Source organism: Biomphalaria glabrata, chromosome 17, assembly GCF_947242115.1.
Source record: "Biomphalaria glabrata chromosome 17, xgBioGlab47.1, whole genome shotgun sequence".
Taxonomy (NCBI): Eukaryota; Metazoa; Mollusca; class Gastropoda; family Planorbidae; genus Biomphalaria; species Biomphalaria glabrata.
In genome coordinates, this window is record NC_074727.1 from 20,473,655 (window position 1) to 20,545,743 (window position 72,089).

The 72,089-nt window shown below is 36.0% G+C and overlaps 3 protein-coding genes and 1 non-coding gene across 5 annotated transcripts in view; 1 reads left to right on the plus strand and 3 right to left on the minus strand.

The window, feature by feature from the left end:
• Window positions 1–4,112: 4,112 nt before the first annotated feature.
• LOC106059712 (serine/threonine-protein kinase RIO3-like) lies at window positions 4,113–12,387 on the minus strand. Of its 2 annotated transcripts, none has more exons than XM_056015793.1 (12): window positions 12,222–12,387; window positions 11,478–11,729; window positions 10,918–11,105; window positions 10,679–10,798; window positions 10,434–10,546; window positions 9,824–9,967; window positions 9,089–9,216; window positions 7,257–7,442; window positions 6,254–6,410; window positions 5,645–5,815; window positions 5,178–5,282; window positions 4,113–4,447 (listed from the first exon to the last, which is right to left on the minus strand). In XM_056015793.1, exons 2-12 carry the CDS (start codon window positions 11,681–11,683, stop codon window positions 4,214–4,216), a joined length of 1,752 nt encoding a protein of 583 aa, XP_055871768.1. In that variant the 5' UTR covers window positions 11,684–11,729; window positions 12,222–12,387; the 3' UTR covers window positions 4,113–4,213. The 2 variants fall into 2 exon arrangements, with proteins under 2 accessions (XP_055871768.1, XP_055871769.1); XM_056015794.1 differs by lacking the exon at window positions 12,222–12,387 and adding an exon at window positions 12,048–12,120.
• Window positions 12,388–15,433: 3,046 nt separating this feature from the next.
• LOC106056318 (uncharacterized) lies at window positions 15,434–48,579 on the plus strand. Its single transcript, XM_056015342.1, has 3 exons — window positions 15,434–15,600; window positions 40,226–41,209; window positions 45,957–48,579. The coding sequence occupies exons 2-3, from the start codon at window positions 40,378–40,380 to the stop codon at window positions 47,051–47,053; spliced, it is 1,929 nt and encodes a 642-aa protein (XP_055871317.1). The 5' UTR covers window positions 15,434–15,600; window positions 40,226–40,377; the 3' UTR covers window positions 47,054–48,579.
• On the minus strand, window positions 35,783–35,854 carry Trnap-ugg (transfer RNA proline (anticodon UGG)). The gene has a single exon. It is a non-coding gene; the product is annotated as a tRNA-Pro (tRNA).
• A 10,553-nt stretch (window positions 48,580–59,132) lies between the features above and the next one.
• LOC106056317 (monocarboxylate transporter 5-like) overlaps window positions 59,133–72,089 on the minus strand; it is a 15,238-nt gene continuing 2,281 nt past the window's right edge. The window contains exons 2-6 of the mRNA XM_056015343.1: window positions 63,814–63,957; window positions 62,670–62,816; window positions 61,007–61,796; window positions 60,747–60,913; window positions 59,133–59,305 (exon numbers count right to left, since the gene is read on the minus strand). Of these exons, the coding sequence (XP_055871318.1) occupies window positions 59,142–59,305; window positions 60,747–60,913; window positions 61,007–61,796; window positions 62,670–62,816; window positions 63,814–63,957 (1,412 nt within the window). The 3' untranslated portion in view covers window positions 59,133–59,141. The remainder of the gene's footprint in view (window positions 59,306–60,746; window positions 60,914–61,006; window positions 61,797–62,669; window positions 62,817–63,813; window positions 63,958–72,089) is intronic.

The following is a 72,089-nucleotide window of genomic DNA, read 5'->3' on the forward strand; positions in this document are numbered from 1 at the left end:
GAAAGAGGGGGTGTGGTGGCCAAGTGATAACAGCACTTTGGTTCTGAACTGAGGGTCTTGGGGTGAAATCTCAATGTAGACTGATTTTGAACTGTGGATTTTAAGGATGCCCCAGACTCCACCAATCTCTAATGATTACCTACATATGTTGATGTATCCTCATCAATTTCATCATTATTTAAAATGTGAAATTTGAGCCATATGTAAAAAAACAACACTACATGCTTTGAAAATTGTCACTTCTAGAATGCGCCTTTCTCACTGAAATGCTAAAGAATCAGTGAAATGCTAAAGAATCATAGGGATACAAGTACTACACTTCCAAATAGCTAAATAAATTTCATTTCTTAAATTTCAGTTATAGCTTATTGAAACATATTTAGTTATTTAAAAAATGGACACTGCTAGTATTTGTGTTCACTAATTCTAATTTTCTTTTTTGCTGCAAGAGTATAAATATCATATTTCCCAATATTCAATCATTTGAACAAATTTTTAATCTTTGATGGTGAGGTATGTAAGCCACATTGTAATCCTCATTACATGGCAAAATGAGTTTTTTTTTATAAGTCTCCACTTACCACAGTTCAGTGTTCAGGCCTATGACAATTGGTCTTGACAGTCTTGATCATACTGGTCTTTTATCTATATTCTTGTATAGTAACTTTCAATACTTTGCTTGACAGTAATTGATTTTGTTTTGTAGGAGAAGATGTCTTCAACACCAAGCATGGATCAAGGCAAAGATGCTCCTCCAAGACAGCAGACAATGATCTACATCTGTGGTGGTGAGAGACATATTTCTATTTCAAAGATGTGGAATGAAAATTAATGATCGTTTCTGTCCAGCTTATTTATGTTAGCACTAATTAGTCTAATTATGTTATAAGTTTTTTTTTGGAAATATTTATTCTTGTGCATTTCATATTGTTATTGGTTCAATTTTAAAGGAAAAATCTTTTTGACTTTTAAAACCATATATACTAGACCTATACAAGTTCTCTGCTTCATGCTGTTTAATACAGTTACTTTATTAAACTATATCAATTTAACAATTCTAACTCAAATCACCATTGACTATATAGTGACTTTAAAAAAAGTTAAACAGTTAATTAAACCTGTTCACTTTATAAATGCAATCTGAAGTATGGGAAGTGCTGTGGCTGAGTGGTAGAGTGCTTGGCTTCTGAACCGAGGGGTCACGGGTTCGAAAACTGGTGACTACCTGGATTTTTAGGGTGCCTCTGAGTCCACCCACCTGACATTATTTAGGGAAAAGCAAATGCAGTTGGTCGCTATGCTGGCCACATGACACCCTTGTTAACAGTGGGCCATAGAAATAGATGCCCTTTACATCATCAGCTCTATAGATTGCAAAGTCTGAAAGGGGAACTTTAAAAAAAAAATCTCAAGTGTAAGTAATTGTAATTGTAAATAAAATTGAGTTTATCACACATACATGCTTTAAATTGTAATTCAAATTATAATTCAACATAGACATTATGTTTCAAAAACATAATTTCTAAGAGTCACTATAGTTTGATTTTAAAAAATCTCTCTTTTTAGAATGATAGTCATTATGTGTTGCTTTTTTTTCCCCAGAATGCCATGCAGAAAATGAAATAAAAGCTAGGGACCCAATTCGTTGCAGAGAGTGTGGTTACAGGATCATGTACAAAAAGAGAACCAGGCGTTGTATCCTTTTTCTTATTTTACCATACGGAACTCTTGGTCAACATTAGTATAGGAAATGGACCCATTAAGGCTTACCCTTTTACCTTCCTCATAAATTTCTTTTACCAATCTGAACTTTACACATCATTTAATTTTTTTTTTAATAAGTGTTTTAGGGTTAGAAATAGTCCAAGAAAAAACTTTTTTCTTAAACAAAAGATAAAATGTACAAGTGGTCCTTCTTTCCTAGTGCCATTAGAGAGTTTAACGAGTTGCCTCAATCAGCCAGGAAAACAATGACTTAGCTGACTCCTGCGGGAGGTTTGGGCTAGGAGGTTAATTATTACCTTCAATGGACCTCATTCACCAATCGTAAACAAACAACATTTTGCTAAGTGATTCTCTATCTCTTCTATACAAATTACGTAAAGGCTTTCACGTGATAAGTTTTTTTCATTGTTTTATCAATATTATCACGTGGCTAAATGTTGTTTGTTAACGATTGGTGAATGAGGTCCATTCATATAAAACAAAAACAAGCAGCAGTAAACAAACAACATTTAGCCACATGATTCTCTATCTCTTCTATACAAATTACGTAAAGGCTTTCAAGTGATAAGTTTTTTTCATTGTTTTATCAATAATATCACGTGGCTAAATGTTGTTTGTTAACGATTGGTGAATGAGGTCCATTCATATAAAACAAAAACAAGCAGCACTGATGATAATGATTTGAGTAATAACAAAAAAGCTCTGCGTAATAATATTAGAGCACAGGACTTGTCTTTAAGTCCAATAGCATGACTAAATTCCTTAACTTTATTCCAGTAATTGTGTTTGACGGCAGGTGATGCAGGCAGATTACTTTAACTTCCACTATTATATATTAATGTTTATTATATTTTTTTTTTGTAAATGGAATAAATTTCATGTATGTACATATATAAACATTTGTTATCATTACTGTGAGCAGTAAACATTCATTTCATTTTCACAAAACTGGTTTTGTTTTAAGTATTGCACTCATTTCTATTTTTAAAGTAATTTTGTGGTGTTAACAAAAACCACTAAAAACAAGCTAGAAATGTAGTTCATTGATTACAATATCTCCTGACACACAAACAAAAAAAAAGGGAAATTACAATACATTAAATATTTCAAGTACCAGTACCAAAATGAGTACTATGTCATTAATACAACATAAGAATATTTTTGTTAATATAAATAGGTACAATAAATTTTTAAAGCTTCCATAAGATTAAACAGTCATTTAAATGCCAAACAAATGTCCAGCTATTAGTAATGCCGGTTAAGTGCAAGTTGATATGATTAACATCAATACCACAAAAATTAAAATCTGTTTTATAACCCCTTGTCTGAATCGCCCTTACAGTCCCATACATGGAGCAAAAACATTATTTTGATGCATCCCTTTTAAAAAAAAAAGCTTGACGAGTGTTCTTCAAAACAAAATGCATGGTCCTAGTGGATCTTTGTTGAACTTTTTTGTCATTTTTAAAAGCATCATTTTCAGAGATCCTAACAATAACATTAATAATCTTTTATTACCCTTGAGGAAATTTATCTTACACATAACAATACTTTATAAGTTTCAAACTGAGCTCACCCTCGTCATTGACTGCATTATGAAAATGTAACTGTAAATGAAAAGGATTTCAGTGGAGGTTGTGGAATCAGCTCAAAGGATTTTATTCTTTGCCCCGACTTTTGAGAAAATTATGTGATGGTTGGGTTTGACAAATAGACACTTGACTTAAATATGAAAATTAAAGTACACAATCTGTCCACAAAACAAGTCATTTAGAGAAACTTTGAAGTGAAATATTGTACTGGGTTCTTGCCTGGGCAACATCTCTTATTAATGTTGTACACTTGTGGATGTCAAAAGTTAATGATTTCTCCATGACTTAACAAGTTCATTTTCTTTAACTGTAAAAGCAATTATTCTAGACTGTAGGATACCGTAATATAAGCAACCATAAGGAGACAACATACAGCGAACTTAAATAAATTCACAAGTTTCAAAGACCAGACATCATCAGCAACTTTAACCTTCTGTAAAGTACTGGTTGAATTTATTTTTTTTACAAATATTGGACTTCAAATGAAGTTGATTGTTATTTCAAACCTGCAGGACAGCAAGGGATGGCAGAAGGTAGGGGTCAAGCTCTGGTCCATTATGATGATGTGCTACACAACCAAACAGTAATTCCATTTGAAGAAGTTGTTGCTGAACTGGGACACTTAACAACTAGCATGACTAGATTAAGGTCATAAAAGCTAACTTGAAAGTGACAGTACACACATTAGAATGTGGTTTGGAGGTTTGTTATTAAGAGTCAACCCAGCAATTAGCTGTACATATTTGTAGTTAAGTAAGGATTCTTAGATTATACAACAAACACAAATACCTTGGATATTTTTTTAAGGCAGATTCCTTTATTTCTAAAAGATTTCACATCATCATAGTTTCTAAAACACAATGTACACTTCTATATATAGAGTCAGATACAACCAATCATGAACCATCTACAGAACAGAGGCTTTCTGGACTATGGGATTGTGTGGTTGACATATCAAAACTGGTGTTTTCATTTGCTGCTGCTGGAATCTCATTTGGCTCTTCTGTATCACTCTCACTGCTGCTCTCATCAGCATCATCGAACTCTGCCTCTTTTCTTAATTCCTCGGCTTGGTCAAAGTAGTAATCAAATGGATACTCTGCATATTCTGCTTTGTTATACTTCTCCACCTGCAAGTCACATAATAAAAAGATTGAAAAATATTGTATAGGAAGATGTTGGACAACACTGTCTATATTTATTAGCACAATGACAAGATTAGTCAAAACAATTCTTATATTCAGATCAGATTATTTTTTAAATGTAACTATCAATTCTTGTAAAATGAGTTGCATTATTGAAAAAAAAACCCCACTAAACTGATAACTGATCAATCTTTATTTCTTAATGTCATTGTCTTCATAACTCTTTGTAGCAAAAAATATATTGACTCAAAAACAAAGCAACCTACAATATTATCCAGTATCTGGACAATTCTGAGTATTACTGTATTGCTTGACATTAGCTTAATATTGAGTTGTCTCTTTTCCTTCACCCAAAAAAATGCTCTTGACATATTTCTCAACATCACAATCTATTAATACATTCTGGACCGGTCCTAGCAATATTGGGGCCCTATGTGAAATGGACTGCGCGGGGCCCAAAGCATAAGGTCAAAATTAAGTTTTGTATTCGTCATTACAATGGCACCTCAAAATAAAGCTTTTGTCTATTTTTCAGGAGATTTCAAGGACTTTTTGGTATATTTTGCAATTGCAGGAGATTTCCAGGAGCCCCTGGAAAATCAGGAAGCTGCGGAAAGCCTGTTATATATATGTTTTAATTTAATAAGTTACACCTAGACCGCATAGGTGGCAGTGGCTTAAGTCCGGCCCTGAAAACATTCTGTGGGTATATTACCTGAGCAGCAAATTCTTTCCCTGTTCCTTGGAGACTGTAGCTTGTTATTTCCATAAATAGATCTTCAGCTGATTTGACATCTGGAACACCAGACTGTTTGAAAAACTGTTGAAAGAAAAAGATACTTAAAATTTTTTTTATTACTGTAATTTAAAAAAAAAAAAAATTTATACATACATTTTTATATAAATTCGAATGTATTTAATTTGTTTGATTTTTTTTTCAAAAAAATTTTGACCAAGAAACTTACACAAATCATATAAAAGAACTTAATAGGGACATGTTCAGCAGTTATGTACATTAATTTTACATAAACCCTGGCTTTATACTTAGCAGAACTGTTTTTTAAATTTCTATCAAATTAGACCAGCAGTATGAATCTCTAATTGTTATATGCAGTTCAAACAAAGTGAATTTGCAATAAAATGATGGATGTTATAAGAAAAAACTAAATTAAAGCTACCTACATCACAAACATTATGGCAGTCTCGCAGTAGAAAATCATGTGAGTTTGGGTTCTCTTTCTCCACAGATTGGCTGACATCCAGCGCCCAGACCTGTCCTTCATGCCATAATAAATTGTACTCACTCAGATCTGCATGGACCAAGCCACACTTATGGTACAGGTCCTTGACCAACTAATAGAAAAAAAAAGTTACCTGCATAAATCTTGTAAGTTAGGGATTGTGGTGTAAAATATTTATTTCAAATGATAACATTCTTTTCAAGACCTGGAAGTCCATGGGACTTTTGATGCAGTTATAAAGGGACAGCACAATGACATATTGACCTAAATTTTTCCTTTCTGTTGGATCAGGATAGGGATGGTATAAAGTTTTGTAATAATATCCTAATCTGTTTATGATAAGGTCAACATTCACCAAAGGTCATTGTAACATTAAACTTGTGTCTCAATGTCAAAAACTATATCTTAATTTCCTTTTGCTCAAAACCTTGAGAACAAATGTATCTAGATAAAATTCTACTAACAATGTAATTTGCAAAGTAAATGTGTATAAATTAAAGCTAAGTTCCTGTGTTAAGTAAAAAAGATATGGAGGTGTCTACAACTTTACCTGCAATGTTTGATCATAGGCTGACTGCAATTCCTCTGAATTTAGTTTCACCTCTTTCAGTTTTGGTGCTGGGATTTCACCTCCAATGCAAGTCATAGCCAGCACATGCTTTTTAAGAGACAGAGGTGTAGGACAAGGAATATTCTGTCTGCGCATTCTGAAGAATAGAAGGATTAAAAAAAAATATATATAAATATAACAGAAAGAAGAGGATCAAACTAATTATTGAATGCTTAGTGATGCACTAGACATAACAGAGTCCATTTTCATCTTGTTTTTAGATTTGGGATGTCTGGCCGAGAGGCTTAGTACACTTGGGCCTGCCTGGCTTGGCTAACTATCAAGGGGGCTTGAGGTTTGACACCAGACTCAAGCAGAGTTGTGTTAACTGAGCACCTAAGGCAGCTGACTGAAAACATTCTCCCAGATACCCCCTTCCCTACTGTTCCACAAATGAGATTGAACCATAGTGCTCTGAGCATTCTATATGCGTGAAAGTTGTGCTATTTAAAAGTTATTTGCTAGCTGTTAGGTCATTCCATTATTCTTGCCCTCGTTTCTTTTTTTAAACCCTGTCTGAGTCCTCTGTTACAGATGACAATTTAGTGCACCTTGTTGTATTGTGAGCACACTGTTTAAACCAATTCTTGTAAAATACATAAAACACTTGATTATTAATGTATCCCTTAATTATCTTCAATTCATTTTAGCTTTTCCCCTCCTCTTTTTTATTACATACCAATGCAAAGAAATTTTTAAGCTAAAAGACAAATGATTAAAAATAATGTTCATCTTCTAACATATTTGAAAGTAAATATTTGGGTTAGCCATAGTTATTGTTCAATTGTATTTTTATATGGACGTTTTGTTTTAAATCAACAATGATTATAATGATTTTTTAAAATGCTTAAAATCAGTTGATTTAAATTATCTCAGCTATGACTGCCAGAGAAACATTTAATCTTAAAATAGTTGAGACCAAAAAAAAAGAGCACAGTCATACCTTTTTAAATTTAGATACTCTTTTTCAGCCCACAGTTTAATGATCTTGCGTGGATTTTGCTTCTTGTAAATATCTTTTGACAGTCTGTGGTCCCCGTGGACATACTTGGCTCTGGTGCGGAACTCATTCATTGTGGTTTTAAACACTTTGAGGATGATATGCTTGGGGAGTTCTTCATCATCTTTCCTATTTGATATTTAGTGAAAAGGTTGAAATGCTAATATATGTCACCAGAAAAAAGGATAAGACTAAATAACATATGAATCATTACTGGTTAAATTAGACACATGCAGTGACTGAAATATGTGAGAATTACAAATTACTTCATTGAGTACATGTCTAATTTATAATAGTTATGACTGGAGAGTATAATATTAAATACAAAAACAAACAATGAAAAGACATTAAAAGTCCAAATCATTGAAAGAAAATGAAGGAACTGGCACACACCCTAGAAAGGATACTAGAATAAAGTGGAATTACAGTGGAATCTCTATGAAAAAAGATACGAAGAGAAATCCAAGAAAACAAGAAGATAACGTGCTGCATGAGCTTTGAACATAAAACAATGAGCTGTATGAAATTGAGAGAACAGCAAAGATTTTCCATTTAAAATGAGAAATCTTGAAAGAAGCTAAAAAATTCCCCAAGAAATCCCAAGGACAAATATATATATATATATATATATATATATATATATATATATATATATATATATACTAGCCTGACATTACCCGCGGCCTGCGGGTCTAAGTTTGTGTTTACTAGTTTGAGTTTAGGCACATCGGCTCAATTTAGGCCATGTCGTGCCGGTTAGTGTTTACTAATCTAGTGGATTGGATTGGATTTAGATGCATGTTATACTTAGCTAATGATCCTTTCAAGTTTTTTCTCTTTCGCTACAAAAATAAAATTAGTTGTGCAAAAATGGGTTTACCCGAAGCATACATATCTATTAAAAACAAAAAGAGCGATAGATTAATAGTACAATTAATAACGGGTTTACCTGATTTGTTAAATGAATGGGATAATAAAGTAGACAATTAAACGAAATAATTTTTAGTACGCGATTCATGAATGAATATAGACCTAGTCCTATCTCAACACGGCTTCGCAGCTTTCGTAAACGAATGTATTAAAAATGCTTTAGAAAACCAAATTTGAATGTTAATCAACATATGAAACGAATGGACGATAATTAGTATGTTCATGTATTAAAGTATAAAACTATCTGTGCAAAGAGACGTTTTATCATCTTAGAGTTTTAGATCTAGGTGTGTAACATAGCGGTATTGTCTAATGAAAGAATGTTCATCAGGAAATCTGTAGTCACAGATATAAGGAACTAATGTATGTAAAAAATGGTTTTGAAACACAAATTTGAAGGTTAATTTTATGATATAATGAAATCAATGGACCTTCTTTTGTATTTTCATGTGTCAAAGTAAAAAACTATCTGCGCAAAGTGTATTTCTTAAAATTAGATCTAGATCTAAATCCTTTCGATCTTTTCTCATGTCAACATTGTAAATATGGCCTAGATCCATAAAATACTATAGCTGTAATAGAGTTGGTCTTTTTTTTTTTTTTTTTTGAGGATCATAAGTTTGTTTTAGGGCCACAATACATACACTACCATCTAAGTTGGTACCCAAGGAATATTTCTGCCAAGTTTTATCAAGATTGGTCAAGCAGTTTTTATTTCTATACGGGGACATACATACATACATACGCTAAACATTCTGCTCTATATAATAGATATAGATTATACAGAGTGTAAAATAATTTTTTTTTCAAAACATAAGCTAATAAAAGAAACAATAGGTACTTACATTCCTCCAGATGACTTAAAAACCATTGCCTCCTTTCCTTCACTGGTTATACCATCAATAGATGCCAGATAGCCTGAGTTGACCATCTTGTACATCAGCAGCCTAGTCCTTTCATCTACTGCTTTCATCTAAAGTAAGAAATTTAAGATGAAATGGATTTGTACTTAAAATTGCAGTTTTTTTTTTTTGTGTGTGTGCAAAGGGACAAGGTGATGAAGTAGTTAAGTACCAGTAGATTAAGTGATGATCCAGAATTAAATTTAGGGTTAAAAAAGCAATTTAACATGTTTTTTAAGTGCAACAAGCTCTAATGGGTTCAAACATCTGTTTAAAAAAGTTACAGTTAAAGGTTATCAGTTTTATATGTTCCTTCAGATCATCTTATCATAACTCAGACCTCTTGCAGGATGGCAGAGGAATGCATACCAGGCAACCATCAGAGTGGTGGCCACATAACAGACTTGATAACCATTCATAATAGAGCAAGGCAAACTTAGCTTTAACAGATCTGAAGATCTTTAGGTTTAAATGCTGAAATGTATCCCACATTTTACTAAATGTGTCTGGTATTTTTAGTGTGAATATAATATATAAAGGTATTTTGGTGTGTATATATTATATAAAAGCACTAACACCCATTCTTGAATAAAAACAAAACAGACTGTCTTGCACCACAATAATACAATCTTGTGAAAAGGATCAATATAAATACTAAATGATAGGCTAGTCACTTACAGCAGTAGAATGGTCTTTCTTTTCATGAACCCTTTGTCCTTTCTTGTTTTCCACTACAGAGAGGGTCTTGAGTTTGTTGTAGACATGATTTGGTAGCCTCATGTCCATTCCTTCTCCATCTCCACATTCAAACTCGGGAGGGAACTTATGAAAAAAATAAACAAAAAATAATTTAAAAAAATTAAAGAATGCTAAAAAAGCACTATGATATAGGCAATTTATTTTGAATGATTATCAAAAGTTAATGACAGTAAAAGTTTTTTTATTACAAGTTTTTAGAAAAGCATAAGAGATTGCAGGATTAGTAGAAATGTTTAAGAAAAAGAAATCGTACAAGAGTAAAAAAAAAGGTCTTCCCGGAGGGCAAACACCTTGAAGAGACAAAAAGATATCTAATTGTTAATTAGTTTCCGACTGTACAAGTTCTTGATACAGGCAAAGAAGAGTGAATAGGACACATGGCAATCTAAAAGTTCATCAAACAAAGAGGTAATAATAATAACAAAAATACGGCTTGTCTTCAAGTCCGAAGATTAATGAGGAATGCAATACTTCTTGTGGCTACGTAAGAGGTAATAAGAAATTAACATATAACAACTATGAGACTTACATCCATCAAGCGCTCAGCATTGCGTCTGCCACAAAGCTCGCTGTCATGCTTTGTCACAATATTTCTACCCTGGCCAGCGTAGCCTTTTCCACCAATGGAAGGTTTTGGCGATTCTGTAAGTCAGGTATGAAAAAATATATGATCCTCATCGTTTAGTTTATTACATTTATAACTATTATTTCTGTAGGCTTACAAAAATCTTTTAATAAGTATTTTGTCTTGCTGATATACATGTGTTAATTTACCCCAATTTGTTGGAGCAGGAAATTCTGGGAATTCTTCATCATAATCGTCCTCCTCTTCTTCCACATTACTTTTCTCCTGGCGCTGATGTTTCATTTTATAATTTTCAAATGACAGAGAAACTGAAAGCATATTAATAAATCTTTAGTGACATGTATCCAAAAAAATGACAATTCATTTTATATATACATCCATTTTACTTTACACAAAAAACACTATTTTTAGACACTTCATGTATTACCTTTGCTTGAACCATTATGTTTCTTTTCCACTTTGTCAATCATGGCATCATATTCCTTGTCAAATTCCATCTGTAGGTACCGAGCTATGAGTTCATCATTTGGATTTTCCCCAATCTCTTCTGCTGCCAATTTGGCTGCCAGCTCTTCATCAGTTAAAACAGGAGCTACATTGCTTGCTAGATTTTCACTGGATGATATAAAAAAAAATTAATGAGGGGGGAATGGTCAGCATGATATTGTGAGCTGTTTCTTGCAAGATGCAATTTAAAAAAAAATTGATTAAAACAATTACTTTTTATCTTGTTTATATTTGGCAGAAGAAAAAGTTTATCTTCAACTAATGATCAATATCAATATTTTTGTTTTTAATTTAATCAAACCTAATCTAGAATCTAGATCTATGAGTATATTATATTAAAGTTAATCTAACAAATTCTAACATATAATCTCCAAAATTCTTCTTTAGATTAAATGTCTTGAAAATTAGATCTAAATGTTTAAAGAAAAAATAAGAACATATTATACATATATATCTAATTACTTAGACTTAGTTACGTACCTGTTAGTAGTGTTAGCAGCATTGCCAAACATAAGCTGTTCAGCTATAATGGCTTCATTTAACTGTTTAGTGTCTATTTCCAATGCAAGTTGTTCACTCATAACATCTTCAAGAGAACATGGAACTGGAGTTGATGCCAATTTACCCCAAGGGCTTTTTGGTGCTATGTTAATCTCTTGTACTTGTGAAACTTGTGTTGTTTTCATAATTATGGTTAATGTTTTGGAGTTGATTTTCTTTTCTTTAGGGAATCTTTAAGAAGTATAAAAGAGTTAGATTTAGAAAATTTAGATATCTATGTTACAGTATGTTTTGTATTTTATTGCTTTTAAGTTTAGCTAGACCAGCTAGTCTAGAGTTAAACTAGATTAGTCTAGTAGATAGATCTAGACCTAGAATAATCTAGATCGCTAGATGACTAGATCTTAGACGTCTTAGTAGATCAGATGATGATCTAGAATCTGTCTCCATATTATGTATATTATAGATCTAGACCTTATAGATCTATAACTATATTCTATATAGTTTATAGTATTATCATTAATTTTTGACGCTCACATTCATGATTACCTAAAAATTAAAACTTTATATTGTCACCTGGCGACTGATTATTTATTAGAATAATTAGAATTTAGATTCACAATTAGATAGATCTATAAAATCTATTCACATAATTCAGTATTAATATTTTCACAGTTTCTAGTCTAGATTAGAATTAGATCTAGAAATTACCCTAGACAGTACCTGAAAGTCTAATCTAGCGCTACTTATATAAAGTGTTTTAAGACTTAGTCTATAATCTAAACTCTGAGCTGGCCTGGTAAGGCTCTACTCTAAACTTAAACTCTAGACTGTAGCATAAATAATCTAGATCTAGATCTACGCCTCTACGCTGTGGTTTGTTTGGTGCTAAAAATATACTGTAGTCTTGCACAACTATGTGACAGAGAAGTATTTCCGGTTCACATTCAGCTGAGCGCATTCACGTGAAATACTAAAAAATAAACAATACTAATACACGCTTTGGTTTAGACTACTTTAGACATGGTTTAGAGTTTAGATCTGTATGTATGTTTTAATCGCCCTTGATATTTATTTCTTCCATAGTCGGTACTCAGTAGTTGATTACCATGGACATATATATTTATTTATGTCTATGTCTCTATGTTGATTACCTAACTTTTAACTACTAAAAATTAATAATATATAATATACGTTAAAATACAAGAAATGTAATATTTTTTTTTAAAAAGGTGCCTGTACCACGAACCGGTGCGTACCGTCACAAAAAAAAAGCCCTGTATTATATATATATATATATATATATGATTATATTAATATACCGGTATATATATATATATATATATATATATATATATATATATATATATATATATATATATATGTAACTCTCTAAGGCAGGCACTCAACGAAAGACAGGTCGGCAACAATAAATGATGTATTTATTTATTATAACTAGTATAAGCATCAACAAATAGTAATAGTTACTAGTTAGACTTGGACGTCTGCTATAAAGTCACAGGGAGTAATATTTCTTAAGTTCTAAGAGTCCTACTTTATACCAGAACACAGAACAGACCACCGACACACTTCCCAGTGTCGCTCCAGGTCTCACACACGGTTTCCTAGTATCACACAGGACAGCACTCAGCACCAGACTGTTCAGACTCCCATGACTTCTAGCCGGCTCACAACAGTCCTTCTTCCTGTCTCAATATGTCTTTCACTAGTCGTGTTCAGTAGTGCTCAGATGCGCACCATTAGTGTAGCGCGGGAGCGTGGTTACAACAATATATATATATATATATATATATATATATATATATATATATATATATATATATATATATATATATATATATATATATATAATTCCACTACTCTTATTCATGGTAAACCAGTAACACAAACTAAAAACGCAAAATACCTAGGTGTTATAATAGGCCTAAATGAAAAACTTCCATGGAATCTCCATATTTATAACAGTATCAAAAAATCAAACAAAGCATAAGGGTTTATTACACGAAATTTCTATAAATCAAATAAGAACATAAAACTAAAATGTTATTTAACCTTGGTTAGGCCAATAATAGAATATGCATCCTCTGTTTGGGACCCCTCAACTTAAGAAAACATTAAGAAATTTGAACAGACACAAAATAGAGCAGTGAGATTCATAATCAACGAATATTCACATTTCACCTTTAGTAAAATCACTAAATTAGTAAATTTAGAAAGCCTTCTGGATAGAAGACTTAAAAGTAAAGTAGCAGTTATACATAAAACACTGAACCATATAATCTTCAAATACAAAAACAAAATTTAATAAAATACTCAGAAAGTCACAAAGATAAAGGCACATTTCTCGTCCCATATGCTAGGACAAATTTGTACAAATGCTTCTTCTTCCCTAGTGCTATTAGAGTATGGAATGGGTTGCCTGAGCTAGCCAGGAAAACCAGTGACTTGGCAGAATTTTAGTCATTGGTTAATATGCATGACTGAATGCATGACGCGTAGGACGTAATCATCTTCTTTTTTGAAGTAACGTCTGTTACAATATATATATGTCATGGGCGTAGCCGGGTGGGGGTGGAATTTAGTGACTGATTTTTTGCTTGATTTTGTTTATTTTAGGTGAATTCACTGAATCCCGATTCCCCCACGGGGGGGGGGGGGATTTTATTTCGGCTACTCCCATGGGTCTTTCCATGTTTTGGTGATTTTTCACTGAATCTGAGACAATATTCTTTTCATGTTTTGGTGACTTTTCTACTGAATCCGAGACAATATTCAAATGTGAAAAAAGAAAAATTCTGTCAGAACGTGGAAAGTAATGACGGAGATAAAGACTTAAAAATGTAATAGGAGTCTAACACATTTTTCTTAATAATTTAATAGTCTTTATCTGCATACTATGCTTGTGGTGAACATACAATCTACTAATCTATTAATTACTAACAGAAGGCTTATTATTTCGTAAAGTTCTATAGAATTTACGTTAGTCTGAACATAGTGGGATCATAATAAATTAATGCAGACTAATTAAGTTTGGGCCAGTACATTTAGTCTACTAGCCTTCAAATACTACAAGTAGGCTAAACCTGCGAACTCAAGGCCGGCCTTAGGCATAGGCAAACTAAGCAGCTGCATAGGGATGCATCCGATTGGATGGGGGCCTCGCACAGGACATGTTATAGAGCATCGTACAGAAGATATATCGAAACTTGCCCTCAATATTATTGTTGGTAATGTTGGAGTACATAAGTTTTTAATAAATTTCATTTTTTTTTCAACGTTTATCTATTTTTTTCCCTAGTTTATTTGTGGCCTCCATTCACTTTACCTAGGGCCTCTAATTATTTAAGGACGCCCCTGCACGTATGCGTTAAATCAGTTCTCTATTTTCAAACTTTACTTATCACGAGGACAGGTAACGAAAGATGCCCATCATTATCACAAGTCACGCATTTTTTGGGTCGGATTGTATGGTAATGCAAAGGTCGATTCCGGCACCCAATCTGCACCTGTTCTTACTTTCAACTTATCACTGTTCATCCTTAAATTTCGTGATATTCTTAGGATACAAGCCCAGGAACTTCACTCCCCACTGCGAGCTCTTCTCCATCGAGATATTATATCCTATCTATACGCCATCTTGAAAGAGACTACACACAGTCAACTGTGTTCTCAAGGAACCATGAACTTTGTATGAGAACCGCTGGAACTGTGACGTTATCAAAACACACACACACAGACATTCTCTCTCTCTCTCACTCTGTCCACCCCTTATTTCAGGCATGACCAATAAACAAACAGACGACAGTCTTTCGCTAGTGCTATAACAATCGGTTGCGCGTAATTATATGAGCCGCTGAGTACAAAACACACGACCGTGTTACACCGTGGTACTAATTTACTTAGATTGGGGAAGGGGGGGGGGGGGCGCTTAAACAAAGGGAGACAACAGAGACGCGAACTACTACTAGGGGAGGTAATAAGCAGCTGGGAACAGACATTTTTGTTTTTATATCGGAGGTTTCCTATGATTGCTTTATAAAACGTGCTTAAAAAAGATCGGATTTTTTTTTTGTGTTGCATGGTAAGTAGATTTTGACAAATTCTAACAATCATTTAAGTGGATGCAGTGCTTTTCAATCACGTACATGCTTTTTAGAATGCCACTGTTTGAAGTGACCTATAGGCTTATATCTCCATATCTCTCTCCATATATTTCCATTAAGATCTAAAAAACAGATCTAGATCTACTAGATCACACCTACCTTATTTACATATTTACATATAAAAATAAACGAAAAGAAACTCACTTTTTCTTTTCAAATCGCAGAAAGTAGAGCTTTATACCCTTATTGAGCTGTGAATAAGTTGGGTGGTTTGCAATTTCGCGGCTGTGTGTATGTGTTAAAGTTAATTTCTATTAAGTATTGTTAAAGAGCTAATTGTCGCGCCTATTTTTTTTTGCTGCGTTATATCAATGTTTTCTAACTTAACCTCTCTCATCCCTCTTTTTGGTTAAATTTCATTGGAACCATTAAAAGACAGGGGAGGGAAGGAGCAAAAAAATATATATAAAAAAAATGGTAGTGCCATCAAAGGCCCATGCTGACCAGCAAAATGATGAGGCCAAACACAGCCTCGAAGACATCAAAGCAGTCCATGCCGCTCGTGCATTGCAGAAAGTACGGTCTAACGTTTTGCAAATGATAATACGTACAGTGTATTTTTTTTTGTTGATATTCTTGATGAATTTCAAACAAAATTAATTGTAATAAGAATTTAAAAAAAAACAACAACAAGAAAACGTGTTCGGGCCTTTGTGTCTTGCTGCTGTCACTTTTTTTTTTTTAAGTTGTCTGCGTTGAAATTTTTTTTCTTTGGTCGCGACCAGACCGGCCCATTTGGTTCCGGCCCACCGGGCATTTGCCCGTTTGCCCATATAGCCAGTCTGCCCCTGATACTGACCAAATCATCAACAGATCTGGTATCACACCTGCTTATCCAGCTACTCATTTCGCTCCATTAAAATCTTTGACAGCTGCACAATCTCCCCCCCCCCTTTTTTTTTCCCAAACAAATTTCTTTTTTAAATGTTTGAAACTAATGACATCAAGGGCTACGTTGCAGTTGGGTGACAGAACAACAAACAACTTTGGCATTCGGCCATTGATTTTAATTTATTATGTTTTGTCACCAATAAGCCTCTTACGCCTCATGAATGTTAAGATTTTACTTAAAATCTGTATTTTAATTGATTGATTTATAAAGGCATGACAAAAACATGCCCTTCCCATTTTCAAATTTTGCGATCTATAGGGCAGACGATGTCAAGGTCATCTGTTTCTTTGGCCAACGGTTAACGAGCAGGATGTCATTTAATGTGGCCAGCACAGCGATCAACCGTCTTTACATTTTCCCCAACGAATGTCAGGTACCCATCAGAGTTGGGTGAACTCAGGGGCATCCTAAAAATTCCGAAATTCAAAATACCAGTCTTCACCGAGATTCGAACTTAGAACCACAGGTTAAAAACATGCTGAAGGCATTTGGCACAACTTTGTAAATACGGCGGTACCAGCCTACGTTATCTTATATAATACAGACGTTACTTCATAAAAGAAGATGATTACGTCATACGTTAACTTATATAATACAGATGTTACTTCATAAAAGAAGATGATTTAGTCCTAAGTTGTCGTTAACAAATAATATGAACTATTATGAACTATTTTGCATGCTAAATTCTGTTGTAAAAATGTGTGAGATCTGTACATGTAATGTGCATTCTTTTTTTTTAAACTAAAGTAACACTAGAAAATAAAGTAAAATATGCATTAAAAAATAATCTATATATATATAAATGTTACACTACCAATATCACGCTTCGATCCACTTTGTGAGACCGTTAAAACATTGTACACAGTTTCATAGAAACAATATTAAATATAGCAATAAGTGGGTAGAGTTATCAATGTTTGCTGTGATGAATGAAGTTATATGAGAGTCTCTGAACTTGACAGCTTGTTAGTTATAAATGTAGTCTTTCTTGAACTCTGAGATTGGCAGTCTGTAGTTATAAATGTAGTCTTTCTGGAGCGTCTCTGAACTTGACAGTCTGTAGTTATAAATGTAGTCTTTCTGGAGCGTCTCTGAACTCGACTATTAGTTATAAATCTGTATTTCTAGGCCGTCTTTCTCTATATATCTGCTTCATTCTGGCTTTGTCTTTTTCTACTCACATTCTCATTCTGTTTGTGTCTTTCTCTGCCCATGTCTCTGTTAATTTAACGCTAATTTTCTCTGCCCATGTCTCTGTTAATTTAACGCTAATTTTCTCTGCCCATGTCTCTGTTAATTTAACGCTAATTTTCTCTGGCTACGTCTTTTTCTCCAGCTCTTTCAATGTGTAATCTATCCATGTATCACTGACTCTTTTGTAACTCAACACCTCTCTCTCTCTCTCTCTCCACCATATACACTTCTGGTTGATGATTTCTTAAGTTTACAACTTCATCTCCTTCTTTTTTGAAGTAACGTCTGTATTATATAAGATACGAAGATAAGATCTCTAACTGTATTCTCAAGATAAAATCTCTAAATAAATTCTCAGTTTTGAGTAATTCACATATATCTCTGCCTTACACACGAGAACAACGTCTATAATGCTTCTATTGTTTCCATCGCACAAACACAAACTCAATTTACTTCGTTCCAAAACTAGAGCAATGCATTATAAGGACACCCCCCCTCCTCATTTCTTTTGCAATCTTATATGATCTCCATTGTGTTGTTGTAGCTTCTTATTTTCATCTACTATGTCTCGTATTCAAAGGTTTATCTGTTGTAAATTTAGTTTCCAGGGTGTTGCATAATTTCTAGATCAGATTTCGAATTATAGCCTATAAAAAACACCAACTTCTCGTAATTTATTAAGGATATACGTCTCCCCCTTCCCCAGTCACACACACACACACACATTGTTTGGGAGCCACTGGATATCTACTTGCTTTTTATGGACTTTTGTTTTACCGTGACAGACCTGGGATAAGAGACTCATAAAGATATGCTAGTCAGTAGTGTTGGCGTCTTAGGGCAAGTTGGGTGACAATTGTCACGCAATGCCTGTCCAACTCAAATTCCCCGAACTTATTTTAATCACTTAAACTTTAAGAAACTGTGGCTGTTTGTGCTTAAGCACTGGAAATCAAACTGCACACATATTCAACACAGACGCCTGTTATTATAGACGCTGCCTCTCATTTTCTTTTTTTTCTAATTGTGAATGTTTGTGTATGTGTTGTTGCACGTTTATTAAGTTCTTTCCCTTTGTTTGGACCGAAATCTCTGCTTTTGATTTCAATAGCTAAAATACAACAACTGAATCTAGATCTATCAGCTGTCTGCCTGATGGTGCGGTATGCGCGCTGGACTTCTCTATGGACCCGGGTTCATACACTGCCCGCTGCCGAAACATGTTAAAACAGTTTACAAACATTGTTTTGTAGTAACAAGTTTTCTACAAACAAAACGCTCCATCTTTTCCTTGTTGCAACATATTCAATAGTGTGTCCAACGGCGCTTTTTGGTCCGTTATTTTCTTTTCTAATATGCTTCTGTGGTCTTCGATCAACATTACAACTCAGAATCAGTGTGAGATCTAGGTGGGAGTAAAAAAAAATCTTTGATATTATGAAACTCCGTAGTCTACATTGTGCCTTTTTACTTATTGATTTTTCAACGTAGTGACTGCAGTATTTTCAATTTAAGTAATTATACAGGTCATTATGTTTGCCAATACTTAAAAACGTAAAAACAATTGCGTGTCGTTGAGATGTCCACAGCGATTCTAAGAGTAAGAGACCTATATAAGGTTAATGAGGGTTGTTTATTCCATACCATTTTGAGTCTTTGACTCGGCCCAGTTATCATTATTGAGTAAATGTATTCCTGGTTTGGGGGACCAATTAAGAGTGCTATACATACGGATATTAAGGATGCAGGGCTTAGGGAAAGACATGCACACTAATCGATTGCGTAAAAGTCTTGTAAACGTAATACGCCTATAATCTAAGGCGAAAGCGTCAGCCCTTAGGTTTTATCAAGCATAACGCCCTATGAATGACTGCCAATACAATCTCCCCTCTATACGAGAGGATAAATTAACAGTAAACAATCAGATCTAATTCTGTTATTGCGTGATATGGTCTAGACATAGTCTATGGGTCTAGACTTTACACTAATGAATATACCATGTCAGTGCATGTTTTTGTTACGTACATGTACTCTATATATAGGTTTTGCACACGTCAGTAATGTCTCATAATTCAGCCGATCATGCGATAAACATTATCGTTTGATACGTTTACAAATTGATAGTGTAGTGGAGGCCAAGCATATTTAGCCAGAGGGCCAAATGAATTCCAACACGTGTGTTACTGGCCGAATGACCTCAAAAAAAAAGTTTAAAGAAAAATGTTAAGAAATGAAACAAGTAACACAAAAACAATTTCTCCTTATGATGCTGATGACTTTTTGTAAGAACATTTCTTTTACTCTTAACTAACGAATCAGTTAAAAAACAAACAAAGGTTACAAAGACAGTTTGTGTGTCCGCTCCTAAAGAATATCAGAAGAAACTATGAACTACAAAATATCAACAACTACTATGTCCGTCAATACAAAAAGAAGAGACGTGCTCGTGTCGAAAATGTCGGCAATACTGTTGTATAGTTAGTTTGACTAACGACCTGATACCACAGAATACGGAAATTTTATTAATGTTATTATAATTACAGTGTTAATATTCCTACGTATTCAATGAAGTGATAGTTCTGAAGATATAGTCCAATGTGAACCTGGCCTAACTGATGCTATTGAATGATTATCTAATTGATTTAAGTCAAAGCCTCAACAAAGAAACTTTTCCCTTTAGATCGGTGTTTTAGCTCCAATGACAATGGAAACACCTCATCCATTGTATTTATCTCAGGGTTTCTCTTTTGCATCTGGAAGAGCTTACTTGACTTATCGCTCATTGCTCAGCTCATGGAGATAGTAACTGATTTCGACTCTTTCCCTTCTTGAGGTGTGTTTGTTTTAAATATAGATTTTTATAAATCTACATAGTTCAAAGAGTTGATTGTAATAGAGAGTTCATTAAACTTTATTTTGCACAGGATACCAGCTTTGCCACCTATCAAGGTTGTGTGGGGGAGGGGGGTAGTTCAAATCCCAGCACGAGCTGAGTTCTGTTGCTGAGCGCCTAAAGGCAGCACGGAAATCTTCTTCCAGATACGCCCTCCCCCAAGTGGTCCACAAAAGTGATTGGACCATAGCGCACTGAGCATATTATAAGCATGAAAGATGCGTTAAACAACAGCAATTCAAAGGCCTCGCGTATCACGTGCGATCCAGCACCCGCAACGCGTTTCCATCCTTTATACTTTTTCATTTGAGAACCCTTTAAGCTCGCCATAGAAATTGTATAAGTTATTGACTCACTAAGTTGCCAAACGCAACCCCAGTTGCTGCGAAAAATAATACCCAGACTAATCTTTGCGACAACACAGGGATAGCCCAGCGAGTAATAAGGAAGTAACTTCAAGAATATTTGAACTACATCTAGACCAGCGGTGCTCAACCTAAATCACAAGCTCTTATGACATCGTAACATTTTTTTGTACCTATCCCTTAGTCTGTTGGATCGTGGGGGCGCCATGCAAGATTTGTCGACCGTCTTTCTCCATTCCTTTCTGTCTTTTGCCTTAGTTCGAGCCTCTTTCAATGGCAGGCACGTCCATTCTTGTATGTTGTCCTCCCATCGCTTTCTCTGTCTGCTTCTTTTTCCTGGTACTGTTCCCTGAAGGAAGGTCTTTGCGAGCCCCGAAGACCTTGTAATATGGCCATACATTTTTAGCTTGCGTTTTTTTTTAACGATAGTTAGTAGGTTTTTGGGGTCCAATCGCTGCAGTAACCATGTCTCAAATCTCTTGATTGTGATACCTAGGATCCTTCTGTAGCATATATTCCATTAAAATTCCATCACTACTCAATTATAGAGTTACTTATATAGTAACGTAGCACAACTGCCAAGGACAGACGGCAGACGACGAACAAAAATCTAAATCTACCACAGGCGGATAAGGGTTATGTCTGCGCTGGATGTGCCAAAGTATGTAGGTCGCAGCTGAGGCTGCGTAGCCACGGGAAATACTTTATTCCTCATTAATCTTTGGACTCAAAGACAAGTTTTATTATTAAAGACAAACTCAAATATGACAACATGGATCATAACTCCATTCTAGACTGACTGAACACACTCAGGACAAGGTTAGCTGAAGGGTGAGTTAATTCCCTTTAAAACCCACGAATGTAGCGAGCTTAGCTCACTAAATATGGATCGTATGGATGTTGAGGTTTGCAACTTCTGGAGCCATCTTTTAGGTGGTGACAGGAACTGAGTCTCCGCGGACTTAGGATGCACCGTGGTTTTAAGTTTCGATGGACAGTCGAAGGTCGAGGACAGTACTGCTCCACGTCAGAGGCCGGATGTGGCCCCCAGACGCTATGTTTGGAACCACTGATCTCCCACACTAACTGAATTACAACGCGAATTTGAAGTTCAAGAGTTGACACGGTAGTAAAAGGTAGGCCGCCACATGATTGAAGAGTAGATCAACATGTAAGGTTACAAGAGGCACTTAGCGCAGGGTTCAAAGGTCAACTTTTAGAGGGCTCAAAACCCAACCTTACTGGAAAGGGGATAGAATATATGATATTGTGTCCAATGTGTCATAGGTGCGTATACTATTATCTAAATGTGTAATCTAATTTTAGTTTCTATTAAAATCACATAGATCTAGAAGTCAAAGTTTGAAAATATTTATGGGTTATTTGTAATATGAAAGTATAGTATAGACTGGATTAAATTTGATTTGTTTTTTTTGCTATATTCAGATTAAAATGATTAATAAACTCATTATGTTAAACATTCTCATTCTCCAAATGATAAATGCATAGGAAAAAAAAAGCTAGAAAAAATATCTAATTTTCATACATTTGTAATTTTGTTCGAAGGGAGATAATGCCCCCTTCCCAACAAAAAAAAAGTTAAAAATATCAGGACTGCTAAGTTAAAATTAGTTAAAGGTCAATTACACACTGTGACCTCCACCCACTCCCCCACCGTAATCTTTACTATCTCACTTTTTGTTTCATTATCATTGAGTAGGCCCATATCATGTTCAGGAACTAATTCAAATAAGTAAAACCTATACCATTGTTTAAGACTCAAACAATTAGACAAATACAGACCTTGTCTCTCTATCATCATTCGACTGCATAGCAAGTTACCTATCAATATCTTTTTCTCCGTAGTAGTAGTATTACGGAGTTGGTAATGTGGTAACTTCTAACCCAATAGGTAGTGAATATACTAGTGACGCTAAGTGTATAGTTGTTGACGTCAATTTGTAACTGGGGTAGAGAACGCTCCAAGCTTTCCTTGAAGGATTGGATGTGTCCCTTAGATGAGTGAACCAACGTGAATATAAATTGTTCAGGGGGACTGAATTACACATCAACCAGTTTTCTTTAAAAGTTATAAGCATTTAAGTCCCCTTAATTCAAGTCACTAATAACGTCTAAACTGTGGGGAAAAAATATATTTCAAGGATTAAAACTATGTTCTTATCCAAATATATCCCATTACCCGTGTCGTCGAGACCTTGATACTATCTTAAGCACTCCGACTCAGTCCGTAGCAAAAGGAAACTGATTACAATCTCAAGGACCAAGAAACTGAGACATGGCGAAACTAATGAGTTCCTAGTATAACTTCAATCGCCCTTATCTGTATAATTAGGGCTTTTCTCCTTTTGAGTCTCCCATACGAGCTAATCAGGTTTAAATATATTAACGGGAAATCCCAGTAAAACCTCAAGGGGACTACAATGTTATCAATCAGCAAGCCAAGTTATATGAGCCAACAGCCATGCCAAGTTGAAGTGTGATCTAAAAATAAAAGAAAATGAATAGTTTTAGTACTGGATTCTCTCTCTCTTATACTCTCTCTCTCTCTCTCTCTGTGTGAAAGCTTTATCTATAAAATTCAACTAAGATTCCATTCTACAAGCAAATAACTGCCACTTGTGCCAGGTAATAAAAAAATCTCAACAACTAATTTATACCAAGCGCATCATTTGACAAACTTTTATTCCCTGGATTTGTTGGGTTTCTGCATCCCATTGTATCAAGTGACTCTCTTTCATGCAAAGTTATGTCTGTGCATCCACCAACTTGATTGCTGTGAAATAAATTTTTCTCAAAATATTCTGTGTATAAATTAAGTACACTTCTGTTTAATACGTATTACGACGGCCTCTCTGCTGAAGCGTGAACTCTAATTAGAGTATTAGAACACTGGCGGTCAATAAGCCTTGAACACTGTTTACCTTGACAACAAAGATTGCATCACTGATCTACAAAAGTAAAACAACAACAACAACAAAACAAGCAAAATATTAAAAGAATACTTAAAAAAACAAACAAACAAAGCTTTTATAAGGAAAAGAACTGCACATTTACAGCAACACACCTCAACAATTTAGGATTTTTCCCCTTCTATATCAAAATAAACTAATTAATTAACACTAATCAATTGATTAATTGGTTAATACTTTGATTGACTCATGTTTTGTAAGGGACATTGAATAATCATACAAAAGTTCAACTTAATCCGAGAATGGGAAGTGGGAGAAATAACGTGTACAAAATGTGTACCATAAAGACAGACGAAGTGAGGTGATATAAGCTTTCAAATAAAAATTGCTTGGAACACTTGCATTATGTCCTGGCATAACACGATCAAATGTCCACAGATCCTGGGGGAAGCGTGTTCTTACCAATCATGAGTTGGTGCGGTCAACGGTTTAAAATTTGCTATTTATTCTAGATTATGTGTTTAATGAAACCGAAACACAGATGGAACTAAATTCTATTGATGTCATTGCAGTAAAGAACTGTGTGAAAGCCGGACATTTTTATTTTGTAGGTTAATACCTGTCGGACGGAGAACACGACCCTAAAAAGGACATGTCCTCTTTTTTCCGAACGCCTGGATCTGATAACCCTAAAACTACCCATGCTTCAGTGACAATAGAAACGCAAGGAGGGAGGATTATGTACTTAATGTTGGATCATTGAAGCTTATTTATATATTTAGTTTAGGGTATGGTTTATCAATGACATATAGGTATCCAGATTAAAGTGTTATAAATTTATCGCTACAATGGACCCTCCACAATATCTTGTGCCACTTCATCCGATACTGGGTTAACTTGCTAGTAGAGACCACTTCAGATTCCATAAAATATGTCTCTCGCACGACTTCTCGTCGTAAAAAAAAAAAGAGTGAATCTATTTATAACATGAATGGCTTCCCTTTGATCGAATCTTCAAGTTAAAGTAGAGAGAGAGAGAGAGAGAGAGAGAGAGAGAGAGGGAGAGAGAGAGAGAGAGAGAATTTGTATGAGAAAAGCTATGTTTGTGCTGAGCTCTTCAAGTTCTTGCGGCTATTGATGTAATGTCCAGTTTTGATAATGATAACCCTGCAAGTTAAAACCTGTAGTCGATTTTGTTAGCCTAAAAAATTATAAACAGAAGATTGGACAGACAGGTCGTGTGGTATGTATTTGCGTGGTATGTATTTGTATGGTATGTATTTGGACTGCTATCAGTCACGAGTTCAATCTCTGACCGCTTCCGTCCCCTGTCGTTCTGCAGGAGATTTGGGCTAGGACTTTTCTGAACGAACATCTGAAACTTATTTGAAAAAAAAAAAACAGAGGGGAGGGCTACTAATTTAAAACTTAAGATGACATTATACTTAGGTACCCATTAGAACTGTTTAGACTCAGGGGCGTCCTAAAAAAATCATAAAATTCAAAATCCTAAGTCTTCACCGAGATAGAAACCCGAAACCCCTCGGCTCGAAAGCTATGCGTTTCCCACTTAGCCACCACGGCACCTAGTACATTGCAAAGGAAATATATATCAGCTTAACATATACATTTTTTAAAGTAATTTACAGCTTGCATTAAAGAGTCACAGCCGTTCTCTAAAAGGCCATAAAGTTTCGGAAAAAGATCAAATCATTTTCTTGGACTAGAGGGGGGAGGGCCGGAGGGGGGGGGAAGAGAGGGTAAAGGAAGAGCGTCATCTATTTAAAATCCTGGCCATCGAGAAAGCCAAGCGCGTAATCGGTCGATCATATCGTGTTGATCGAGCACTGTATTGATCGATTGATGTAAAAGGAAACATTTCGTGCATTGTCGTGGATTTTGTATGTACTCGATTTTTTAGAAGATTCGATACTAAAAGTGTGATCAATGTTAGTTCCTAACATTGCATTGCAAACTATACGTGGATCTGAATGCAGTCTAAAAAACCTAGCCAATCAAATTACAACTCTTTTTTTTTTCACCACATTGGACAATAGCTTGAATTTGAATAAAACAAATTCATTGAATAACAAGCAAAATATAAAACAATCTTAAGCTCCCTTTTTTTTTCTGCATAAAGCTAAATTAATTACCTCTAATAAATTAAGTAATTGGTTAATTTTTTTTCATTAATTCAGGCATATGTTGTCATCGACAATGAATAATTACGCAAAATTTTAACTTGATCTGAAAACGGCAAATCGTAGAAAAAAATGAGTACAAAACGTAACAAGGGGATTATTTTATATATACAGTCACATCTCTTATGTATCATTTATTTCTCTTATTCAATACTAAACAACATAATTATTTTCCAATAATTAATTTGGTAATTGATTCATAATTTGTCAGGTGTAATAAATAGTTGTTTTAAGTTTCAACTAGATCCGAGAATGGGTGTGGGAGTCGTGTGAGAATTAACATGTACAAACTTTTTACAAGACAGATATACGGACAGACGGACAGAGTGAGTTTAAAAGGAAACTGTAAAAAAAAAACTTTGTTTTTTTTAGGATCGTCTAGTTATTATATTTAATGGCTATAAACATTTTGTAAATATATTTTGTAAATTACATGAAATCCAAGACGTAATAAAAACAATGACTGCCTTGTAGTGCAGACTGTCGTCACAATGGACCCGGGTTCAAAACCCTGTCCGCTGTCATCCCATGTTGTATATATATATATATATATAATAGCCAGATATGACCAGCGGCATGCGGCCCTTAGTTTGGGTATTACTGATCTAGTGGACTGGATTTAGATCTATGTCAAACATGGCAAATGTTCCCTTGTCTCTTATTTTGCCACTAAGCAAGTAGTGTGTGAAAATGGGTTTACCAGTTTAGTCTACATATTGATATCAAATATAAAATACTGTGAAGATTTACGAACTTCATTTGTAATAATACTACATCCTTTAATAGTCATATATTTTGGTATTTTGTTTGGTTGTGGTTGGGACATTAAACATGCACTACAGTCTCCGCCATGATCTAAGGAAAATTTATCCCAAGTTTTATCAAAATTGGTCACACGGTTTTGATTTCTATGAGGGCTAACATACATACATAATCCTTACATTCTACTTTATATATTAGATATATATACATGGCGGGAGCAGATGCAAAGCAGATGGGCAAGACGTGGGGAAAGCAAGACTCGCCTAGAATAGAGAACCGAACAACATAAACTTTAAGGGAATTAACTATGTAAAATTTGTAAAATCATTTTTTCGATTGTTTCCCTTATTGGATAATATTGCCACGTCATTATTTAGCGTCCCAATTATACTGTAAAGTGTAAAAAAAATGTATAAAAAAGAGTTAACAACAGTAAGGGAATGAATTATGCTCACTCTATACTATTATTTGTTTGTTGTTTCCCTTATTGTACGGCATTGCTTGAATTACCGTAATTTTATATATAACTTGAAAACCAAATTTTAAAATTATGAATTCTCATGAGAATAGTAAAAAAAATTAGATTATTAAACATATCTCATTCTCTGAAAAAAAAAAGCGTTCTCTCTCTCTGTTAAATAATAAATTTAAAAAGTCAATATATAGTAGGCCTATAACTGCGCTGTAAAACATAGAATTATGTAAGTATGATGTAACATAGTCTTATAATAGTCGCCGGATATTCAGTAACAGAGTAATATTTTAAAATACCAGTGTTTATAGCCTTAGTTCAAAACAACAGAGAAGAAAAATCGATTGGGATAATTCATTGATCGGTGATCGGCTTCAATGTAGTCACGTGGCCAACCACGCCAGAAGTCGTGCTTTATTGTTCATGGTCCATCCGTAGGGAGGTAACAACTCATGCAAGTCAAAAAAGGAAGGGGGGATAACAAGAGTTACATAAATTACTATGTGGACAAATAGCTTCTTGTTTAAATAGTTGTGTCCCTTTACTTTAGACCGACGGCTCTCACATTTGATTTTACAAAGCTTATATCAACTCACTCTGTCTGACTTGTCTTTTGATACAAATCTGGTACACATTATTTCTCCCCCACACAATCTCGGATCAAGTTGAGACTTTACACACTTATTCATAATCGATGACGCACATCGATAATTGACACATATTCAATAATTGAAAAAAAAAAAGAACTAATTAATTAGTGGTAATTAATTATGTTTGCTTTATTTTGGAAAAAGGGATATAAATCTTGAAGTATCTAGATGTATATGGTTCTGTCCCTTATATAAGCTTTGTTTTTTGTTTTTTTAAAGTATTTGTGTGTATTTTGCTTGTTTTATCTGAGACTTTCCGAATGACATGAACACGTGTATCTGTAATTGGTAACTTACAGAGGCCTACATAGAAGACACTTGTCTTGAAATATTCTATTACAAACAAAGTATCAAAGCAACTAGCACATGTAATTACTGTAATCGTGTATTTTGTTTTGTGTTGAATTGCTTTCATGCTTATATCAAGCTCGATGCGCTATTGTCCGATCTCTTTTATGGACCACGGGGAGGAGGAGGAGGTATCCGGAGCAAGGCTGGCATTAGGCATAGGCAAACTGTTCACCCGTCAGGGCCTCCGATTTGTAGAGGCCTCACACAAGATTTAAAGAATTTTTTTTAGATAAAAATTACGAAAATGGATCAAATTTCAAACATATCAGAACTCGTATGCCTACTAGCCTGGCTCTAAGTCTCTGCTATGATTCAAGGTTTTATTCAAAATGGTTAGAGATCTTGTTAGACTACATAAGTAGGAACACGCTATTTCTAGTCTGGTGATCATGAATTGTCCATGAAATGCATCCATGCTATCGGTGCTACATGAATTTAACTTATTTGTTGATTTACCATGGGGTTCACCCTTTTCACTTCGCCTCGGGCCTCCAATTATTTAAGGCCTGTCCTGCCTGGAGAAGGTTTCCGCGCTGCCTTTAGGCGTTTAGTATTCGGTAGTCTATCGCGTATTTAAACAGATTCTCCTTTTCATTTACAATTTTGTGTATACCCATAGTGGTTATTAAGTAAAATACATTTAGAGACAAGAAGAAGACAAAAAGATATGAAGAAAATGTGGTGGCCATATAATAGAATAAAGAGAAAAACTTAATAAAATAATAGGAAGAAGAGATTAATAGATGAAATAAATTATGTTAAGATCTCTCTATGGATTTTCGCAGTTTCTAAATTAAATAAATTACGTTGTGCCACAAGCGAAAGAGCTTGGACATTTGATTCTACAGTGCTGAATAGTAAACAAACATTATTATCTCTATATATAATTCTCCTCTTCCCTCAAGAGTTTGGACGAGAAGACATAAAGGAAAGATCACTCTCTTATTTCTGCGGATAGTCACCCCACGAAAAAACAAGAAAGGGGGGGGGGCGGAGAACAAGTGGGTATTCGCACGTCGATACGGATGGCTGCGCGCTGGACTGTCAAACCCTGCCCGCTCCCACCCCCCTTCGTCCTGCGGGAGGTTTGGACTAGGAAGTAAACTTTCTTCAACGATGAAGGAACATCCGAAACATGTAAAACATTTTACAAACACTAAATAGTAGCGCCGGACTTAACCATTGTGACCAAGAAGTCATGGAAAGAGAACAAGTAATCTACTATGTATATTCACCTGTCACTAAATAGCAGGGCGGCCAGACTTAACCATTGTGGGGCCCTATGCGAAACGGATTTCGCGAGGCCAAGTTTGGGTAGGGAAGCGGATAATAAGTGAAATTTAAGAGTTTGTATTAGAAAAAAAATTCGTCTATGCATTTTATTCCTTCTTTACTACGTACAGAATTACTTTACGAGCCTTGCGTGTAGCGAAGTCATACAGTATATCATAATATTCTGTTTCTTACATAGATCACGCTCAATAGCGAAACTTACCAAATGTTTCAATCTATCTTTGTGAATTGTTGACCTCAAGTAATTCTTCATTAGTTTGAGGCGCGATAAGCTTCTTACACCAGATTACACAATTACGACTAATGCATAATGCCGTTGTTATTTATAGCGCGTAGGATTGGCGTTTTCTATTTTGAATGACACCCCAAAATGACAATTTTTGTTTATATATTTCCGTATGTTTGAAGGCCTTTTTCGTATACTTTGCAATTTCGAGAGATTTCCAGGAGCGGGAAATCTGTTTTAAGTTATAAAATGGTTTTATTTAATAATTTATACACCTTGAATTAGCGCGGGTCCTATGAAAGTGCGAGGCCCACTGCGGCCCCATAGGTTGCAGTGGCCTAAGGCCGGCCCTGCAAAATAGTTGCGTATGCTACTCCGCCGGTCGACTAGTATGGTATATTAAAATACTTCGCTTATAAATACTTTCGTATTATGTACACCATATATACTAAAAAAAGAATGCTATTGATGGTCTTCCTTGGTGTATTATTATGAGAGAGAAAGAGAGAGAGAGAAATCTGTATCAATACTTCTAATGTTAAATAAAAAGCCGCTGGAGACTGAGAATATTATATACAAAGTGAAAAACCCCATTGAAACCGAATTTCTATCGCTCAGAAGGCAGAGAAACGCTTTGCACCGGAACTCCGCCCCTGATCCTGCTTTCCTTCCTTAAAAATAAAATTAGAATGGTGTGACAGGTGGGGAAATGTGACGTGTGTTTGGCGCGTTTTATGTCTAGGGGATGATTATTTTTAAAGCTATCACACACCAACCTATCAGCATAGGAATCGGGAGCAGACACGCAACGAGACAAAGCAATGAAAGATAGATACAAAAGTTAAAAATGAAGAATATTTATTTACATAAATATACATATAAGAATAAAAAGGGGGAGGGTTTGCTTCTATCTCTAAATAATACTAGCTTTAATCATCACTCTTGCATTTAATAAGAGAGTATGTCACTTTGTCCTCTGACTTAGCTGGTCGTCCTGTTGATGTCGCAGCTGGCTGTGTCCTGGCTTGAGGTTCTGCAGCTGGAGGTGGCGCTCTAGCGGATAGAAGGACGCCGGTGATATAGTTCTTGTGGAGTTTCAATCCCAAAATCTAATATCTGTAGTGGGCACAGTAGGGCGGGTGGCCGGCTACCGTGGGCACAAGTGTACTGCGGGCAGAGCGGATCTGCCTGGGCAGCGTAGTGAACAGGATATGTCCAGTGAGTTGCAGAGGGTTGGCGTAGCTATGACGTCTCGCACAGATCTGAATCTATAGGGACGTCGCACCTAATAGCTCGGCAGGTGGGCTGTCGAATAGGCGGGCAATGCCGATAGCGCCAAGTAATAGAGTTGAGTAGATCTCAGTAGGCAAAGGCATTGCTGAATAGCACTAAGCACAAAGGCAGACACCTGAGGGAGGCTGCGGATAAATAAAGACAAGTTAGGACATGTCTCTCATGCATCTTATCGATGCCCTCGACTGAGGTGCATTCCTCAGATTGGTGAAATTGCTTTTGAGCACAAAAGGGGAGATGATGACAAATGGGATTTGGAAAAATAGATGGCAGATAGTAGCAATATAAAAATGTACATAAAAGGGAAAGTAATAATATACAATGTACATAGAAGGGGAAATAATAATCTCAAATAAACAACACAGGTGGATAGAGAAAGAAAAGGGGGGGGGGTAGAATTGGGCGGTGGTCAGCGACCCTGACGGTATGTTTACATATGACCGTCGATCGAGAACAACGGAGCGCGCTTGAATGGAGAGGGTATCCGTTCAAGAGGCGCAACTCTCGTTAGAGTGAAATGGCTACAGGGGAGATAATTCAATACAGGGGAGATAACTCATAACTCTTTTCTAGACGCAGTATTAGTGCGCTAGCAAAATTATCAAGGCGGTCAACCGAGATAAAGGAAATAAAATAAGATGTACAAATATATACATGGTTGCATCAACGATCAATTGAGCAACGTAGCATTAATAGATTAATGCAATCCATAAATAAATACATAGGACATGTTTATGTTTTCTACTTACGCCAGTGAGAAATACACAATGCACTAATTAAATATAAATGAACTAAGCAAAATACACATGATAATATCCAATGGAAATAGCACAAAAGTAATTAAGATGAAACTTGTGATTAAGTTCGGCTTACCACCAGGTATTCCTCTAGGAGGGAGAATAAATGATATAGTCCAGACTCGATAGCTCAGCTCGAATGAGAAAGAGAGAGTCTGACTTGATTTAATTTACCTTATATACAAAGGCCTGGAAAATGTGAGCGGAAACAGGAAATGTCCTAGGCTTAGAATTATCTTACACGTGGGTGAAGTCCGACAAGAGATGGGATTCGCAGATTAGGAGGTCAATGGGCGTGTTTGTCCTCGTGGTCTCCTAGATCAAAGAGAGACATAGGAGAAGGGGGGGGGGAGTGACTTGCATTCCACACACGGTGGTGTCCACTGCGGCTGTCAGACATCCTGCGATAAGATCAAAGAGTCTATGTGTATCTTTGCCCCGGTCAAGGGAAGATAAATGAAAGGACGCGCCTTAACTATCTCCAATGTGGTCAACTAAGTCTAGCCTGGAGCGGAAAAGGTGTGGCGGTGAATAATTTAGGGGTAGGATGGGGAAATAATTAAAATAAAATAAATAAATAATGAAAAATAATAATTAATGCTGTGATAAATTTGAGTGACTCTGACAGCGAGTTTTTGACTTGTCACAAATGGGAATGGGGGAGGTGGCATGGTTTTGGCGCAAACATTATTTTATGGCCAGTGTCACTAGTAAAACTTTGGAAGCACTGTATTAATCAAAGCTTGGTTGACCACCAATTCCTTCGAGGCACTGATTATACCTAAGAAGAATCTTTTTACCAATCAGACGGCGGTGCTGCTGCAGACCTGCCACACCTTTCGACAATTTTTTTAAAATGGAGAATGTTAAGGGGCGACTACAACGAATTTTGTTTCCCTTGGCATTGTAAAAGAAGTTCATGATATTGTATCATCAAAAAGGAGATACAAGACACCGATTATAAAAAGACTAAAAGAAAAACTCCTTTCTTCTCCTGGCAATCCAATCCTTCAACAGAATCCTAGTTCCTGATAGAAACATTTCACGTGACATGCTGGAGTACAACTAGTGTCAACGTGTCTTCCGTTTTCTCTTGTTCTAATGTTTTGTTTTGTGAAATGCACAGATTGTAAGACAAATTTCCTCATGGAAAGTAAATATTATTATTTTTATTATCATGATAATAATATTAAATATATTTGCCAGTAAGTAATAATAATTTTTATTATATTGTTAAACAACCAACTCCGATAGGTACCTGAACTGAAGGAGTTTGGTCATTGTACTGGCCAAACGACAATATCCCAAGAGCTCTATATTATCTGCCCCCATAGATCGCAAGATATGAAAAAAAAAAGAAGTCCCACCTTTTAGACTTTTCGATCTATAGGTCATCTGTTTATGTGGCCTACGATTAACTAGGGTGCCATGGAACCAGCCCAACGATCAACCGCCTTTGCTTTTCCCCAACACGTCATGTGTCCATTAGAACTTGGTGGACTCAAAGTCGCCCTAAGGATCCCGAAATTAAAAGTTCCAGTCTTCGAAAAGTCTGAAAATGTCCTTTTTTCCCTACCAAATTTGCCGTTTATTTCAACATGTGTTTTGTTTCGCTAAATGATAACAGAATTTATCTTGCCGACCTGTTTGATTTAACGTCATCAACCTTCGACTTAGTCTGTTCAGGAGCTTTAGTCATTTATTGGACGAAGTGCCGCAATAGAGCTTGCTTAAAAAAACGGCAGCATTCTAATATTGAGTTTACTTTGGGTCTTATCAGTCCGCAAGGCAAAAATCTATAACGTGCTAAAGCATTCAATCGAGACACCGGGGGATTAAAGCCGCATTTCTTCCGGATTTATCGAACTAAGCCCAGATAGTAGAGGAGGTCAAATAGTCCTGTTAAGTCTGTAGAGAATTGGTCCATGTAAATATGACTGCATTACCAGCAATTGTATAATGTTTAACGCAAAATGGCAGTGTCAGTGTGCGTATGCTTTGTGTGTGTGTGAAGTTGGAAATTTGTCAAAGGTTATTTGATAAGTGATTGTTTTGTCTTTGATAGACGAATGTGAACAATGCAATTAGGAGAAGGCTATTGAACTACTAACGTTTTGTATTCTGTATGGTGTCTACACATGATGAAAAGAAGATATTAAGAAAATGGGGGCTTATAAAAGTGAAGATTTTTTTCCCCTCCCACATCCCATTCTTGGATCAAGTTGAAACTTTGCACAATTATTCAATGAACCTGACAAAACATAAATCGATCAAAAGATTTTACCAATAAGTTATTAATTATAGGTAATTAATTATTATTATTAGTTTGATATCAAAATAAGGGGAATAAATGCTACTTAATGAGAGATGTTGATGTATATATGGATTTAATCCACCTTATTACGTTTCGTCACGTATTTTCGTCCACTTCCTATTCTTTGACCATGTTGAACTTTGGCATAATTATTCAGTCCATTGCAATATATATTAAAATCTTAAATATTACAGACGTTACTTCACAAGCGAAGAGAATCACGTGCTACGCATTTCATGTGTCAATCTAGTCATGCATGTTAATTAATGACTTAAACTCTGCTAAGTCGTTGGTTTTTATCGCTGATTCAGGCAACCCATTCCATTCTCTAATGGCACTAGGGAAGAAGGAGCACTTGTACAAATTTGTTCTAGCGTATGGAATAAGAAGTGTGCCTCTATCTTTGAGTCTTTCCGAGTATTTCATTAGGTTTTTGTTTTCTATTTGTAAATTATGGTTTAGTGTTTTATGTATTATAGCTACTTTACTTTTTATTCTTCTGTCCTGAAGTGTCTCTAAGTTTAGTGATTTTACTAATGGTGTTACTCTAATCAAATTGTAATATTCGTTTGTTATGAATCTCTCTGCTCTATTTTGTGTCTGTTCTAATTTCTTTATGTTTTTTAGAGTTGAGGGAACTTTCAACAGTACAGCGAATGATTTGACAAGACTTATTAACAAAAATGTCAATGTCTAAAAGCATGTCAAATTACAAAAGAAAGAAAAATCTTGTCAATTTTTCTTCTTTTAAAAAAAAAGATTGTTTCATTTAAAAAAATTTTGTGACAAACATGTAAATTTTAGGGTTTACTCAATGTAGTAAATTCGCAGTATATTACGAGCACACTATTTGCAGACACGACAGTGTTGTCAATTGTAAGAATTTAAGTCTTGTCGGTAACAATGCGAAAAAAAAAAATGATAAAAAAAACATAAAGTTGTTGACCCGTTGAAATATGGATTTTTTTCCTCTAATGTGCCCCCCCCCCCAGGCTGTAGCTTTGTCTGCCCTCCCTGGCGGTAAGGTCGAAAAAAAGGTTGGGTGGTAGTGGTTTCATTTGGTCTAACAATTTATTGTAAGAGAAACGGACATCTCTCAATACCAACTAATTGATCACTTCACGTGTCTGGAAAGCATGGCACCCGAAGGCGCATCACATTGAAAAGAAATAGGCCTGTAGCGCTGCTGAGCTCTTCAAGCGAGAGTATGGAGGAATACATCGTCCCTGTCCAAAATAGTCTGCGTCTTCCATCATGCACCCTTCTGTGGGGATCTGAGACCTGGGTGCCGTACAGAAAGCAACCAAGGTGCCGGCGCTTGTTCATTGGCATACTAAAAAAACTATTTTAGTTATATTTTAAAAGCATCTGGAAGCGATGGAGCAAGCAAGTCACGTCTGTAATGAATAATAACTTTTGCTTCCTCGGCTTTGATTTTGAGAAAAAAAAAACGGTACAAAATGAATAGGGCTCGTCCGGGATTTGAACCCGGGACCTCTCGCACCCAAAGCGAGAATCATACCCCTAGACCAACGAGCCACGTACATTATATGCAATTATGCCCAACATAATGTTTTTAATAACAGGCTAACTTTGCTTCGTATAATAAATCCCCCCCCCCCCGCTAAACCTAAGTATGTTCAGCTGCCGCCGTCGTTATCGAGTTATTTATTTTCCCCAGTTGACGAAGTAGTCCACCAAACATAATAATACAAACTCGCCAGTCCCGTCATTTCCAATGCTAGGACTATTTAGTCATATTTTGAAGTTTCATTATGGCGTTTGTAGTTGCTTTAGCTATTGGGATTTCTACCAAAATCACAATAATAATGTACTTTTTGTGTGAAGTTACAGCATTTCCAAAGTGAGGTGTAAAATGGTAAAAGTTTGAGAAACACTGCGCTATAGCCAGGAAGTGATTCTTACTTGTCATTTGAGAGAAATACGCTGACAATATTTAGAATTAGAGTCTAATAAAATAATTCAGTGATATAATATTCAACAAGAATCAGGAACAAGGAATATTAACTTGTGAGACCCCATTTAATTTCATGTCTAATTTAAAATGTATTTTATTTGGATATTCAAGCAACTAAAATAGAACAAAATAAAAAAAAAGGGGGAGATCGTGGCAGATTTTCACCAAAACGGGATATGAAGATCCACAAGTCTGGTCCTACACAGAGACCTATAATTTCGAATTAAACATGTATTATAAGAAATGGGAAGTATTACAGAGAACAACTTGTTTTGTATTTTTTTTTTTTTTGGAATGACACTACGACATCACCTAATTTTATATATATATATACGCCTCACAAGAAATGCTTTTTGGATGTTTTCCAATAGTTTTACAATCATAGACTGTTCTATTGTATGGAAATTCTGAGCGGAATCTTGAATAAAAGACTCACTTAGAATGTAATTTTATACTCTTTTATTGTTTCACAGCATTTTTTTTTCTAGAAAAGTTGATATTTGTTTTTAAGAAACTTTGAATCTATGGCTTCTTTGTGCTACTTCTTGGCATACTTTGTGCACTGCCCTAAATATTTCTTTTTTATGAACAACATGTGATGAAATCATGTGTAAAAACCACTGCAATGAAAACGGGCCCCATACAAATTAAGACAGGATTCTAGATAAGATAACTACCCCTATTTGCGAGAAAGCCTTATTGCTTGTCAATTCCTACTATTATCTCCAACTGTCTCTTTCAGAGGTCATTAGCTGCTAGTTACTTTTCTTTATTCCAGTGAAGGCGAACTGGAGCCTGAGTTGATCTTTATGGCGTTTACGGAAGACGGGTGGCACCCCCGTTACGCCGTCAGATTCTTTCACCATCTCTCATTTATTCTTTGACTTTCGTCTTAGGGGTTGCTGAGACAGTTCGCGTAACAAAATCGCTCCCCTTTACCGATCAATAGCTGATCTTACTTCAAAACTTGATGTCCCAGCTAGAGCCGTTGGCATGGAAATCAAAGTTTAAAAAAAAAACAAAAAAAAACAACAACACTAGTCCTCCTTTAAGCTCGCCTAAAAAAAAAAAGATTGCCTTTGGCATGCGCAGAAGAAGTAAAGAAAACTTAAAGAGATCCCCGGGTGACAACGGCTTTGTCTGCATCAGATGTGGACAAATATGCAAGTAGCAACTGAGTTTGCGGTGTCACGTGAAACACCCAACCTTAATCTTCGGAATCGAAGACATTGCAATTATTTATTAGCATTATTAACATTTACATTCATAAGTGATAAGCCTTAAAGGTGGTCAAGAGACCAAATACGCAAGGGAAAATTGAATTATCTACTTTAAGCCTAAATTTTGGACATAGTAGTATGGCAGGTTAGATCAGTTGATAGAGTGTCGCGCTAATAAGCAGTGGTCAAATATGCTGCTTTACCTCATTTCAACCCAGATTGTCAGTTAACTGCTTTTAGACCTACATCTAGTATTTGATGGAGTTGATAGCACTGCTTATGACGTAACACTTGGCTGCATGCCGGTGTCGACATACCCGCGAATTTGATTGACGATGAAAGGGCGATGTTTTTTGGGAGCGGTGTCAAGGAACCATGCTTCACCTGATCAAAACTAACACAGATAACAGTGCAATCAACGTGCTCAGGCTATTTCCCTAGCTATGTTATCTCAAGGCCCAGTAGTGTTATTAGCAAATCATGCATTCTTCTCAGTTGTCAGACATATGTCGATATCAACACACGTCTCAGCTCAAAACGTGTTAAGTATATTTAAAGGAGTTACTGAGGCTGCGATCATCAGAAACAATTGATATAGGCCTACATCTAAATCTATGTGCAATGGCGTTACGCTGGTAATAAGCTTTTTGGATCATCAATAATGAAAAGGCGGAAAGTGGAGGAGAGACCAAAACAATTTTTTTTTACAAAGAATATAAAATAAACACATGAAAAATCCCGCTGATCTTCTTTTAAATACAAAAGTTCTACAAAAGACTTCTAAGTTTAAATTAAGTCACGATACTTTATAAAATACATGTTTATTATTTAAACAAGAAAAACATAAAAAATACTTTAAAAAAAAAAAAAAAAAAGTTTATATTAAGTGTAATTGTATCAATTACTTTGGATCAGTCATGTGATTAAAGTTGTATTAGATCTAGACTAACAATAATAAATCTGTGCGATTAAAATATTTTTAACGATTGTATCTGTTTAGCCCAATTTCATGCTTTTAGTTTTTTCAATGCGTTAAAAGCCTATCACTTGTCTGGACCTGTTGGGAAGGGGTGGGGGGATGTAACCGTGATCGCTTTTGAAATGCATAAAATAAACGTGTTCACTCAGTGCTCAAGCCTCCTTAAGGGGATTTGTTCAACTTATAACACCACATCTGTCAAGTACCATTTCTTTCTGTTTAAAAATAGTAAAATATAAGAAAAACTTAAAAACAACAAGAACAACAACAAAACAAAGCTTAAAATTAAGTGTAATTGCATTAATTATTTTGAATCCATCTTGGAATTAATTTGTAATAATCTAAAATAATAATAAATCTGCGCCATTAAAAATATTTTTACCAATTGCTTTTGTTTAGCGTAATATCATGCTTTTCGCATGCGCAATTCGCTACAGTCGAATCAATTGTGTGAACCAGTTGGGAAGGGGGAAGGAGGGGGTATCTTGGAGAAGGTTTCCGGGTTTTTTTTTAATTGATCGACTTGAATTCATACTCGAGCCGACACACTACCCACTGAGCCAGCCGAATAAAATGAGGTTCATAATTATTTATTGTTAGTTTCAAATTTTTAGGCCACGACCTTATTATCTACACATGGTAGTATTGTCTCTATATAAAACGAAATTAATTATTATGAGTATTTGATATAAAAAAATTGGTACATTTTTCGACGGATTCATGTTTTGTTAGGGGCAATGAATAATGGTGCAAGGTTTCAACTTTATGATTCCAACTCAATAGCCGGAACTGTCGGAGGGGATACCAGAGTCCCAACCCCTGAAAGGAGGGGGATTTCCACTTCTTTTATATTATGTGGTTGACTCTAGAATTCTAAGCACCTCATGAGAGCAGAGTTTTGAAATCGGAGTATCCATCTCCTAACCATCTTGACAAATTTTGAAGATACACACTACAGAAATATATCTTTACGAAAACAAAACACAAAATAATCAAAAGAACAACAAATTTAAATTTTAAAGAAATAGATGAATTTATGAATGCCACACACACTGACAGACATTAAACAAAAACACTGCAACCAAAAGAACAACAAATTTAACTTGAAAAAAATGAATTTATGAATGTCACACACATTGACATAAAACACAAACACAGGCCTAGTGATCCTGTATGTATCAGTCAATTAAAAAAAACAACAACTTAATAAACGATGATCTTTCAACGGTCATGGACCCGGGCGCGATAAACACCTTCACGTCCTTGTTGCTTACCCACTGTCTCTATCTAGTGGGAAGCGTGGTCAAGAGGTTAAGTAGCTTCTCTACGCATGAAGGGGGGCTCGAGGTTCAATACCCGACTCGAGCAGAGTTGTGTTAACTGAGCTGCCTAAAGGCAGCACGGAAAACCTTCTCCCGAATATATATATATATATATATATATATATATATATATATATATATATATATATATATATATATATATATATATATATATATATAAGTTGTGCTTCTCAATTTAAACATAAACATAAATTCTTTGACTCCTACAAAACTATTCGCTATACAGCATGTGCACAATAACATACGTTATACAACAATACATATATAGGCCTGTGCCTTTAGTTAAATACTTTGATTAAAACGTTTTTTGAACCGTTATAGTTTCTACAAATGTTGATCTACTTTTTATTCTTTAATTGCTTTGATCAAATATTTATTCTTGTTCCGCAGATTGATTGTGGCGATAGCAAAGACTTTATGAAACTGCGGGCAAACTATTTCTGACACAACGCCAACTTGTAAAAGCCCATTAGATAACGTAGTTTATATTCTTAGTTAAACCTGGTTAGGTCAACATTCTCGGCACGCACGCACGATCACGCATGCGCGAGAGACCTATGACTGGCACCCTGGCGCGACCTGAACTGTGCGATCTTGTTCAATGGTCGGGGGAGCGTGTGCCGTGGGACTACTCGCCAGAGCGCAGCTTGTTCCAATCGGGACAAGACCATCATAATTTGCCCCCAAGACCAAAGACCTCCATAGGCGCCGCCCGCGGAGAGGCCCAGTTCTACTCAGAGAGGTACAGGAGGAGGAACTCTAGCACTCGATGCGGGTACTACTCCACGTCTGCGACAGCCACGTACACTTCTGACGATAAGGCGAGCGTCGAAGCGCATCGTTTTCACCCAGACAGCGGGAGGCGTGTGGCGGCGGAGAGCACTGACCTAGTCGTCGCAAGAGGACGCAGAGTGTCGGCTGATGTAAGCGATCGGGTGGCTCTGTCAACTCTCGCATCATCGCGGCCTAAAACATCCACCCATAGAAGACACTCAGAATACACATTCAACTACAATGTTGACACTAGAAGTACAGAGGACAGCGGCGGGATTGCAAGCGCCCAGCAGACGTTAACGTATCAAACATCTGCCACCTCCGTGAAGTGTAAACCGCACAGTCGTGAGCGCAGGACATCAACGGGATCCGCTGTCAAAAGCGGCGCACCCAGAAGGAGGTCTCAAAACAGTGTCACGTTTACCGTTCCCAATGACCCTCAGACTGAAGTTGCCGCCTCTGTGCCGCAGCCTGACAAGGTCCGGACGTTAGAGAGCCGCAGAATGAGTGCTCCTGAACTTCCGCCCATAGTGGATAACAAAGGGCGAGCATCTGTTGTCACCACAAGAGCAGATAAGCGGAATTCTTTGAGTAATACAGGTAATCTATCTATCTATCTATCTATCTATCTATCTATCTATCTATCTATCTATCTATCTATCTATCTATCTATCTATCTATCTATCTATCTATCTGTCTGTCTGTCTGTCATTCTTTTCTCTCTCTCTCTCTCTATCTATTTATCATTCTTTTTCTATCTATCTATCTATTTATCATAATTTTTCTATCTATCTATCTATCTATCTATCTATCTATCTATCTATCTATCTATCTATCTATCTATCTATCTATCTATCTACCTATCTATCTATCTATCTATCTATCTATCTATCTATCAAGCATGTCTCAATTAAGCAGTCTTTTCATTCCAAACGCCATTCAAAAGCTACATATCTGTAAAACAGGATCATGTCTAACAAGATCAATACAGAATTGGCATTGATCGATAGACACATACAAACATAGACTTATTTGAATAAAAGATCAAAGGCTTCTCAAATTGTTTGAAGCATTAACCCTTTTAACATAACGAAAATCTTCGAAATCCAACACATTTAGGTGAACACTTCCACGTTCTTAAAGATAAGCTTTTGTTTTATATATAGTCTATGGCGGCATTACACGAAGGCACTTGAGTGCACTGACCTATACATTAATGAATATGTTGTTTATATAGTTTTATTCGCTGTTTGTTTTGTTCCGGCTTATTGATTGGTGTTTTCAGTTGTGAGGGCGAAGCTCATAACAAACACTAAAGCATTCAATCATTGAGATACACACCTAAACTGTCGCGCATGTAGCTTCTTGTTGTCTGTGTACGTTGATTTGCTGGCTGTAAATAGCTATGCATGTGTGTGCTAATGTTTGTAGCATGTGTGTATGGGGGAGACCATGTTAATTGAAGATAGACTAGAATGGGGTAGGGCGTTCCAAAAGTACCACAGAAACCTGGTGTGATATTACGTATATGCACTGTTATTTTTATTGTTGTTTGTTGAACTTTGGTTGTCAAGATGTGATTTACTAAAATAGAGCTTTTTTTTTTTACCACCATTAAAAAACCTTAAAGACAGTGTCGTAGCTAGGGTATATGATGCCCAGTGCGACTGCTCCTCGTGATGCCCCAATCAAAAAAAAAAAAAAAAAAACAATAATCGAAATAAAGCAGCGTAAAGACGTTGTTTTCTGAATTAATGTGTATTCTTTTTTACACTATTGCTAATTTATCAATAATTGTATTGACAATGTCTAGAACTGAATCAGGTCCTTGTTTCAGATGTTCAAAGGCTTCTGAAGAAACTGCGACAAACCGTTGAAGCATCTTTCGCTCCAGACGAAATTCGTTTTTGTCAATGTTGCTATGAATGAGCACTATCGAAATTGATTTCAATCTGCGGCTTCAATAGCTGTGCTGACGACAAAAACAAAACTTATATTTACCTACCACACCAGTATATGAAATTAGTTATATCAAGTGATTATTTCTTGAACTATCCTATTCAATGAAAATAAATTTCCCGACATTATCCATGACAACGTAACCTTAACATTTGGGAAAATTGATCCCGTTTTGAGATGTCAGATGTAGCCTACTGTAAAAAAAAAATGGCTCGTATTTACCCAGACTTTTTTTCATGTATGTTTTTTTTTCTGAGAAATTTGTCCTTATTTTGATGCCCCTCATCACTTGATACCCCGTGCAGCCCGCACCATCCGTACATGGCTAGCTACGCCTCTGCTTGAAGAATCTCGTGTTACTTTTATTCATTAGTATTGCGTCTAAAGTAAAATAACCCTTTCAGACCTTTAGGGCCTTTCGAACTATGGGAGCCAGATGATGTAAAGCCACAGCTAGCTTGCCCTAACAAGGAGGAAATCAAAATCCAAAGACGAATCGAACCATAACAAACCAAGAATTCACTCCAGAACAAGGGAAAAACTATTAGCTGCCTTTAGTGATGGGCAAAAGTTAACTAAAAAGTTGCTAACTTTTAGTTTAACTAAAAAAAATTAGTTAAGGCCAAAGTTTAATTTAAAAAAAAAAGTTTAGTTAAAATCCTAGTTTAATTATTATTTTTTAGTTACAAACTAAAAAGTTTAATTACAAAGTTTACAAACTTTTTTAACATACATACCAATAAATATTTATATCTATGTAATTTGGAGAATATATATAATGAATAACAGAGAGGAGAATAAACTAGAGGGTGCACAGGTCACTAGAAAGCCTTTTGACCTTTACTCTATAATGGTAGCTATTCCCGCCAATTCAAGGTATTTGAAAGGCGAGAAAAATAAACGTGTTCATTATATTTCTAGCAAGTTTCGCTGCTTGATAAATCCTGATAATTCCTTGCTTCTATAAATCTACATTTTGCTGCTTTTATTAAACACCAGTGTGTTCCTGTATAGCTGCAGGAAAAAGAATTTTGCTTTACTATCGATCTAAAAGAAATGTCGACCCTTTTTTATTTTAAAATTTTTACTAGATAGATCTAGAGTTAAAGTCTAGTGACGTCTAGTGACAGTCTAGTCTATTAGTATTAGTCTATTACTACTATTAGATCTATAGTCATAATAGTCTATATTTAATTATTTTAGTCTCTTAGTCTTAAGTAGAGTCTAACTCTTAGTAGTCTTAGTCTTAGATCTAGATGTAAATTTAAAATTATAAGTCAATAATATTAAATATAGTATTATAGATCTATTAATTAAAATCTATATTACTTTACTTTATTAGACTATATCTATTAGCTTAGAGATTCTACTATTCTAGAATTAGAGTCTAGATCTAGATTCTAGATATATCTAGATTACTTATTATACTAAGACCTAAGATGCATAGATGATAGATCTATAATGACTGTAATACTAATAGGCCTAATAGTCGTCACTATACTAGATCTAATACTAAATTAACTAAATCTACACTAGATCTACATCTACTTCTATTATAATTATACTTATATCTACTATCTAGAGCTATTAGTAGATCTAGATCTAGTATTATCTACTAGAGTATATAGATCTAAATACCCATATCTGGTTATTAAGATATATACTAGACTTTAGATTTTAGATCTACATCTAGTAGTAGTAGTAGTAGTAACTAGTATTTCTTAGATTATTTTTAGATTAAAATATTAATTATTTGATCTAGGTCTAGTAGATAGATCTAATTCTATATCCAGATTATATTTCTGATCATTTCGTTAGTAGAAGATATTAGATCCAGAATATTCTAGAATCTAGAGTTAGAGAGTCAACATGCAGTTTTATCATTACTTCTAAAGGTAACTTATATTAGAACTTGGACAATAAGGCTACTTCTAATTTCTTTCTATCTAATTTCTTTCTATAATAGTATCATTCTAGTGATTCTATTAAGATCTACAAAAAATATATCTCATAAAGACATTTAAATCTTGTTTCATGTGCACAAATAAATGTTTATTACATTTTGCTAAAGAGATTAGTTGTGCTTTATATTTTTCATGTTTGGCTGTTTCGTCCTTAAAAAAGGTCAAAATAGTTAGTAAAAGTTTAACTAAAGTTTCTTAGTTTAGTTTAACTAATTTTTTCAATTTGTGATTAACTAAAAGTTTAATTACTTTTTTTAGTTCAAACTTAGTTTTAGTTTAACTAAAAAAAATTAGTTTAGTTCCCATCACTAGCTGCCTTTTAGACTGTGCGCAACTTCCAAACATCTTGAGGGCATCATGTAGTAGGGCAGGCCCTTAGATAATTAGAAGTCCTAAGCGTAGTGAATTCGGTGGCCCACAATGAAATACAAAAATTTATAATAAACAGCGAAAAAACAAATAAATTTAAAACCTAGTGTACTCCAACAATACCTTTTTTAAAAACAAGTTTCGCTATTTTTTTATCTCTAAAAATTGTTTTGAGTCCTGTGCGAGGCCCCCACCAATCGGAGGCCCTAGGCGGCTTCCTAGTTTGCCTATGTTAGGGCCGACCGTGCATGTAACCAGAACAAAGACATTAACTTTCCCAACGTAAGTCAGGACTGTCATGTACCAATTAGAATTGGGGGAACTTAAGGGCGTCCTCATAATCTTGAATGAAACCCCAGTATTCCTTAGAATTCAAACTTGTTACCCTCCGGAAGCCATGTGTTTTACCACTCGGCCATAAATAGAACTCTCGAGATCCAAACACTATATTAAAGTTTCATTGACCTTACCATCTATAACATACATCATAATATTGCAAAATATAATTCATAAATACTAAACAATTGACCTTTAAAGATGCTAATAAAAAAACAAAAAAAAAAACAAAAAAAAAAAACAACGCCTTGAATGTTAATAGCTTTATCACGAAAATTAAATTTAGGAAGAGATGAAGACAGTTGGTGTAAAACCGCTCCGAATCACACCAACCCTGGCGATGTCTCTGAATCCAGGAGTAAGTTTTCCAGAGTTTTCCTTCTAGATTATCCACAAATCCACTCTCGACTTCCTAGAAATATAGGGATCCATCATCCTCTCTCTTTTAAAATGATCAAGAGCCCAAGCCCGTTTAAAAGTTTTTATAACTTCTTTTTATGGCTTGATGTCACTTATTTAAATTGACCGAAATTCGATAAAGTTCTTGGTGAAGGCAAAGGCAAGCAAAAGTCACATTTCTGACATCATCACCAATTCATTGTGACCACATATTAAAAATAGACAAATGCTTAGTTTCTATTTTATTCTATCTATAATAAAGTTGATCTTCATATAAAAACAATATAATTTTTTTTATTTTCTCTGTTTCTATTTGAAAGGAAATCACCGAGTGCCACTAGTCCAACAAGCTCCAAGTATAAAATCCAAGCCGTTCACATCCCGTTTGATCAGCACAGATTCGGGAAACAACCAGGAGACGGGAAAAAACATTTCCGGGATAGAAAAAACCGTCAAGAAGAAGAAAGATCTCCCGAGGAATTTTAGCGAGCCCCTCCTGAGTGGACTTCTTGGCAACGCCTCTACCTTAAGCCAAGAGTCAATCTCAACAAGCAGGTCGTATTCTACAAACAATGCTGACGCTTTATCCGGGAGCGGCTCCAAGCAGATGAAGTTTTTTTCCAATGGTAACAGGGCGCTGTCATGGTGCGCCACAGACACCCTTGGGTCACAGAATAAGCTAGAGACTCTCTTCGAGGGCAAAGTCCAGAACCACGGCAACGATGCTGATGGGGTCTTTCTCTCGAAAAGCCCCCCTTCCAACCAGGTGCCGCTCTTGCAAAGCAAGGCGAGCAGCGCCTCAAGCACAAACAACATCATCTCCATCATCAGTACCGCAAACAACGTCAGCTACGACGACAACAACAACACCAGCGCCACAAACAGCAACGCTGATCCCAGCGCTGGTCACCACCGGAGCAGGAAAGACAGAGGCCGGCTGCAGTCGCTCAACGCCTCTGAAACTCCCCGCGCCAGAATGCACAGGTCCAACTCCGAAAATAAACTCAACGGGAATTTCCTAACGCAAGACACCAACAACGCCAAGCACAGGAAATCACAGCCTCATCGAAACCAGTCTGTTGACAGAGTTGCCCATCAGGCAACGTCGCCCCAAAGAACTCAGAACAAAACTAATGGGCAGTCGAAACATGTAAGTTATCGTCTGCGAAGAGCGAGCTCTAACGTAGTACTCAACACTACCAATACCAATAGAGACGAAGACAATAACCCAATCGACGATTACGATTACCAAGCAGATGACAGGGAGTTATTAAATCAGGCCAGGATAGAAGCTTGGCTCAACGTTGTTAATAACGTGGACGAATACGATACCGATCCTTTAGATATGGATTACAACTACACGGATGAGACCCCCCAAACCGATACTGCAATTCATCTAGTCTACGAAGGGGATTAACATTCTGTTGATGTCAATGACATTATGAGATAATCGATTCCTCTCCTCCCAGTGTATTACGACCACTATCCAGTGACTCAATTAGGATATGTTTGGGGATGTTAAGACATAAAATATAGATTCTCTTCATACGCCCCTATTTCATCCTATCTTGTTTACAACAAAATGTTGTTACGCCTCTGTTCGTGCTCTTTGAGCGAGGACAATAGATCCAGCTGATGGAGTTTTACTTATCACCAACACACTTAAACAGAGGTGAATGTACAAAGACATTTGAACAAATTCTATGGGCGATTTTCATACATGGAGGCTATAAATAGCAAGCATTATAGGTGTGTCCGGTGTACACAATAAAGAAAGTGCTGATAAGCTATGATTTTTAAAAGTTCAATAATAATAATTTGTCTTTGCCCTTTTTAGAACTGCTCAATCAAGTTTAAACCTCTTCCGTTTGTAGGTTTTATTTAGTGGTTAAAAATGAAAGTTCATTTGAGCGTCCTTGACATTGTTTAGTTTATAACTTTTGCAGACCAATGCTTGCCTGTTTTTTTCTCGTACTTCCGGTCCGGGAAGAGCTGCTAAAAGTAAATGCAAGTTAATAAATAATATTAAAAAAATCATTTTAAAATAAACAAGAAAAGGTTATAAGACTCCATTATACAACTTTAAATATTAGAAAATTAACATAACAATTTTTTTTTTTAGCTTTAACCGGATATTGAACTCATGATTTTGACAATGTCAACTCCTTGAACGAACGATGCTAGCAATGGCCCTCATTCACCAATCGTAAACAAACAACATTTAGCCACGTGATTCTATATATCTTCTATTTAAATTACGTAATCCATAGTGGCTGTCACGTGATACGCATTTTTCATTGTTTTATCAATATTATGACGTGGCTAAATGTGTTTACGATTGGTGAATGAGGACCATTAGCTCAGCAAACATTGTATGATTGAGCAAATATTTATTGATACTTTCATTACATAGCAATCTAGAACTAGATATAGACTTCTGATATAGAATTCTTATGATCTTATCTAGAATCTAGACGTAATCTATATTAGATTTCAGTAAAAATATAAGCAAAGCCTAGATAATCTATTAATAAACTATAAGTAGATTTAAATTGAACAAACAGCTAAGTTATAGATACACTACGGCTGACTAAGCAAGATTTTTTTACTTCAATTTACAGCCAAATTTAAATTTATTTCATTTTTTACTTGAAAAATTATAACGGTCAAATTGGAGTTTTCGTCGTGTGGCCAATAACCTAGTAATTCTTTTCTAAGCGATATACATCAACTGTTCAATTTCTAGGAAAATCGGTAAAGCCGTTTTTTGAGATCAGCTTCCATGCAGGCTCCTGGTTCCAGGATCCATAAAGTTCTGAATTGAATAGAGGTATTGTATGAAAAGTGCAGTGATACTCAACAGTATATTTAATCAGACAGTCCAAGTATTTTGATATTTCCAGATTTATTTAGTCCACATTCTTTAATTGCAATGACTTAATTATTGTGTGTTAATTATGATCTAGGTTCACAGTCAGCAATAAACAAACAACAACCATTAGTGTCATGGCGGAGAATGATACTTTATTATATTGAACGCGTGCACCTTTGCGCACCATATTAACATCCCCTTTTCTTTAAAAAAAAAAAAAAAATAAAACATTTCGGGGAGTATCATAGAAAAAAAATAAAACAACAACAACATAAACAACTAAACGTAACATACATGTATACGCTTCAATCAATATGAAACATATCACATTTAAAAATCAACATTCAATAGTTCATTAAGACACATAGTCATTGAATCTTGTCGGTTTCTTCAACTGATCCCTTGGTCGCAGGGAATGATGAGTTGATGAGTGGCGAACGTGTTGATCCTGAGTTCTATTGTCCTGTATGTTGTTATCAGTATCGGGAAATATATCTTCTTCTGTTTCTCTGTTCGGGTTAATATGCACTCTGTTTCTTTGGTACACTGCACCATTGTCACCTCGAATAATGTAAGCTCTCTGATTGACTTGAGACTGGATTATTCCACGTCTCCATGTAGGGTCATTAGGAGATTGGAAATAGACCATCTGTCCAGTTTTCAGCTGACCTAAATTTCTTGACCTCTTATCATAAGATGTTTTTACACTCATCTGACGTTTTTCTTTCCTTCTCATAATGTTCTCTTGACATGTAGAAATCTTAATGTTACTCCTTTTGTTTGGTATCAGTGTTCGAGTCATCCGACCAAAAAACATCTGAACTGGGCTTAGATTTGTGTCTTGCCTTGGAGTATTTCTAAATTCCAGAAGAGCTTCATAAGCATCAGACTTTGATTCTCTAGATTTCTTCATTATGTTCTTCAAAATTTTAACTGCTGACTCAGCTTTTCCATTGGATTGATGGTGTCCTGGAGAAGATTTCAAATGAGTCACTCCCCATTCCATCATAAATTTGGAAAAATATTCCGATGTGAACTGAGGTCCGCTATCAGATATACAAACTTTGGGCACCCCATATCTTGCAAATAAAACTTTCAGTTTCTTTATAATTGCGTGTGTTGTTGTCAACTGCATGTTTTCTACCTCTATGAAATTTGAATAATAGTCCACTATGGCTAGATATTGTTGGTCACACATTTGAAATAAATCAATTCCAATCTTGTCCCACGGATTAGAACCTATTTCGTGATGTATTAATTCTTCTCTCTGGTTTGCTGGTTTATTTTTCTGACAAATGTTGGCTATTTCCTGTATTCGAGCTGATAATCCAGGCCAGAAAACTGTTTCTTTTGCTCTTCTTTTCATTGAGTCTACTCCCAGATGTGCTGCATGGAGTTTTTCTTCTATTTCCTTGCGAAGTGATATCGGTATGATTATTTGTTCTCCTTTCAACAGGAGTCCGTCTTCGTATGTTAACATGTCTCTTAGTGAAAAATATTGTTTGAGTTCAGGTAAACTATTATGTTTGTCTGGCCATCCATTTAGGATATACTGAATAAGTGTTTGCATTAATCTATCTTTCTCTGTCTCGATTCTGACTTTCTCCAGCACTGCATCTGGTATTGCCAGTCCGACTGTATTGACACAAACATCAGGGATATCACTCTTTTCCTCTGATGGGTCTCTACTCAAAGTATCAGCTATGAACAAATTTTTGCCTTTGACATATTGAAACTGGATATCGTAACGATAAAGACGCATCATTAGACTTTGTAGCCTTCTCGGAGCAGAACTGAGTGGTTTTTGAAGGATGTTTTCCAGTGGTTTATGGTCATTCTGAACTATAACTGTCCTGCCATACGTATACTGGTCAAAACGTTCCAAACCAAAAACCACTGCTAACAATTCTTTTTCAATCTGTGCCCATCTTTTCTGAGTATCAGTTAATGATCTAGAAGCATATGCTATTGGACTGCCATCTTGTAATAACGCTGCTCCTAACCCATTTTGGCTACTATCTGCTTATAATGTAAGCTCTTTGTTAGGGTCAAAATATATCAATGTGCCATGAGTCGATATTTTCTGTTTTATCTTGTTGAAAGCTCGTGTGCATTGATCAGACCAAACAAATGGTGTGTTCTTTCTGATCAACTCTGTTATGGGCTGTAAATCTGTCGACAAATCTGGAACAAATCTTGCAAGATATTGAACCATGCCACAGAATCTTCGGACTGATGAAATATCTTTTGGAGCATTCAAACTCAAAATCGCAGATACTTTGTTCGGGTCTGGTTTTATTCCTGCTTCTGTAATAATATGACCCAAAAAATTAATCTCAGCTGTTCTAAAAACAGACTTTTCATGGTTCAGTTTAATCTTCTTTTCTTGACATCTCTTCATCAGCTCTCTTAGGTTAATATCATGATTTCTGAGTGCTTCTTCTTTCGTTCTTCCTCTTCCTACCACTATAATATCATCAACGTAATTGAAACAGCCTTTCAGTCCTTCTAGTGCTAGATTTAATCGTCTCTGAAAAATTTCTGAACTCACTTTCAGTCCAAATGGTAATCGTTTCCATTTGTATCTACCAAAAGGGGTTATCATTGCTGTCAAATTAGATGACGCTGTGTCTAGTCTGACATGCCAGAAAGCTTCTTGCACATCCAATTTGCTGAATATTTTGGTATCGTTCAAATCTGCCAATATGTCATCTAAAGTAGCAAGATTATAGAATTCCCTTAGTAAAACTTTATTCAGGGCTTGTGGATCTATGCAGATCCTAATTTTTCCATTAGCTTTTTCCACAATTGCCATCTGACTCACCCACTCTGTAGGCTCTACCACTGGTTCTATGATTCCTCTCTGCACTAGGGTCTTTAACTCCTCCTTAACTCTTTCTTGTAAAGCAATAGGGATCTTTCTACACGGCAGAACCTTGGGCTTAATGCTGCTATCAATCTTTAAAGACACTTCTCCTAAGTCACCCAAATCACCAGTAAACTTTGGACTATAGTCTTCTTCTTGGTTATTCACTACTGATGCTATGAACCTATCTTTATTGACTTTGATTAACTTCATTCTTGTTAAAGTTTCATGACCTAGAAGGCATGCTAGATTATTTGGTATAACTATATATTCCACCTCAAATGTTTCGTTAGTTTTCTCATTTCTCGTCGTTAGAGTGGCTTTCCCTATGGGTCTCATTTCAGTCTTATTCCACATTAGTAATCTTTGCGTTGCCTTTTCTATCTGATTCTTATTTACGTATTTTTCCTGGATGGTATTTACATCAGCTCCACTATCCATTTGAAACCTTACACGGTGACCATTTACTGTCATAACTGCTGTCATCCTTTTCGTTTTGTGGTTCTCCAAAGACATCACCCATTCATTTTTTACCATCATGACATCATCTCTTGTGTCCGACTGTAGCTGTCTTTCATCGTTAGACATATCATCTGACACCTGCTGAATTTTCTTTTTGCACATCACAGCAAAATGATGTCTCCCCTTGCATGCTAGGCACATTTTACCCCATGCAGGGCACTTTTCTTTAATGTATTCGTGACTCCTTCCACAATACCTGCATTTACCTTTCTGAATGTTTGTTCTTGAAGGTGTTGATACTTTCTCAATGATTGGAGGGTCGGCTTGCATTTGTCTCAACTGTTTGTTGGCGGTCTCGTACGCTCTGCAAATGTCTCTGCACCTTTCCAATGTGAGACTACTATCTTGTAGCAATTTCATTTTGAGGCATTCATGTTTAATACCAAGAACTACTCTGTCTCTAATCAAGCTATCTTCCAGGCGTTCAAAACAACACGTTTTTGCTAGTCTTCTCAGATTTGTTATGTACTTTTCAATGTCCTCGCCTTCTTGCTGTTCACGCGTATTGAACACATAGCGCTCATAAGTTTCATTCGTTTTTCCAATGCAAAAACTTTCAAATTTGTTCACTATTTCTTCCATCTTTCTTTCTTTTCCCTTCTCAATTTCAAGACCATCATATATGTCCATCGCTTTTGTTCCTATAATTGTTAGAAAGGTGGCCACTCTGACCTCCTCTGATTCTTCCGACAATTTAATGGCTAACTCATAGTTTCGCCAGCTCCGGTGAAACTTTTGCCAATTAGCGGCCATGTTTCCTTCTACCTCGAGCGGCTCGGGTACAGGAAGGAAATTTCTAGCTGCCATTGCACGGCGTAGCCTTGAACTGTTGTCTATTTATTATTGCAAACAATTAACCTTTATATACTGATTAATGATTACCTCTGATCATTAATATACCGCTGCCACCATGTTAATTATGATCTAGGTTCACAGTCAGCAATAAACAAACAACAACCATTAGTGTCATGGCGGAGAATGATACTTTATTATATTGAACGCGTGCACCTTTGCGCACCATATCAACATTGTGTCTTCTCTCTTTCCATCAACAATTATAACGGTGCAAATATTTGAACGATACCGCTAATTAAGTCGCACTTTTGGAGTGGGCTAAACCTTCTGGGTGGGCAAAGGGTGGGTGGACGCGATTCTCGAAAACGATTTTCCTAGAAATTTGACACTTGATGTATATTGTCGGAAAAAGAATCACTAGCTCGTTGGCCACACTGGGAAAACTCTAGCTTGACCGTCGTAATTTTTCAAAGTAAACAAAGAAATAAATTTTAATTTGGCTACAGAACGAGAAAATATTTATCTTAAACGGACTCTACGTCTGCGGGTATTTCAGCATTCGTTGAAGAGTTTAATAAATTAAATATTTAGGAAAATTAGCGCATAGTCTTCTAATTCTGGATCTAAAAGTTTATCAATGGGATATTTTAAAATATAGTAGATTAGCTAAACCAAAAACCCTTTTCGAAAGGGTAGTGGCGGGGTAAAAAGTCATACAGTGTCGGAGTCTCATTTTTGGTTAGCTTCCACTGTGTCGGAGTCTCGTTTTTGGTTAGCTTCCACTGTGTCGGAGTCTCGTTTTTGGTTAGCTTCCTTTGTGTCGGAGTCTCGTGTTTTGTTAACTCCCACTGTATCGGGGTCTCTTTTTTTTTTCTTTTAAGTCATACTATGTCGGACGGAGACTTGTTTTCGTTAAGTCATATTATGTCAGTGTTTTTTTTGTTAAGTTATACTGTGTCGTAGTCTCGTTTTTTGTTAAGTCATACTGTGCCGGAGTCTAGTGTTTAATAAGTCATATTGTGTCGCTTTATTAAACAAACTTTGCACAATAACTGACTTTTGTTAATTGACACAGCTAAAAATGAATCGATTATTCCAGCTGGGAGGTATCGATATTTCGATCTCGCTCTTTCTATTCGAATTACGTGAACAGAAGTTATTATATTATTTCCGAATTTTTTTTTCGATTATGATTCTCCTTTTAGAGTGTGCTCTGCTTTGTTTTGGCGCCCATTGTCAACACAAAGCGTCAGGAGGGACTTTATAGTTCTTTCAGCGGCGAGCGATCAGGTTACCAGAAATATGAACTTATGTTTGTGTGTCGTTGACAACATTAAGTATAACATAGGCGCTTGATCAGCGTGTGTTTGTGTGTGTGTGCGTGTATTAGTGGATTGTGAATGTGTGTCGGTGATTGATTTTTTCCCCCTCATGTTCTTTGAACTCGTCACACTATACTCAGGTGTAAAAGGAATGGAAAAGGAAAAAAGGGGGGGGGGGAGAGGTAGGTGAATCGTATTGGTGTCTTGAATGGTTCAATAAGAAGACAAAGAAGATTCCAGATTATTGAACCCTTGTGGTTGTTACATTATTTCAATTTACAGAAAGATTACTTACTTTGACTTGTACTCCACTTTAATCGCAGTGCTAATAGCCTATCAGTTCCTCAACAGATCGGTAACGTATCAATCCGTTGGTCTGCCTTTAGTCTGTCCGTTTCATGATTGGCCTCCAAATGTGTCTTTCTATCATGATAATAAATCTAAATACAAAGGTATTTTCTGTATCCATCAGCGTACCGAGGGGACAGTGGTTGGCGCGACAGCTTTGGGAGCCAGAGTGTAGGGGGAGCCAAATGGTTTTGGAAACATTACAAAATGTATCAAGTATTTCTGTCGCTACGTTCATTAATTTATTTGACATTAAGTTTTGTAACGCTTACTGGCGACTGTACTTATGCAAATATGACTTACGTACACTGCTAAGTGATTGGGGTCGCCAATAGTGTAGCCCGGTTGCCCCGGGCGTCTGTCACCTTCAGTATGCCTCTGTCTAGTGTCTAGAGTCTATATCCGATTGTATAACTTTACCATGTAATGCGCTCATATTTAAGTCTACCACGAACTTGATGTATCGCTAAAAACAAAACATAATGTTAACGTTTCTTTCACATGTTGATGTTTTTTATTAAAAATCTGTTTGTCTTTTGTCTGAATCTTTTCTTTGCCTGCTATCGTTAATGTGTGTGTGTGTGTGTGATAGGTTGGTAATGCTAATAGAAAGCAGTGTCAGATGGGACACTGAAGGGACAAGGATAATCAACTAAAAATCTAAACAAAAAATCTGCTTTGTGCGGATATTACAGAATTGTCATCGATTGCATTAGAAACAGGTAATTTATCATAGAATATAAAGTATGCATGCTCACATATGCTTTTGTAATATTACGATTATTTTGTACTGAACAAATGCTCATTACTCTTATTTCTTTGATGACATATTAAATTATCGTCTACCTTGTTGCCTTTCATTTGTTTCCTTTAAATATGTTTTATTGTAGTAAAATTAAATATTACACTTTTAAATGATAATTCATCTATCTATTAAACATGTATTTCATGCTCGGTATACAAGTATATATATACATTGCAAAACAATTATAATGTCATTTGTAATATAAAATATTCAATGTACATCTTCTTTCATTAAATGTCAAGGTATTTTCATGTCATTGAATGTTAATAAATAATGAATATCAATGACAATATGACATGTTTTTTTGTAATTTAGCTAACATGCAGCCCTATTATATTCGCTTATACAGTGAATGCTACATTCATCCCTTGAAAGCGACTTTGAATGTACATTTTGCTATTATAAATTAGGGGTCAGTTGGGTTTACAGTTGGTCATCACTCTAATCTCAAAACATTGTCCAGGAAAATAATTAACATCTATCATAGAGGATGATCTATAATTATTTTTATTTACAATAATAATAATAATAATAATAATAATCATAGGCGTAGCCAGGATTTTTTTTCGGGGGGGGGGGTTTGGGGGGGATTTTTTTTCTTCCCCCTCCCCCCCGCGGAAAAAAAAATTATATGTATTTATGTGTGTGTGTGTACATAATCTTTATTACATTATGACCCTTCATTCTTTCGGAAGACGTTTATTGTGCCCTAGAATAGGTTCTTCCATGAGTTAGTGGAAAAATTGTAGATTCCCCGCTATTACTAGCAAGGGGGTCTGGGGGAGCGCTAGGAGCTCCCCCAGCGCGGGGCGAAGCCCCGCCGCCAAGCACTATTTCTAATATTGAAAACCAACAAAATGCATATTCTGAGTTATCTACAGTGCATTTTCCTGCTATTAAAAAGTTTTATTTCAAAAACCTAATGTGCTATTCTTACTGACTTACACCCTCCCGTGCCGTTTGGCGCATTTGCTGTTAAGCTGTTTCCATAAAATTGTAGATTCCCCGCCATTACTAGCAAGGGGGTCTGGGGGATCGCTAGGAGCTCCCCCAGCGCGGGGCGAAGCCCCGCCGCCAAGCACTATTTCTGGTATTGAAAGCCAACAAAATGCATATTCTGAGGTATCTACACTGCATTTTCCTGCTATTAAAAAGTTTTATTTCAAAAACCTAATGTGCTATTCTTACTGACTTAGATCCTCCCGCGCCGTTCGGAGCATTTGACGTCAAGCTGTTTCCATAAAAATCTGTCACTGGTAATTTCTGAAGCCTCATCCCACCCGCCATGAGGACCTCCATGAATGAGTGGCGTCAGACCCTTCATTCTTTCTACTCTAAAATAGGTACTTTCTGGAGTTAGTGAAAAAATTGTAAACTCCCCGTGCTTGCTAGCAAGGGGGTCTGGGGGAGCGCCGGGAGCTCCCCGAGCGCGGGGCATAGCCCCGCCGCCAATCACTATTGCCTGTATTGAAAGCTAACAAAATGCATATTCTGAGCTATCTACAGTGTATTATCCAGCTATTTCAAAAACTTAATCTACTATTCTTACTGACTTAGACCCTCCCGCGCCTTTTGGCGTATTTGGCGGCAAGATGTTTCCACAAAAATCTGTCACTGGCAATGTCTGAAGCCTCTTCCCACCTGCTCTGAAGACCTCCATGAAAGTGTGGCGCTAAATTGTACTAGGATATCATTGCAACTCTTCTTATGCGCAATTCATTTTGTCAGAGAACATATCCAGCAAACCTCATGCGTCGCTCTCGCACAATCTTACTAAGGGGTCGACTCCCAGTTCGGCATAGGATTTCCTTGATTGAGACTCGATCTCTATAACTGACTCCTAAAATCTGTCTTAGCCATCTTTGTTGAGCCATATTTAGTGTTTTTCAATTTCGGCAGATGACTATTCACTGCAGTTTATTAATGGAGCCCAGCCACTGGTAAAAATGTGTGACTGCAGTTTGCTTTAGATTTTATATCGAAAAGAGAAATTTTATTGTCCAAATCCTCTGTTGGGGGTTTTCCACCTCAAAATGCTCTTTAGGGGGATCTTAAACTCAAAACCATCTGGAGGGGTTTTAAACTTTAAAAAAAAAGCCATCTGTAGAAGAGGGGTTTAAACTCAAAACCCCCGATTGGATTGGCTACGCTCAAATAATTTTAGTGTGTAATTTGCTTTGTTTTATATTGAAGAGGTATTTTTAGCATCAAACCCTCTGAATGGGGGTTTAAACTCAAAACCCCTTTTGGCAACGCTCATAACATTTTGAGTGCGTAATTTGCTTTTTTTTTCTTACACTGAAGATGTATTTTTTATCCTCAAACTCGAACCCCTCTGGTAGGGGTTTTAGACTTGAACCCCCCCTGGTAGGGGTTTTTAAACTCGAACCCCCCTGGTAGGGGGTTTTAAACTCAAAAACCCCTGGTAGGGGGTTTTAAACTCAAAACCCCTTTGGTTATGCTGGGGCGAGTGATGGTTTAGTATTAAAATCTCAACTTAAAAAAACAACAAAATCAAAGCAAAAAATAAGTCACTAAATTCCGATTCCCCCCTCTGGGGGGGGGATTTCATTTAGGGGGGGGGGGTTTGAACCCCAACCCCCCCCTGGCTACGCCCATGATAATAATAATAATAAAGACAAGAAGAAAACAAAAGTAATAATGTAAATAATCGAAATGGCCAGGTTTTATAAAGATTTTTTTCCACTTAATTTTCTTTTACCATTAATAGAAGTAGAAAAACTCTTTAAAATGGCAGATTTGACCATTCGCAAGGAAATGAAATAATGCAGTTTATTAACTATGCTTTATCATACATAAAAGTAACAATACAGTACATGCATTGTGTCTGACTGAACATAAGTAAAAAAAGTTCCCCTTTCAGACCAAATGGCTAACAAGGGTATAGTGTATGGTTTAATTTTCTTTTCTAATATAAGTAGAAAAACCGCCTTTACTTTTCCCCAACTAATGTCAGGTACCCATTAGAGCTGGGTGGACAAAGAGGCGCCCAAAGATATCAAAATAAAAAAAACAAAAAAAAACAATCTTCATCAGGATTCGAACCCGGGACCCCAGGTTTCGAAGCCAAGAGCTTTATTGCTAAGCCACGGCGCTTCCCCTGACTGAACATAAAAACAAAAATGAATGATGCACTTCATGGATTGTTTCTGACTGTACATAAAAAAAGGAATAATACTTGGTGACATTGCACATTGAAGGCTTACATTACAAAATTTAAAAATTACAATTAAATTAATTCTTTATAAGAACTTCGGACTCATTCTGGACCTTAGTTTAAAGGCCTCTTAGCTTTGTGTTAGTAGTCTGTCAATCAAATTACGCGTGTGATAAGGATTAAAAGTGGCCTACATACATGGGGTTAGATAACTTATTGAGTTAAACGATGACCTAATTTGGTTCTGACTAAGTTAATTACCCTGATAAGCCATTGTGACAGTTCATCATAAAATGTTTGGAAACAGCCCAGGAACAAAAGTATCTATTGTTGCCTAAAAGTAAAGTACCCCTTTCAGACCTTGCAGGGAAGATGATGTTACTGTTGCTTGTTAACGAGGGTGTCATGAGGTCTGCCATAACGACCAGCCACTTTAATTTCCCCTACTAATGTCAGGGTGGACTCAAGGCCACCCCTTAAAATCCCGAGATTAAAAATCTCAGTTTTCAGCGAGATTCGAATCCGGGATCTCTCTTTTTTTTTTTAAAGAGAATCGCTTTATCACTAAGCCATAATGAATTTGGTTATATAAAACATTTGAATGCGATTGATAGCTTGCAATTATCGGGAAACAAGTGCTTAAACTAAACCAAATTAAAATAACAACAACGACGAAAAGAGAATGCTTTAGAAAAAAAGCACGTTATACATGTAAAGATGTATGTGTGTATGTGAGTATTATATGCAGCTGCAGGTGTGCCCAAATAGATAGATAAGCCAATCCAATATTTACAAGTTTAACTTATATCTTTAGTATTTCCCTTTGGCAGAAAAATTCCTCTTCTCTCGTCAAATTTCCTGGCCATTGGACCAACCACGAGTAAAGCAGTTGCCACGAAGGCTGCTGTTCCTAAATAATGAAACGTCCACGTATAGGATTGTGACAAATCTTTCAGAACTCCTATGGACACAAACAAGGAAAATATTTTTAAAAACTTTAAAAAACCCAAAGCTTATCTAAGAGGAAGAACCGCAAAAATTATTGCCATATCTCTAAATAATTCAACGTATAACTCCCTTTTCCTATAATAGGGCCTATGTGTGCTTTATTAATTACCACTCATCCATTAATGAACTGGTATTTTTTTTTTTATTAATTCATAATTAGTCATGGAAACATGAGTAATTGTGCGAAATTTCAACTTGATCAGAGAATGAGAAAAAAACTCGTGCATATTTTGGACAGACAGACATAAGCTTTATAAAAACTTTAATTGAATAAAACTACTTTTAAAATGGAAAAAAATCACTACAAACTATTGTTTTGAGAAATACAGGGGACTAAGTCAACTAGTAGTAAAGTAATAAAAACACCTTTTCAGACTTTGCAATCTATGGTGCAGATAATGTAAAGGTCATCTGTTTATGTTGTCAATGGTTAACGAGGGTGTCATGGGGCCAGCACAACGATCAACCGCATTTACTTTTCCCCAACTAATGTCAGGTACCCATCAGAGCTTTAAAGATCCTGAAATTGAAAATCCCAGTCTTCAAAAGGATTCGAACTCGGGACTCCTCGGTCTGAAAGTCAAGCCTTTACCACTCAGCCAATGCGCCTCCTTAATTCAACTAGAGTAGGATACATTTTAAATTGTGTCTAGACAATTAATTTTTTTTTTTTTAAATTAGGACAAAGAACAAAAAAACAAACAATTATATCAGAGCAAACTTACTGGCATTACAGTGTTTTTTGATGAAATGTCAGTAACTCATTACGGGTATTAGGTATTGTACATGTACATGTAATTCTATGACAAGGTGTCTTATCGAAGTAGATAATCATTCCCTAAAACGTATATGTGAAACCATGAACAAAAATTTCTTTAAAAAAAAAACACACCTCACAGGACACTCCTCACAGGACAACCCGAAAACTCCCTCAAAATCAACTTTAACCCCGGAAATGCAAAAGAGAAAGTCTTTGTAATAACTTGTCATTTTTAAGCTATGCATAAATTAACATACGTTTAAGCAGGAAGATGAGAAGGACTGAATTCAAATCGTATGCCAAATAACAGAGATAAAGCCAAACATCGTCGTACTTCGAAAATACATACCTAACGGAGGACACGACACAACCAGGAGGATCTTCCTTCCCTTTGCTGGCAATAACCTACCCAGAACCAAAAATGTGCTTTTGTAGGCTACTAATTGTAGTTTTGTTTCTAAAAATAATCAGTATTATGCTTACCACAGAATGGATATGAGATGGCGGGTCCTAAACCGGTAATACCGTAGTAAATGCCTATTCCTGGACCTAACCCTACCCAGAACCAAAAATATTCTTTTGTACTGATTGCAGTTTTGTTTCTAAAAAAAAGTCAGTATTAGGCTATACTTACCACAGAATGGATATGAGATGGCGGGTCCTAAACCTGTAATACCGTAGTAAATGCCCATAGCTCTGGGGAAGTTTTCAGCCCCTAAAAGTTCTATAGCGATAAGCGGCTGCATGACAAAGTAAGTTCCCATAAACAGGCCATAAACAATTGACATTGACAACATAGAGCTGTGAAAAAAAAAGAAAGAAAGCAACGTTCAGTATCATCGAAGTTAACTTTATTATGTCGCAGGCTTACAGCTAACACTGCTGAAGACCCACCTGTATGAGACGAAAAAAGGGGTTAAATTACTCATGAGCCCCACAACCAGCATGGGCACTACGCACATCCTTGTAGGGCGCAGCAAGCGGAAGTTCACGATTGCCCCAGGAATCAGGTGAGCTGGGATGTCCAGTATGTTGAGAAGGGACACGAGGAAAGCCCCATCGTCTTTTGTTAACCCCTTCTCTTCTGCCAGAGCAGGGAGGAACGTCTGCGGCACGGCTGACCCAATGGAGGCGCTCATATAGAATCCGCAAAGAATCCAGAAAGTCGCTGACCGAAATAATCTGTTACTGTGGAAACACGAAGAACATGTGTTTGAAATACTGTGACCTTCTTCTGATAGGTTCGTTGAATTTTTAATATTGTTGTCTTTTAGTGCACATGAATCATTATCTGGACTGATATTTGTCTGCATTGTAATTGCAGTTTCTGGTGCAATGATTTTCTGAACTACGGTGTCCTCATTATTTAAATTGTCATCCATACTTTGATCTATTGGATCCATTTGGAGCAATGAATCCATGAAATCATTCTTTCTTTTTTTGTAATTTTCAATGGGTACAAGTAAAATGCTGAAGATAAAGGCGTGCAAAAGGACCCCGGCTATTAGGATAACGCCGCCTTCGAATGCGTAGTCATCTAGGAGGCGTCTAAACAGCAAAGGAAAAACCACACCTCCAAGACTTGCACCACACGTGCTAATGCTTGTGGCCAGGGCTCTTCGTTTGTCGAAATATTGAGTAAGAGCTACAAAAGGTGTGCCGAACAGTAGCCCTATAGATATACCTGAACAAACGAGAAAAGAATAGTTCAATCATGTTGTAGGAACGTATCATTTTAATTTTATGAAGAAATAATTTTAAAACAGTTTTCAATTATATGTCATGACATCTGATACTGAGGAAGACATAGTATTACTAATGTTGATAATAATTATTTACTACCCCCACCCTGCCCAATGTTACGGAGTGTGTGTGTGTGTGCGTGTGTGTGTTTGTGTTTCTCATGCAACCATGATTGACCCTTAAAACGCGTGTGGTAGTTTAGCCTATAAACAGCTCAGCACTTTAAGGGTTAAGGTTGGGCGGATGGTTTGGTTGTGTAGGGTGAAAAAGTTCTGATAAAATCATGAAAAGTTCTGTCAAAAGGGAGTGAATAAATAGGGTGTGGTCGAAGAGAGAGAGAGAACGACAAGTGACAGAAAGACGTGTATTTTTAGTGAACTAGATCTTGTTCACAGTATCATTCTTTCATTTATGTCTCTACATATATCTACATGGAAGATGAAATCCGTGTGTATTTGTTATTAAAAAAACAAACTTTATTCAGTTTTGGTAATTTACAAAGAAGCTTGTTCAAGTTTATTTCATTGGTAATGAAATACTCAAACAATGGTATAGATCATATCTCCACACTATACTGCTATAGGCGCGAGCATTGCTTATTTTTTACTTACACCGGTATAGTACCATCGGCAATGTATGGCCGCAAACCAATGACCGAAAATCCACACTCAGGAATAATGACTCAGTAATCATGCGAGCCGAGTGTGCATGAACGAAGATCCTTAACCTCAGTCAAGAAGATGAGATGGTTTTCAATATAAATGATTATAAATTTAAAACAAAGCAAAGTAACACGTAACAGGACCATATTTACCAAAACAAGCTCCTTGGGTCAGGCAGAGAAGGTCCAGTCTGGAAAACCAGGCATTTCCAGCCACACCAATGACCATAAATACGGAACCAAGTAGACAACAGATTCTCGGAGAAGTTCGCTTCAGGACAAACACCAACACCATAGGAGCTGGCAATTAATTCAAATAAAAGATATAACCTTAGTGTTTTTCTCTTAATATTCACAATGCATTTTTTTTCAGTTAAAAATTGGGGACTGTTTAATTTAAAAAAATGAAAATTTATTAATTAGAAATATAAATAAAGGAATGTAAACAAAAAAGTCCATCAATTAAAAAGAATCTTCGCATCACAACTTTGATTGGTTAATAGATTTAAGTCTGATTGATCTCCATTCCTGCATATAAAAAGTGTTCTTTAAAACATCAACGAAACAAAAGAGAAATTTCACACAAACACACGCAAACAACCACTACCAACAACAACAAAATAATTCATCATTATTTGAACACAAAATAAAAGGGATAGAACTGTCTGGCTTAAAACTCCTTGGGCTAAGACATTTCCTAAACGGATTTATTCGCTTTCGTGGCTTTACGTGGAACTTAACGTAAGGTATAAAGAAACAGACTTGAGCGTTTTAGTTTAGAATTGTCACTACTTATTACAAAGCTTATATCAAATCACTCTGTCTGTCTATTTGTCTGTCTGGCCAAAAGTTTGTACATGTTATTTATCCGACACCCGATCTCGGATCAAGCGGAAATTTCGCACAATTATTTCTTTTACCTCACAACGCAAGAATCAATTTAAAAGTTAACCAATTAGTTAATTAATAATAATAATAATATTGGTAATAAATTATTTTGTTTGGTATCACAATCAAGGGAAAGAAATAGTACTTGAATAATAAATGAAGCACATTGAAAATACAGACGGTAAGTAAATGCAAACAAAAAACCTACTATCTATCTATCTCTGTTTGTCTGTCTGTCTATCAATCTATCTAAACATACACAATACGACCTATTAACCTGCTGATTTCCCCTCGCTTGGTTAGCCGCGATGTGCGTTCGAGAGTGGTAGAGACATATTTTTACCTATTATTAAATATCATTTGGTTCACTTGAAACTCTTTATTTAAAAGTATACGAAGATTTACATACAAGCAATACTCCCTGTCAGTTCCATGGCCGCTACTATGACATAAACCTCAGCAGACGTGGAGTTAAATCTCGATTGAAGCTCCACAAACAACACTCCCAAGGACCTGATGTAGCCAATCAGAAGAAACTGAATTCCGAAAGCGGCTGTCAGAATATACGCATAGCATTTCAGACTATTTGAAAAAAAAATTTGCAATTTTGCTATTTACAAAAATAAAATATTTTTAATGATCAGTACCGCTATATATATATATATATATATATATATATATGTCACAACGTGTTTTGTGGTGCCGGGGATTTCACTTGAATTAAAATAGTTGAATAAATGACGATCTAGGATTCACAATAAAAGATTCTTTGTTAAAACACAACTCTGGAACTTTATTTAAATATAAAACGTAAGTACAGCTTATGTACAAGTTACAGATCAACAAGCACAAGTAATATTACAAAGGCTTTAAATCAGAGCTCTTAGAAAACGTGACTGTCTACTAGGAAATTCTTTCATCGACTGGCGTTCTTTCTACTCTCGTCAATTCTCTGGCGCTAAAATGTCTTTATTTATTTTCAAATCAACCAATAGATTTGCAACATCGTAATTACGTCTCGGGTAAAACCTGAGGCGCTGTCAAGGATCTAGATTTGTGGGGTAATTCCTGAGGCTCAGTCAAGGGTTTATATTTCTATTTACACATAAGCTTTTAAATGTGAAATATACAAATAAATCTATAATGGCATCTGTGACATATTACCCCCCCCTCCATTTAGCATTTGTATGGTAATAGAAATGCTCATGTGTATTAAAATATTTAAATATACATAAGATACCATACATGAAATTATAGAAAAATGGTTGAGGTAATATATGACAATGCTCTGAAAAATAAAGTCAACTTGAAGATGACATTAACAAAAAATGTAAATGCAGTGTCAGGTATATGAGAACAAAATTATTGATGACTTAGAACACCTGTTTCACTATTCAAGTGGTTATGAAAATGAGACAATATCAAAAGTTGTACAAAGCATGATACTTGAATGAATTAAATCTTGAATTGAATGAGTTACTTCTCTTCATGGTGCTTCATGATAAAATTAAAATATGACAATACAAAACTGATATACTACATCTGTGGAAGAAGAATATATACACAATTATGTAAAGAATTAAATACATCTGGAAAGTGTGTCGGCGAAAACATTCTCACGTCCAGGAATTGTCTTGACCTCAAATTGGTAGTCTGTGAGTTGTAGACTCCAACGAGTTAAACGACTGTTCGCTAACTTCTTTGAGTTCAGAAATGCTAGTGGTGCATGATCAGTTAGGAGTGTGAAATGAGCACCTAGTAGATATCTGGAGAACTTGGCTATGGCCCATACAATGGCTAGACATTCACGTTCGATGGTTGAGTATCTGGTTTCAGCTGGTGACAACTTCCTGCTGATGAAAAATACTGGGTGCAAAGTCTCTTGGCATTTCTGTGAAGTGTCTTGGTATTTCTGCATTAGGCATGCACCTATAGCTGAAGATGAAGCATCTGTGGCGAGGTAAAATTGCTTCTCTGGATTCGGAAGTTTGAGAATAGTGTCTCTTGAGAATTCAGCTTTAATGTTCTCAATAGTGGTATGTAACTTTGTAGACCATGGAATCTTCGTTGGCTGTCCTTTCTTAGTGAGTTCAATCAATGGAGCTATGAGTGCTGTGTAACCTGGTATGAAATGTCTGTAGAAATTATACAGACCCAAAATACTTCTCACTTGCTTTTTACTGGTGGGGACTTTAATGTCTAGTATGCGTTGAATAATGTTCTCTTGTGGTCTCAGCGAATTGTAGCTGACTCTATAACCCAGGAAGGATATTTCTGACATGGCTAGTTCTACCTTACTAGGCTTTATGGTAAAACCATGTTGTTTCAGTATGCTGAAAACTTCTTGTAGTCCTTTGATATGTTCGTTCCATGTCTTATGGAATATGCAAATGTCATCTATATATGACACTGTGTCAGAGCGATTGCCTAGTATGCTGTGAATGGCTCTATTAAAGGTGCTGCTGGCGTTGACTAGACCAAATGGCATGAAGTTGAAATGGAATAGCCCATAAGCTGTGGTGAATGCCGTAAACTGTTTGCATTCTTGTCTGACTGGTATTTGATAATAACCTCTGGACAGGTCTATTTTGGTGAAGAACTTTGCCTCTGAAAATTTGGTCATAAGATCTTCAGGATTTGGCATAGGATATGAGTCGAGTTGGGTTATTTTATTCAACTGTCTGAAGTCGACACACATTCTTGGAGTTGTCGTTTGCTTCCGTTTGACAAGAACTATTGGTGCGGCATATGGAGAGTTGGAATGTTCAATGATTCCTTGCTCTAACAGTTGGTTAATTTCTTGTTTAAGAGAGTCTCTGTGGTGTACTGGTAATGGATAAGCTCTTGCTTTTGTAGGCTTGGAATCAGTAAGTATTATATTGTGTTCCGTAATTGACGTTTTGCCTGGAACATCTGTAAATATGTCTGAATTTTCTTTGAGAATGGTAGTCAGTTCTTTCTGCTTTTGCGGTGTCATTGAATTGAGTTTGATGTCTTGCCAAAATTCAGTTTGTTTGGTAGTTGTTTGTGGCATATTGATGTCGTCAAATTCAGACGTGTCATTTTCATCTTCTTCTGGTATGACTGCAAGACATGATATGGCTCTTTCATTTTGTTCTGGGCTTGTGGTACCTTCTGTTATTGTGTTATATTTTTGTAACATGTTGACGTGATAGATTTTCTTTTTGTTATGTATGTCTATCTCATAGTCAACATCTGTTATCTTTCTGAGTATGGAGAATGGACCTTGCCATTTGATGAATAGTCTGTTGCTTTTGTCTGGTAGTAACAGACATACCTGATCTCCTGGTTCAAATTGTTTCAGTGTTCTGTTTCTATTGACTCTCATTCTGGTATTGGAGTTTGCTATGGCTGTGGCTTCATTTGCTTTTTCACATGCAGATATGACTATGTTTCTGGTATCTTGCACATGTTGAAACGCTGTCTTGGTTTCTGATGAGATTGAGTTTTGGCGAATAATAGCTTCTTTGAGGATTGCCATCGGTCCTCGTGGGTTGGCGCCATAAACCATCTCGAAAGGTGAGAATCCTGTGGTTTCTTGAGGACTTTCTCTGTATGCAAACAGAGCTGCTGGTAGCAATAAGTCCCAATTCTGCGGATTGTCGTGTGCTATTTTAGAAATGCACCTCTTCAAAGTACCGTTGAATCGTTCGCAAAGCCCGTTGCTTTGGGGATGGTAGGGCGTTGTGAACTTCATCTTGATGTGGTACATGTTCATGAAGTCTTTGGTAATGTCAGCTGTAAACTGTGTGCCTCTGTCAGAGAGGATAACTTCTGGGAAACCAATTCTGGAAAATATCTCTGACAAAGCTCTGGTGATGTCAAGCGCTGTAATGTTGACTAGAGGTACTTCTTCTGTCCATCTTGTACATGTGTCAATCAATGTCAGGACATATCGATGGTTTCTTGCTGAAGCTACTGGCATAGGACCAATCAAATCAACTGAGACTTTTTGGAATGGCTTGTCTGTCAATTCTATATCTTGAATTGGTGCCTGTGATTTGTTGTTCTTAGGTCCTTTGACTTGGCAAATATGACATGACTTCACGTATTTCTTGACGTCTTTAATGATACTTGGCCAATAAAATTCTATGAGGATTCTGGCTTTAGTTTTGACTACACCCATATGGCTGGCGTGTGGAATGTTATGTCCTGTTGCCAGTATTTCTTTCCTGTATTTCTGTGGCACTATTATTTGCTGAATGGTATTGTCTTTATGCATGGCATTCTTCACCAGGAGGCCAACTTGAAAATATGGTTTATTTGGTAGATTCAGCTGCTTGTTTGCTTGAGCCTTCTGATAAAGTATTTGCAATGTTGGATCTCGTTTCTGTTCTTCTTTGAAGTCATCATGTGTGAAATATGACTTGTCTTGATGGACTTCAGTTTGACCAGTTAGAGTTCTTGTATCATTGTTAGAGACTCTGGGCATGTAGTCTTGTTCTTCAAAGTTCAACAATGGACATTCTGGACATTCGGGAATTGGAGGTGGACTTATGACCGGTAGGGATGGGCTTGATGTAACTGGGGGTGTCCATGTTGAATGTTCTTGATTGTTGCTGGCTACTGGACTAGTAACTGGTTCTGTTGCATTCTGCATAACTTGAGTAACTGAGGTAGCCATGTGATTATTTTGGCTAACTCGTTCAGGTGCCAAATGTTCTTGTTGTCTGGACATGGATCTTGTCATTACTGCCAAACATTTTTGACCTTGCTCTATGGCATTTGTCCATTCAGTAAGTTCTTGAGGAGTGCATTCTTTAACTCCCTCTATGTTTCCAATGATTAGGTTCACTGGTAGATTGGGTGTTACTAATGCTTTTGTTTGACCACTGAAGAATGGTGTAGTAACATAAATGATGGCTTCATGTAACTTGCTGACAGTTCCGTTGAAGGCAGTGGCTTGGACGTGTTTGCCTGTGAAACGGTTTGCGTGTACGAAGCGTTCATGTACTAATGTGGACGTGCTTCCGGTGTCACGAAGAACTTCCACCTTCCTACAAAGCCTGGATAAAATTTGAGACCATTGGACTTTGCAATGACTGTCATAGTTGAATGCTCATTGTAATAGCTTCTGTTATATGAGCTTCTGTTTGGCATATATTGCCTGTGAAACGGTTTGCGTGTACGAAGCGTTCATGTACTAATGTGGACGTGCTTTCGGTGTCACGAAGAACTTCCACCTTCCTACAAAGCCTGGATAAAATTTGAGACCATTGGACTTTGCAATGACTGTCATAGTTGAATGCTCATTGTAATAGCTTCTGTTATATGAACTTCTGTTTGGCATATATTGTGGTCTGGAGTACTGTGAATGACTTCTGTAGCGAGGTTTGTTATCTGGTTTATTATTTCTATGTGCTTTGTTGAGATTGTATTGCTCTCTATTGCTGTATCTTTGAGTTGGTAATGTGGGTCTATCAAAATTTTGATTTTTGAAGACTGCCTGTTTTTTCCAACATTCATGAGTTTGGTGACCCTTTTTGTGGCAATATGAACATTCTGTGGTTCTGCTGCGGCATTGAGACGTGAAATGCCCTAGTTTATGACATTTGTTGCATTTGATTTTGTCATTTGACTTATATCTTGCATTTTTGTCTTGAGCAAAGCAGACAAAATTTTCTTTAACAGATGGTTTGACTGACTTGTTTGGATAGGCTGCTTTATATTGTCTGATGATCTTGGTTAATGTCTGGATATCAGTAGGATTTCTCTCTATAATGTAGGATTGAATATCTTCTGAGTGAGCATGGGTGATGTTGTCGATAATAATATGTTGACGAAGAGCTTGGTAATTTTCTTCTATTTTGGCCATGGATACCCATCTATCAAACCACATTGACATATTAGCTACAAAAATGTGAGGATCATCATTTTGCTGTGGCCTTTCATTATAGAATTTCTTTCTGTAGTTGGCGCAGTAGAGCTTCCTTGATATCAGAGTAAGTGCTGCGTTCATTGATGGACAGTTGTGAGCAAATGTTGACAGCTTTGCCAGTCAAGAGGGTGAGGAGTGAGCTCGACCAATGTGCTTCAGGTAGACCGGATGTTGTAGCTATTTCTTCAAATCTTATGAGATACGAGTCCATATTGTCAATGTTTTCGTTGAAAGCCGATATTTTGTTCATTAATCTGTATTTGTCAAAATTATTTGAGTGACCTTGAGTTGGAATGCTTTCTTTATTTTCTTTATTTTGTTTTTCGAATTCCATTTTTTCTTTTTCATGTTGCCTTTGTTTTTCAGCTTCTTGCCTTTGTTTTTCAGATTCTTGCTCTTGATATTCTTTCTCTTCTTGGCGTTCTGCTCACAGGTCTGGCTTAGGAATTTGCTTCTCTTTTGCTAATTCCATCAATTCCAGGAGTCGTTGTGTTCTAGAACCGGAAGCCATATTTAATTTTTTTTTGTTAGTTTCTTGTATTGGAGCAAAATGTACAATATCTGGATTTTGGCTTTATCTCAGATATAATAATAATATAGTGACAAAGTTCTTGAAGCCTCAATTTGCTAATAATGCTTGACAGTAAAATTGTATTTCACTGGAGTCGTAAGCTTCGATATATAGATCTATTGAGCCGAGTACTTTTTTACTGGTTTAACATTTGGTTAAATCTGTCTTCTGTTTACTTTGTGCCAGACAAATGATTATTTACTTGTCTTCTTTATAATGACTATAATGCCAGTTATTTGCTTTACTGGTCTTTTTTATAATGCCAGTTATTATATTGGTCTTATTCCTTTTGCCAATTACATATAATAATAGATTTCGTGAGTTAGACGTAACTCTAACGAAAATCTTTATAAAAGAAATATCGATAACTAACTGACCTGTTAAACACAGAAATTTTGTCCTCCGTTAAATAAGAATGAAGTTCCTTTGAAGAGTTGAGAAATTGGTCCTAGATCTTGAATAAATTTCGTTAGAAGTTGTCCATAAACTTTTATTAGTCGGAGTGCCAGATGTCACAACGTGTGTTGTGGTGCCGGGGATTTCACTTGAATTAAAATAGTTGAATAAATGACGATCTAGGATTCACAATAAAAGATTCTTTGTTAAAACACAACTCTGGAACTTTATTTAAATATAAAACGTAAGTACAGCTTATGTACAAGTTACAGATCAACAAGCACAAGTAATATTACAAAGGCTTTAAATCAGAGCTCTTAGAAAACGCGACTGTCTACTAGGACATTCTTTCATTGACTGGCGTTCTTTCTCTCTCGTCAATTCTCTGGCGCTAACTCTTTTAAAAAAATGTCTTTATTTATTTTCAAATCAACCAATAGATTTGCAACATCGTAATTACGTCTCGGGTAAAACCTGAGGCGCTGTCAAGGATCTAGATTTGTGGGGTAATTCCTGAGGCTCAGTCAAGGGTTTATATTTCTATTTACACACAAGCTTTTAAATGTGAAATATACAAATAAATCTATAATGGCATCTGTGACAATATATATATATATATATATATATATATATATATATATATATATATATATATATATATATATATATATATATATATATATATATATATATATATACACGTATATTTGTGTATATTTATAGGCCTATATATTGTTTAAAACTATTTTATTTTTCAACACATATACACATAATATCTATGGTAGTTTCAACTTTAAAAAAATACTTTCTTCTTAATTTACGAAAACGTTAAGAAGTTTATAAGGATATTTCTATGTCTTAATAAAACCATTTGGTTTTGTTGTTAGTGTTTGATCGGTGAACTAAACATTAAGAAAGAGAGAGAGAGAGAGAGAGAGAAAGAGAGGGAGAGCGAGAAAGAGGGGGAGAGCGAGGGGAGATAGGGGTGAGAGATGGAAGAGAGAATGGGTAAGGAGAGAGAGAGAGAGAGAGAAAGAGAGAGAGACTTATGTCGCCTGTCGTTACTTTCATTCAAACACAGTATGACTAAAATTTGTTTTTTTGAAAGCTTCTATCAACATTTGTCTGCTACACATTTTGAACATACCACTTCTTCCACACCCGTTCTGGAATCAAATTAAAATTTCACACAATTATTTGTTGTAGCTAACAAAACATGAATACAATTTTTTAAACCATTTAGTCAATTAATTATTGGTAATTAAATATTTTATTTGATATCGAAAAAGGGAATTAAATTCTACATTATTAAGGGATATACTTGTAAATGTGGAGTTATTCCACATATGTACGTTTTTTTTAATTTTTAAAAGTATTTTTTTATTTGCCTGTTTCACTAGCAGACTAGTATTTAAATCAGGAGCGGATCAATTTCCCGTAACACAGAGCCAAAAAAGCGAATGAAATCCTTAAAAACAATGCGTGTGTGTTTTATTTTATTATTCTGTACCTGGGACGGCCTGCTATTGTTACTGCTGTTTTAAACTGCTTTTAGCTGTTGAATGTAACTGCTGAAATACATGCTGTTTTAGCTGCTATTACTCTGCTGTAACCTCTTTCGGTAGATCTAGATCTAGTGTTATTATGTTGTGTTGCCTTAGACCACTTAGTGGCTTAGTTATAGTCTGTTTCTGTTCTTAGTGAATATTAATAGTAAGGTACTAAGGCTAAGGTGTTCTTGTTTTAGTTTTAGTTATGGATTGGTTGTAGTAGAATATTGTAGATCCAGACTAGTTATTGTAGTGTTTTTGTGTAGATC

Coding starts and splice junctions, on each gene's coding strand:
- LOC106059712 (XM_056015793.1), bottom strand. CDS start 11,683: ATGAAAACAACACAAGTTTCACAAGTACAAGAGATTAACATAGCACCA. Junction 10,799..10,917: donor ACATAATGGTTCAAGCAAAG/GTAATACATGAA, acceptor ATATGCTTTCAG/TTTCTCTGTCATTTGAAAAT. Junction 5,816..6,253: donor CCTATGATCAAACATTGCAG/GTAAAGTTGTAG, acceptor TTTTTCTATTAG/TTGGTCAAGGACCTGTACCA.
- LOC106056318 (XM_056015342.1), top strand. CDS start 40,378: ATGCGCGAGAGACCTATGACTGGCACCCTGGCGCGACCTGAACTGTGC. Junction 41,210..45,956: donor GAATTCTTTGAGTAATACAG/GTAATCTATCTA, acceptor TCTATTTGAAAG/GAAATCACCGAGTGCCACTA.